General features: G+C 55.3%; 1 protein-coding gene and 1 long non-coding RNA gene across 4 annotated transcripts; both read right to left on the bottom strand.

The window, feature by feature from the left end:
- Nucleotides 1-38,682: 38,682 nt before the first annotated feature.
- INSIG1 (insulin induced gene 1) lies at nt 38,683-49,915 on the bottom strand. 2 transcript variants are annotated; one of them, XM_012786252.3, is made up of 6 exons: nt 49,830-49,915; nt 49,251-49,637; nt 46,515-46,639; nt 45,852-46,018; nt 45,405-45,504; nt 38,683-40,708 (listed from the first exon to the last, which is right to left on the bottom strand). In XM_012786252.3, the coding sequence occupies exons 2-6, from the start codon at nt 49,612-49,614 to the stop codon at nt 40,679-40,681; spliced, it is 786 nt and encodes a 261-aa protein (XP_012641706.2). In that variant the 5' UTR covers nt 49,615-49,637; nt 49,830-49,915; the 3' UTR covers nt 38,683-40,678. The 2 variants fall into 2 exon arrangements, with proteins under 2 accessions (XP_012641706.2, XP_020145221.2); XM_020289632.2 differs by lacking the exons at nt 49,251-49,637; nt 49,830-49,915 and adding an exon at nt 46,986-49,211.
- Nucleotides 49,916-58,479: 8,564 nt separating this feature from the next.
- Nucleotides 58,480-61,940, bottom strand: LOC142872957 (uncharacterized). 2 transcript variants are annotated; one of them, XR_012921066.1, is made up of 3 exons: nt 61,681-61,940; nt 61,019-61,143; nt 58,480-59,902 (listed from the first exon to the last, which is right to left on the bottom strand). It is a non-coding gene; the product is annotated as an uncharacterized LOC142872957 (long non-coding RNA). The 2 variants fall into 2 exon arrangements; XR_012921065.1 differs by having other exon boundaries at nt 61,019-61,940.
- Between the last annotated feature and the right edge of the window lie 7,896 nt (nt 61,941-69,836).

Genomic DNA, 69,836 nt, shown 5'->3' with positions numbered 1-69,836 from the left:
CAGCCAGCCCATGCAAAAGGGACCCTGGGGTAGGGGCCTGGGAACAACCTTTTGAACACAGCATGAGTCAGCTTCCTAGTCACCACGTGGAGGGATGGACAGTGCCTGCCACCGTGAAGCCAGCAGCCACCTCTGTCACAATCACCCGCCTTCATGAATGAGTCCATCAGGCAAGGGATCCTTTTGATTTTTATTTAAGCCTCCAACTCAGTGGAAGGCTCAGTGACATAGGTGCATTTATTATCTCCCTTTTACATCTGAGGAAACTGAGGCACAAAGAAGCTACATAACTTTTCCAAGGCTAAGGAGCTAGTAAGTGGCCAGCATTCCACCGAGGAGATCTGTCTCCAGACATGCTGGCCCCTGCCTCCCTCTGTGTCTGGGCACAGCCGTCTGACCCCCAGTGGAGCCCTGCTCCACCCTGGCGGGAGACTCGCCTACGCCTTCCCTTCAGGTTCCTCACCTGCAGGGAGCAGCAGCCGGCCCCGCCCCCTGCTGTGGGGCGCAGCCCGGCTGAGTAGGGCTGAGCACCTGAAAAGCACAGATGTCTTAAAACATGCAGTGGCTTCGCTCAGGGTGTGATCAGATGGGAAATGGTCTAGCGCATCTTGTGCCCTGAATAACCCTCAGGGTCCGGTCGGTGTGCACTTGCCCCTGGGTGCGGCAGGGCTGCAGCCAGGCAGTGCTTCTCGCCGTGAAGGGTTCGGAACTGTGGACGTGGTCAGAGGACGTCTGCCGAGTTCCGTCGTTGGTCCGTGAGCCGTGGAGCTGCGTTCAGGGACCGCGAGGCAGGGTCCTACGGGAGAAACGATGCTCGAGTCGCAGAGATGTCTGCGAGCCAGGAAGCAGCGGGCATCCGGTAAGCATTTGCCGTGGGCCACGTTCCACGTTACGTCAGGTGCTTTGGGGGATATGCAATGTCTGGCACCCCAGCCCCCCAAAACTGGCTGCAATTCCCCCGTCTTGCTCAGAGACGGCGCCACAAGCACAGCCTTGCCTTTCAGTGCCGCTGAACAGAGCCGCGGAGGTCCGGATTGGGAAACGGCAGGCCCGTCCAGAACTTTGCACGCTGTGCCGCAAACCTGCTCCGCTGTCACTCCCTCCTTCCGAGGAAGGTCTGCGTCGTCCGCCACCAGCTTCCCGCTGGCCTGACCTCTGGGTTCCCAGTGCCCGAGACATGCTCCGTGTGTGTTTGTGGAGCAGGGCTGTACCCCTCGTGCTAGAACAGTGCCCACGTGAGTGCGTGGACAGTCAAGTGAGGGGGAGGACAGACACGGGAGGTCTGTGTTGTGTAGACGTGTTGCACAGTTGCACTCTGTGACTGTGTCATGTGAGACCCACCCCCTTCATGCACCTTGGGGGCTGAGGGCAGCACGGCCTGGCACCGCGGTTCCCGACGGGGACTCGTCCCTGCCTCTGTCCCTGCTGCACCCCCCGCGCCTGCGTCCTGACCCCGTGCCCGGGGCCGCCGGCCAAGACAGGCTGTGCGGTGTCTGGCCCTTGAAGCGAGCTGGCAGGCCTGGGAAATGAGAATCTCCTGCCTCCCGCCACTCCCAGGAGGGGGTGCAGCGTCCGGGGACATAAAAATCAAGCAAAGGAAACAGAACAGCCTCACCAGGGCCGGCGGCGGAGATGGAAAAACAGCCCAGCACAGGAGCTGCCTGAGCCCACGTCCCCATCACGTAGATTTCGAAATGCAATCCTAGGTAGATTAAATGATCAACCATTAGGACCCCAACCCTGGGCACCAAGAAGGGGCCATGCCAGATGACAATGACAATAACCCGAGCTTGGACAGCGTTGTAGGGCTCCACGAGCCACGCCGCGAAAGCAACCCCACAGCCAGCCCGGAGGTCGGTGCTATTCTTACTCTTCCCACCCTACAGAGCCACCGAGGGCTTGGTGACTTGCCCAAGGCCACACAGTCTGGTGAGCGGTGGCATGGTGTCTCGATTTGTGACCAGCGGGCAGCTCTGCCTCTCACAGAGATGCCTGTCCCCCCGGACCACAGAGCCCTGCCAGCGAAGTGGATGGAAGAGCATGGATAAGAGGGGCCGGCCAAAGGAAGGTCCAGCCCCCCACCGGGCTGGGGGACCCCACCTTGCATCCTCAGGGCCTCCCCGTCCCTGTCCCTGAGGGCAGATGTGAGGAAGGAAGGCTTGCATCTTCTCGGTTTTATCTGAAAGGACACAGCTGGCCTGGCAGTCGCCATGCTGGGAGTGACTCCAGATGTCGTCTTAATCCCCGGCCCCGACTCCCTCTCCCCTCTTCTCTGGGCTTTGATCTCAGGAGCCCTAATCCCCGCTGGTGACCTGGCCTCCGTCCACCTGCCTCAGTCCACTCTCCTGCCAGCAGCAGTGCCGGCCTCTTTGGGATTCCTTGGCCTAAACACCTGTTCCCCAGCGATACACGTTCCGGAAACTTCCTGCTTCCCACGGGATGGCACTGACGCAGCTGGAGGGAGGCTGTCACTTCCCTCTTGAGCAAATGTCCTCCAAACCATCAAGCAAAAGGAAAGCATGGTTAATAAATTGCAATTAAAGTCAGGAGATGTGCGTGTGTAATAACAGGTTAGATGATTTCCTCCAAAGTCGGTAAAAAAAATTTTTTTTTTTTGAAGACAAGGTCTTGGTCTGTCACCCCAGCTAGAGTGCAGTGACGTCATCATAGCTCACTGCATCATAGCTCAAACTCCTGGGCTCAGGCACTCCTCCTGCCTCAGCCTCCCAAGTAGCTGGGACTATAGGCATGCGCCACCATGCCCGGCTAATTTTTTTTCTTTTTTTCTTTTGTAGAAATGGAGTCTTTCTCTTGCTCGGACTGGTCTCGAACTCCTGAACTCAAGTGATCCTTCCTCCTTGGCCTCCCAGAGTGCTAGGATTGTAGGCATGAGCCACCATGCCTGGCCTTGGTAAAATAATATTAAAAGTCGAGATGCTTTCTATGACAACCTAGAAAACCTAGCTCCCTGAAAAAACAGAGTTTTTGCTTTAGTCCATTCCAAGGCTTTGCAACAAAAACAACCCCCGACAAAGATTTAAGAGCTGTGGGAGCCCGCCTGGATGGTGGCTCTGTGCACGGGCTCAGCGCCCAGCAGACAGGATCGGGGCCCGGCCCTCAATGCACTAGCTGTGTGGCCCTGCGTAAGGCACCCAACCTCTCTGAGCCCTGCCCTCTTGCCTCACATGGGCGGTAGGAGTAGCCATGGGCTTGCCGTGGGGAGGCGTGAGAGAGTGCCGGGAACACGCCAAGGCTCCAGGCCTGCCACTGACGCTGGCTCCTCCAGGCCACCCTTGTCCTCAGACCCCAGCAAGAGCAGCAGGGCTCAGGTAAGGCCGTGTGTGCCAACGGATGCAGACGCCAGGCTCAGGGGAGAGAGGACGGCAGCACACGGGGGCGGGGGTGGAAACGGGCACTTCGATGGGGAGCAGAGGCATGGGGCCACGGGGACCTTGCTCGGGTGGCCTTTTCTTCAGTGCTTTCCCAGGCGGCCACTGCGGCCACGACTTTCCAGTCCTTCTGCCTCCTGTGGGTGTCGGTAGCACAGCTCGGACATTTGGCCCCCGCCTGGCTCACGTCTCCTGCACGTGTGTCCTGCCCATGGAGAGCCACTGAGACCGCTGCCTCCTCTGTGCATTTCTGCTGGGAGCGCCCGGCGGCCCGTGTTCATGTTGTTGAGCAAAGCGTCTACACCTGCCCCAGTGTCTGAGCCTCGGCCCCCGACCTGCCTGCCTGGAACACTGCAGCCCCGTGACCCCTAAAGCAAAGCCCCCTTCCGCGGGGCCGCACGTTTCCCAGCTGCGCAGACCACTGCTGGGCGGGGGCCCAAGACCTGGAGGAGCAGCCTGCTGCAGGCTCAGTCTCTGCCTGAGACAGGAACGGCACAAACGCCGCCCCTCTCTAATTGGACCGTCTGACAGTGCACTAACGCGTGGGTCTGAGTTCGCCTTCCTGCCCTTCCTGGCCGACCCTCTCGGCATGGGTGCCGGGGAGGGGCAGAGCCCCTCGAGTGCAGCCGGCGAGACGCGGGGGGCTTGGGGGGGGGCAGCTTTAACCCTACGGCCACAGCCCCCAAATGACCGATGGAAGCTCCTGGGGAGCTTCCTCCAGCTGCCGAGTCACAGCACCTGCCTCCGCCCTCCTTCTCTGGAAGGAGGACAGCCCCAAACTCCTGGCAGGCACTGCATTTAGAGTTGCAAAATTCAAGTTTAAATTGAAACTTTACCTGAGGGGGCAGGTGAGGTGGGGGCTGGGCAGGCAGGGGAGCCTTTGAAGTCTGGGAGCAGCCTCCTTGTCACTTTGCAGGTGGCAAATAGATTTTCATTCAGAGAAAACCGACCTTGGCGGTGGGAAGAAGACAAGGACAGGGCAGTGAGGTGGGGTCTGCTGCGGGGCCTGAAACAGCTTTCCCACGCAGGGAGGTGCGGTGCTGTTTTCTGACGTGATGCACCGAGACGCAGAGAAGCATGGGTGAGGCCGGAGGATGGAGCCAGCCTCCTCCCCCAGGGACAGTCACCCTCGTACGCCATCAGAGCCCCGGCAACAGAGGGCCAGATGGGACGCCGTCACCACGGGGACTTGCCAGCCGCCACCCTGGGCCCCGCGTCCCATGAGGTTGTTTCAAACACAACAGTGTGTGAAGGCGAAGTCTGCAGGCAGGTGCCCAGGGCCCCTCTGCACCCGAGACTCCCAGAGCTGCGTGGCCAGCAGCACCCCCTCTGCTGGCCTCCTGGGTGGTCCCCTGGACCGTGCGCTTCCTGAGGGCAGGGCCACCTCCCAGGTGAGTGGCCTTCGACTGAGTGAGGCATGGACGGCAACCATGGGTTGGTCAGCCCTCTAGTAAGCACTTTCGATGTTCGTGATCTCCGGGCCATCCATGCACGAGACGTCATGCTTTTCTCACTTGTGGCAGCTTAGAGGGACTCTGGGACGGGACGGTGTGTCCGCTCCTTCCCTGGAGTGTGAGGTGGGCCCCCCTTCCCTGTGCTCTCGGTACCTTTCACGCACATTTCGGCTTCTGGAGCTGCGCAGGGCTGCAAGAAGGCTGAGCTCTGCAGAACCCGCTGGGCTTCTGACTCCTGGTGGATTTAATTAGTGAATCCGTCTTGGGCTCTTGGAGAAAACCGGACGACCAGGCGCTGACAAGGGGAGAGCACCGAAGGGGAAGGGTGGGGTCTTTGCTGGGTCCCCCCCAAAGCATGCAGGGGTGCCAGGAAGGCCTCTTCCCCCTCCTCCCACAGCTCTTTGGTGTGGGGCGGGGGCTGTGGGCAGTTCTGGATGCTTCTGTCCCATTTTTAAGCCCAGTGAGTGGATGCTGGGCAGCATCACCACCTGGGCCAGGCAGCTGTGTCCGGCATATAGCTCTAATTCAGTGAGAACCTCAATATTTGGAGTTTGGGGGATTCTAGAGCCACGCCCTGCTCGAGCATGGCTCTCCTGGGCCGATTTAGATTCCCCAGTGATGCAGAAAAGCCCTGGGCTTGCGGCTGGGAGCAGCCCGTGACAGGGAGGTGGGCTGCCCTGCCGGGTGCAGACTGTTGACCCCCTACCAGGCATTGCAGCTCGGGACTCCCTCCCCCAGAACCCCCTCCCCCAGGACCCCCTCCCCCAGGACCCCTCCCCCAGGACCCCTGCCCCAGGACCCTCCTCCCCCAGTACTCCCTCCTCCAAGATTCCCTCCCTGAGGACCCCCTCCCCAGGACCCCCTCCCCAGGACCCCCTCCCCTGGACCCTCCTCCCCCAGGACCCTCTCCCCCAGGACTCCATCCCCCCAGGAACCCCTCCCCCGGGAACCCCTCCCCCAGGAACCCCTCCCCCAGGACCCCCTCCCCCAGGACCCCTCCTCCCCAGGACTCCATCCCCCCAGGAACCCCTCCTCCAGGACACCCTCCCTGAGGACCCCCTCCCCAGGACTCCCTCCCAAGGTCCCCTCCCCTAAGATCCCCTCCCCCTGGACCCTCCTCCCCCAGGACTCCATCCCCCCAGGAACCCCTCCCCCGGAACCCCTCCCCCAGGAACCCCTCCCCCAGGAACCCCTCCCCCAGGACCCCCTCCCCCAGGACCCCTCTTCCCCAGGACTCCATCCCCCCAGGAACCCCTCCTCCAGGACACCCTCCCTGAGGACCCCCTCCCCAGGACTCCCTCCCAAGGCCCCCTCCCCTAAGATCCCCTCCCCCAGGACCCTCCTCCTCCAGGACCCCTCCCCCAGGGTCCCCCTCCTCAATGAACATTAGCATCCCCGGGCCTTGCACTTGGTCCTGAGCCCTTCCCACTGCCTCCTCCTCCCCACTGCCTCCTCCTCCCCACTGCCTCCTCCTCCCCACTGCCTCCTCCTCCCCACTGCCTCCTCCTCCCCACTGCCTCCTGCTCCCCACTGCCTCCTCCTCCCCACTGCCTCCTCCTCCCCACTGCCTCCTCCTCCCCACTGCCTCCTGCTCCCCACTGCCTCCTCCTCCCCACTGCCTCCTCCTCCCGACTGCCTCCTCCTCCCCACTGCCTCCTGCTCCCCACTGCCTCCTCCTCCCCACTGCCTCCTCCTCCCCACTGCCTCCTCCTCCCCGCTGCCTCCTCCTCCCCGCTGCCTCCTCCTACCCGCTGCCTCCTGCTCCCCACTGCCTCCTCCTCCCCACTGCCTCCTCCTCCCCACTGCCTCCTCCTCCCCACTGCCTCCTCCTCCCCAGTGCCTCCTGCTCCCCACTGCCTCCTCCTCCCCACTACCTCCTCCTCCCCACTGCCTCCTCCTCCCCAGTGCCTCCTGCTCCCCACTGCCTCCTCCTCCCCACTGCCTCCTCCTCCCCACTGCCTCCTCCTCCCCACTGCCTCCCCTGTGCACTGTCTTCGTGGCTGCAGCAGTGGAGGGTGGGAGGGCGGCCTCTGGGCTGGCAGGTCTGGGGGTACCTCTCGTCTCTGTCGTGCTCCTTCGGTGGGACTTTGTGCAAACTGCTCCTCCCTCGACTGGGTCTCCTTGTCACCACCGCAGGCCGCGAGGACCCTGTGGGCCCCCAGTGCCTGGCACTTCTTGACTTCGTGCCGGGACCAAGGCGCTCTAGCGGGCCTTGTCCACATCTGCCACATGTAGCAGCCTGCCTGACCTGTGTGGGGACACTGCCCGCCCCCCGCCCTGCCCCGCCCAGCCGAATTCCACCAGCTGGAACCTCCCTGGTGCCTGTGGGGCCTCCCGGACCGCCCCCACCCCGGCTTGGCACAAGCCTGAATTTCTCTCCTGGCTTCAGCATGTGCTGGGGTAATTAACTCCCCCGGGGACTCAGTTTCCCCAAGTGTGGACTTCGGATAGTTCTGTAAATTTCCATAGCCCCCGGCCTCGGGAAGTGCTTAGGAAATGTTGTTTCCTCCTTTCTCTGTTTCTTCCTCCTGTAGCAGCTTCTCTGCAGCACTCTGGGGCCTGGTGGTGGCTTTCCCATCACCGCGAGCGTGCTCGGGTCTGCATGGGTTCTGACGCGTGCGCTTTTGCCGCTAGCTTACCGGCTCCTCGGTAGGAGGGGTTCCCACCTGCTGTCTCCCCGTTTTGCCCGGCACGATATTTCGGGGACTGCTTTGCTCTGGTTCAGTTCACGAGGGTCGGGGCCTCTCCGCTACCCGCACCGTCCGTGCAAGGTGCAGCCTGTCCCTCCGCTGGCAGTCCACTCTCCATCCGCCCACTTGCGGCAAGCTCCCACCACGCTGGCTGAATCGCTGCCCCAGGGCCGGAGACTGGAAATAAGAATAATCACAGAAGGGGACAAAGAGCGGGGTGCTCTGGGGGTGCGCTGGGGGGCGAACAGTCCACGACGTGTGGCTGGGGAGGGTCCCACTGCAGGGGGGGTCGGCGCTGGCCGAGGAACCCGTAGGTGGTGGCTTTATTCCGGCCACGTCACCTTGGAAGGCCAGCGACTGCTTCAGCCACATCCGCGGGGCGAGCGGTGGGCTAGTGCCTCCCGGGGAGGAACACGGTGGGAGCGCTGGGTCCGGGGGAGGCGCAGAAACGGTCACCTAGCACAGCTTTTCATTTTCCCACGAGGCCCAGAGGAGCGGCGTTCTCGGCTGCAGCGTGAGTTGTGTGCGAGGTTATTTTAAGATGCCAAAGCGTAATACACAGGTGGGGCGCGGTGGCTCACGCCTGTAATCCTAGCTCTCTGGGAGGCTGAGGCGGGCGGATTGCTCAAGGTCAGGAGTTTGAAACCAGCCTGAGCAAGAGCGAGACCCCGTCTCTACTATAAATAGAAAGAAATTAATTGGCCAACTAATTATATATATATATAAATTAGCCGGGCATGGTGGCACATGCCTGTAGTCCCAGCTACTCATTGCTTGAGCCCAGGAGTCTGAGGTTGCTGTGAGCTAGGCTGACGCCACGGCACTCACTCTAGCCTGGGCAACAAAGTGACACTCTGCCCCCCCCCAAAAAAACATAATATACAGAAAATAATAAACGTGTGCTTGTGTGTGTATATACAAGATCTGTCCAGAAAGTATCCGGCCATTGTTAATATGCATATCGTATTATATGTTTGGATACTTTCTGGACAGACCTTTGTACACACACACACACACACACACACACACACACACACCCCAATACACACGGTTATTATTCAAGGAGATCTGCGTTGAGCAGGGCTGCAGAGTTGGAGCACAGGGTCACCTGCTGTCCCCCCAGGTCACCAGCGTCACAGGTAGTGCCTTCGGACACAGGACCACAAGGCCATGGAGCTGCAGAGATTTGCCTCTCGGGGTGGGGCGTGGCGGGTGCACGCGCAGGCCCTGCCCCAGGGCAAGAGCTGGGACGTGAGGTTGTGCCAGTGTCTTCGGCTGTGTTTGCAAAGCTCTGCTCGCAGGTGTCTGCGGTGCAGAGACCACAGGGGTCCCCGCCAGCCACCCAGGCAGGGCAGGCGCCCGAGGACGGGAGCGTGCTCGCCATCTGCCGTCTGCGTGCCGCTGCGCCTGTGTCTGCTCGGAGCAGGGAAGAGCGCACGCCCGTGACCTTGGAAGAGGGGACGCAGCTTGGAAGCGTGCCCGGCGGCCTTCCAGGGCGGGCAGGTCTGGGTGCGCAGGGCGTGGATGGGGGGAGTGCCGCCCAGGGGGTGACAGCATGGGCTGCTGCACGGCACCCCCCAGCTGGGACCCTCTGCTGCAGGCACGGGGCAGAATGGGGACCCTGGGAACAGAGGCAGGAGCACAGGGAGGAGGTGGGCGCCTGTCCCTGCAGAGGTGTGGGGTTGCCCTGGCCCCCGCCCCCCCCAACTTGACACCCCTCCCCCTCCCTCCCTCCCCCCCCCAAGGGAAGAGCTGCAGCTGGGGGGATGCTGCCCCAGGATCACTGCTGGTCCAGGGTCACCACCGGCCCAGGGTCACAGCCGGCCCAGGGTCACCACCGGCCCAGGGTCACAGCTGGCCCAGGATCACCACCGGCCCAGGATCACCGCTGGTCCAGGGTCACCACTGGTCCAGGGTCACTGCCGACCCAGGGTCACTGCCGGCCCAGGGTCACCGCCTATCCAGGGTCACCGCCTATCCAGGGTCACCACCGGCCCAGGGTCACAGCCGGCCCAGGGTCACCACTGGCCCAGGGTCACCGCCTGTCCAGGGTCACCACTGGCCCAGGGTCACAGCCAGCCCAGGGTCACCGCCTGTCCAGGGTCACCGCCGGCCCAGGGTCACTGCTGGGCGGTGGCGGCCTGCCCACCAGAGGGCACTGTTTTTAGAGAAAGCCTCTGGTTTCTTCCATGAAAACAATCGCAACAAAAATTCCGTGTGTGTCGGTGCGGGCGGGAGGAGAAGGTTCTGCGGGCAGCCGTGGAGTTCGACGCTGCCGTCTACCTGGCCAGGCCGTGCCAGGTACCTGGTTAATGCAGGTGTAAATGCCGCTTGGAGGTGTTCCGTGGTTGAGACTTTTCGAGAAGCAGCTCACAGCGTGGGCCTCGTCCCATCGGCAAAGGCAGGCGTCCCTGTGAGGAGGAAACTCTGCCTCAGGACCCTGACACGAGAGCCGGCCGCACGGCCAGCCTGCTGCCCGCAGAACTTGAACTCGAGTCTGCCACGTCAGCTCCCACCGGCCCGGCCTGCACAGAAAGGTCAGCCCTGCATGCCCCCGGCCTGCGCACGAGCTCGTTACAATAACTATCTCTGTAAATATAGATACACAGACACACTCTCGCACACACGCACATGCATGCACGTCCCACGGGCCGTGGTTCTCTGGCGAGCCCTGGCTCACCCGGCAGTTCAGGGAACATCACTGGTCCGCATCACCTGCCGTCAGCCCTCCCGGGCGAGCCGCGGGCAGGCGCCGGCCAGGGCCACGGGGCAAGGCGGTGTCAGGGCACGGCTGCCGTCCCTCAGGGCCGCCACGGGCTGTGCGGGCAGGCCCAGGGCACAGCCTCTGCCCTCGGGGACCACATGCTGCCGCATGCCCCTCAGGGGCGGGGAGACGCTGCAAGGCCCCCCCCCCTGCCGTGCTGGTCTACCGGGTGCCCCTGACCCCCAGCTCCAGCCCTGCCACCTGTCCTATTGGGGAGCGTGCAGGCTGCTCCTCTCGGAGCCCCGATTTCAAGGCAGGTAGCCTGACCCAGCTCCTGTCCCAAGTCAGCTTCCGTTTCCCTCGTGCGGTCTACCGTGTGGTGTGGGCAGGACTGGGAACACCGGGTCAGAGGGCCACGCCAGGGTGGCAGGCGCGAGGTCGGGGCTCTGTTTGGGCGGTGGGCAGTGGGGAGGGGAGCCGCGCTCCCCACCCTCCTGCGGGCTGGGCAGGGCCCTGCATGGGGCAGCCTTGGGGGTCAGGGCCGCCTGGTCCCCGGCCACCCGGCCTCAACTTCCCACAAGAGACAGACGAGTCATCCCAGCTCCTAGGGCTGCCCGGGGGGCGCGGCCTGAATCCCACCACCTGGCCTCTTCCCTTCTGCTCGCACCTTGGGAGGGACCCAGTGCTGGTGACTGCCGGTGACACTGGGCCTGGGCGGGGGTGCTTGCCGGGGACAGAGGGGGCTCCAGTGCATTAGGTCACCCCTCCCGGGTGTCCCCACGGGGTTCCTTTTGTCTGTCATCTCTGCTTCAGGCTCCCGTGGCTGTGGGTGAGCTTCAGGTCTCACTGCCCTGCCTTCCCGGCGGGGGAGAGCGAGGCTGGGGGCCATGGCAGGGCCGGGGGCGCCAGGCCAGAAGCAAACCATCCCCTGATTCCCAATTCCTGTCGGGCCTCCGTCTGCACACGGGCAGCTGGGGGAGAGCGAGGCTGGGGGCCGTGGCAGGGCTGGGGGCGCCAGGCCAGAAACAAACCATCCCCTTATTCCCACTTCCTGTCGGGCCTCCGTCTGCACACGGGCAGCTGGGTGTGAAAGGAAGAGTGAGTGCACGCATGTTCTGTGCGTGGGTCACGTGTGTGCCTGTGCACGTGACACGTGTGTGCTCCTGTGTTCTGAGTGGGCCTTCCTGCGCCCAAATGGAGAATTGCTTAATTGGGCAAGAGGACCCAGCGTGGTGGGGACACAAAAGCCAGACCTTTGTCATGCGTGTTTATTGTTGGTCTGCATGAACAGCTGGGCTTGGCGCTCCAGGACAGGCCTGGGCCACGAGGACTGGCGTCGCCGGCCACGGGAAAGGCTGGTCCTCGGGCGGCTGGGCAGCAGGAAAGCCCTCGCGGGTGTTACTCGGAGGGAATGAGGTTTAAAAATTGATGCTTCCCGTGTTCTCTTCGTCACATGCTCCTTTAAGAATATCGCCCTGAAAAAAAAAAAAAAAAAAAAAAAAAAAAAAGAATATCGCCCTGGACAGGCGTCTTAAATATTTAACAGACCCTTCCCGACTGAAATCCAATAAAATCTAATAAAGGCAGCTGGGGGCCTTTCTCATCAAGTGTCTGCCGCGTCTCCCACGGTGGGGACTCCAGAAGGTCTGGACCCCTCCCGCGGCCACTGTCCGCGCCTCCCTTGGCAAGAGCCCAGCCACGCCGTGGCGGGATGACGGCTATGTCACAGGCCTCGCCCGGAGGCAGGACCCCGCCCCAGGATGGACCCCACTGCCACCCTGTCTCCCTCGGTGGCTGGTTGGGACACGGGGTACAGCCTGGTGTTCCCGGGTCCCTCTGCACCCAGCCTGCGGCAGCCACACCCATCCTCCCTCCCGGTGGAGCCTCTCGACTCGGGGTGAAGGCAAGAACCCACTTTCTTTCCGGAACACCAGGGTGCCCTGCCTCCCAGAGTGAGTGCCGTCTCGATGGGATTCTGGGGTCCCCAGGCCCCAGCAAGTGGAGGGGTGTTGATCACAATTTGCAGTGAGCGGCCAGTTAAATCAACAGAGTGTAAGGTGGCCAGGGACAGGGACGGGGACGGGGTGGACCCGGGGGCTGTCCCTACTGCATTTTTTTTTTTTTTTTGAGACAGAGTCTCGCTTTGTTGTCCAGGCTAGAGTGAGTGCCGTGGCGTCAGCCTAGCTCACAGCAACCTCAAACTCCTGGGCTTGAGTGATCCTTCTGCCTCAGCCTCCCGAGTAGCTGGGACTACAGGCATGCGCCACCATGCCCGGCTAATTTTTTATATATATATCAGTTGGCCAATTAATTTCTTTCTATTTATAGTAGAGACGGGGTCTCGCTCTTGCTCAGGCTGGTTTTGAACTCCTGACCTTGAGCAATCCGCCCGCCTCAGCCTCCCAAGAGCTAGGATTACAGGCGTGAGCCACAGCGCCCGGCCCCTACTGCATTTTTAATTTGACCTTCTGGTTGTTTATGTTTTGGCCACTTAGCTGTCGTCCCTTTCTCAACTCGTCATTGCAGCAATCGGGAAAACAAGCCCCAAGTCCCTGTCTCCTTAGCAAATAAATTGCCAGAAGGTCCATCCAGTTTTCACTCAGCTTATGGAAAAAGAATAAATTATATGTAGTATTTTCAGTAATAAAGTTCCCGCCGAGATTTACCTTTTTAAAAATAGCCACAGCCGAGCCGGGCACAGAGGCTCACGCTGTAATCCCAGCACTTTGGGAGGCCGAGGCGGGAGGATCGCTTGAGCCCAGGAGTTGAAGACCAGCCTGAACAACATAGTGAGACCCCGTTTATTTTTCTACAAAACATAGAAAAATTAGCTGGTTGTGGGCTCACACCTGTAGTCCCAGCTACTCGGGAGGCTGCGGCAGGCGGGTCGAAAGCCCAGGAGTCCCAGGCTGCAGGGGGCTGTGCTCATGCCACGACACTCCAGCCTGAGCAACACAGTGAGGCCCCGTCTCTAAAAAAAGAAACGTAAGCTCTTGGGCTCCAGCTCAGATCTAGGACGGAGCCTGCACTTTAATAGGGTGCAGGTTGAGGTTTGAGAGTTGCTCCCCACGCTGCCCCCTCCTTTCCTCAGCCCTGTCCCCTGTGTGTGTGTCACTCATGGGCCCTATTCACCACTGTGTGCGTCGACCTAAGCCAGAGCCACTGCCCGGACCGTGTGCTGCAGGGTCGCAAGGTCACCCCATGTGAGCACATGTAAATCACCACTTGCCAGCTACCGCAGTTCATTGTATAGGTATCCTGCAACTTATTTGTTAGGCCCTTTTCGACAGATATTTAGTTTGAATCCAGTTTTGTTTTTGTTTTGTTTTGTTTTGCAGATAGAAACTGTGGCAGTCCCATTGTGTGGGGTTTGTCAGGTTCTAAGTCTGACTGGTCTGTTTTCCCACCCGGGGCAGCTCTTACAGTCTGTGAGGAGCTTCAGCCTCCAGGGCTGGGGAGTGGTAGGGGTGGTGTTGGAAGGCTCTGAGCCTCGTGATGGTTTCCAGGGCAGTTCCCAAAGCTGTGCGTCTTTCTGGCTAACCTGAGAATCTGTTCGGGAGCCTGGCCCTGTGTGGGCTTTGTGAGAGGCACAGAACTGAAGAGACCTCAGGGTCTGGGTTCTGCTGTCTTCTGTAATGCACTTCCTCTTTCCCACTGCATAGCCTTAGCACCAGGGTCAGTCCCTGCCATCCCTCACCCCTGAACTCTGAGTTAGAACCTAGGATTGAAATCTAGGTTTAAGCTGCCCGCCTTGCCTGGCACGTTCCCACGCAGGGTAATTACGACCAGTACGTGAAGACACGGCTGGAGCTGGAGGAGAACCAGATGAAGAGGTTCCACTGGGAGCAAGATCAGATTGCGCACATGAAGGTGGGGCCTGGGGAGCTGGCTCACGCTCTCCTGTCTGAAGCAAGCAGGGAGGGGGACAAGGGCATTTGCGGGGGGTTGGGGTGCTGGAGGAGGTCGGGAGGAAGTGTGGTCATCCTTTTTCACCCCAGATTGAAGGTGAGTTTGTTCAGCACCTGCATATATTCCAAGCCCCCTTTCTGGTCTCTTCTAGAACTACATTGCTAGGTTTGGTCATGGCAGTGCCAAGCTGGCCCGGCAGGCCCAGAGCAAGGAGAAGACACTGCAGAAAATGATGGCATCAGGACTCACAGAGAGGGTCGTGAGCGACAAGGTGGGATCTGATTGGGTGGAGTCAAGTGGCCTAAGGCGAAGTGGATAAGAAAGGAACCAACTTGACATATGCCCTCTCTTCCTAGACACTGTCGTTTTATTTCCGACCATGTGGTAGGATCCCTCCACCCATCATTACGGTGCAAAATGTGAGCTTCAAGCATACAAAAGACGGGGTAAGTTCAGGCCAGGGCACGTGCGTGAGTGCCTGTGTGGGGCGGGGGGCTGGGTGTGTTTTATGGGGTGTCGACCGGTGGGAGCCCCTCCTGTTCTGTGCTGCTGACCATCCAGGGATGATCCGGAAACACTCTCGTGTCAAAATGGGGCGTTACCCTCAGGCACAGGCCTGGGTTGGGGGTCGGGGGAGTCGCCCAGGTGTGGGAAGGTGCTGCATCTGGCTGAGTCCAGCCAGCCTCCCCCCAGGAATTCCAGCCTAAGCAACTCCAACTGCTTCTCCTTGAATCTCGAACAGGGGCCTGGGGTGGAAGTAGAGTTACCCGGTGGGGCTCCTTTTGAAGCAGCAGACCCAGTCATACTGGTGGGTTCCATGTTTCCTGTAGCATTTGCAAGAGCAGCTGGACTTAGGTCTCTCGCCTTTGGAGTACATGATGAAGTGCTACCCGGAGATCAAGGAGAAGGAAGAAATGAGGAAGATCATTGGGCGATATGGCCTCACTGGAAAGCAGCAGGTCAGTAGAGGAGGGTGTGGGAAGAACCCCCCGTAGCTGGGAGACCATGGCTGGATGGGTCAGGGGACACTGTGTCTTGGCAACCTAGGTTTGGAAGCTATCTTGAAGTCCCCTCTGAAGAGCCCACTGCCTTTCCTTTAGGTTGTTATGGAATGGAGTGTTTGGGTCTCATTGTGGGGGGAAGGATAGCGTGCCAGTCTCTGACAAGCCCTTGCACCGTAGCACTTGAGGGCAAAGAACTTGCAGCCTAGAAAACAAATTCCTGGATTCAGGTCTAGAACTGAGGATTCCCTCGATTGCTCTAATTCATTAAGATTTAAGTGCCAAGAGAGTAAGAGGTATGGCCTTGGAGCAAAGGCTCAGGTTTCCAGATGTATCTCTTTCAGGCCTCAAGAGACTAGTGGCCATGCCACTATCTTGCAGGGTGATCTGGGGTCTTTCTGAGCCTCATTTTTTTTTTTTTTTAAATGGCAATACTGAAGGAGAAGCCAGGGAGAGATGAGCTGTGCTGTGTGGCAGAGATAACACCAAGTTCTGTGCATGTCACGGTTCCACTCAGGTGAGCCCAATTCGGAACCTGTCGGATGGGCAGAAGTGCCGAGTGTGTCTGGCCTGGCTGGCCTGGCAGAACCCCCACATGCTCTTCCTGGACGAGCCCACCAATCACCTGGATATTGAGACCATCGACGCCCTGGCAGACGCCATCAATGAGTTTGAGGGTGGCATGATGCTAGTCAGCCACGACTTCAGACTCATTCAGCAGGTGAGGCCCCGGCAGGGTGGAGGCACAGCGGAGAGCGTCCAGGAGGAGGCTGGGAACACAGTCATGGCAGGTGGAGGGCGCACGATACCTGTGTACGGAATTAAGGGGCTTGGCCACGCAGATCTGTTCGTTAAGACACAAAAACTGAAGGCCCAGGCCAGCTTCTGCATGCTAAATAACCTGCGGGAACCAGTAAGATATTTTTATCCCCCCCCCAGCATGATCTCCCCCTTAACTTCAGAGCAGTCAGTTGGGGACATGATTTTTCTTCTCTGATTTTACTTAGAAAAATCTGAAACCCACAGAAAAACCGGGAGAAAGTGCAACGGCCACTCACATCCTTCACCCGGATTCACCACTTAACATCGGACCGCAGTTGCTTTTTCCCTGTCTCCTGCAGCCCCTGCTCTGTCCTGTGGGCGAGTGACCCATAAATTCCCCTCCGAGCTGGGACAGTGGGTGGAGTGAGGGGTGAGATGTAGACAGATCTAAACATCCTCCCTTCTGTTCCCTTTGTGAGTGGACAGGCACCTTCAGGTCCACGTGCCACCTCCGGGTCCACAGCCTTGCTGCTCACGTGTATTTCCTCACACCTGGAGCCTCACAGCGGGATTCCAGGCGCTCAGAGCTGACGATGCACACTTGGGTCCACACCTGGCGGGGGCAGGCCGGGGAGAGGGGCCCCTGAGCCTGCTGCTCCCCACACCTGCTCTTCCACACCCGCCACTCCAGGTCCACACCACCTGGGGCTTATCAGAAATGAGGCTGGTGCCCTCCCGGGGTGGTGGCTCACGCCTGTAATCCTAGCACTCTGGGAGGCTGAGGCGGGAGGATTGCTCGAGGTCAGGAGTTCGAAACCAGCCTGAGCAAGAGTGAGACCCCCGTCTCTACCAAAAATAGACAAATTAGCCGGGCACGATGGTGCTTGAAGTCCCAGCTACTCGGGAGGCTGAGGCTGCAGTGAGCTGTGATTGCGCCCCTGCGCTCTGCTGAGGGCGACGGAGCGAGATCCTGTGTCTAAAATATAAAAACAATAATTGTAAAACCCCACAGCCCCAGCGGCCGGTTGTCTCCAACCGGGCGGGAGTGGGCGGGCGCGGGGCCGCCAGGGGGCGCTGCCGCGTCCGTGAGACCCGCGGCCGCTGGAGCCCCGGGCGCCGCGCTCCGCTCCGGCCCGGCTGGGCGCGCACGGACGGCCGCCAGGGCCGCGCGCGGGCCGCGGGGCGCCCTCCACGCCGCATTCGGCGGGGCCGCCGCGCACCTGTGCCCTTACCCCCCCCCACCGCGTACCTGTGCGGGCCCCGCCCCTCACCCCGCTCCCCAGCTCCCTGTGCACCTGTGCGGGCCCCGCCCCTTACCCCGCTCCCCAGCTCCCTGTGCACCTGTGCGGGCCGCGCCCCTCACCCCGCTCCCCAGCTCCCTGTGCACCTGTGCGGGCCCCGCCCCTCACCCCGCTCCCCAGCTCCCTGTGCACCTGTGCGGGCCCCGCCCCTCACCCCGCTCCCCAGCTCCCGGTGCACCTGTGCGGGCCCTGCCCCTCACCCCGCTCCCCAGCTCCCTGTGCACCTGTGCGGGCCCCGCCCCTCACCCTGCTCCCCAGCTCCCTGTGCACCTGTGCGGGGCCCGCCCCTCACCCCACTCCCCAGCTCCCTGTGCACCTATGCGGGGCCCGCCCCTCACCCCACTCCCCAGCTCCCTGTGCACCTGTGCGGGGCCCGCCCCTCACCCCACTCCCCAGCTCCCTGTGCACCTGTGCGGGGCCCGCCCCCTCACCCTACCCTCCTCTTCCCCGCTCACGGCGCATCTGTATAGGCCCTGCCCCCTCATCCCGCCGCCCAGCTCGCTGTGCACCCGGGGGGGCCCTGCCCTCTCACCTCACCCCCCTCTCACCTTGCACCTGTGCGGGGCCCGCCCCCTCACCTTAGCCCGTCTCCACCGCCCCCCTCACAGTGCACCTGTGCGGGCACCGCCCCCCACTTCCTGGTGCACCTGCGCGGGCCCCACCCCTTCTCGTCCCACTCTCACAGGCACCAGTGCGGTCCCCACCCTCTCACCCCGCCCCCAAGCTCACCGTGCACCAGTGAGGGCCCCGCCCCCTCACCCTACCCTCCTCTCCCCCGCCCGGCTCACGTTGCACCTGTGCTGCCCCCACCCTCTCACCCCGCCTCCTCTCACCATGCACCTGTGCGGGCCCCACCCGCCGGTGCACCTGGACGCAGGCCTTCCCGTCCCCCTCCCATGTGCACCTGTGCGGCTCCGCCCTTTGATCCCGCTTCCCAGCTCACTCTGCACCTTTGTGGGCCCCGCCCCTTCTCGTCCCTCTCTCGTGCCACACCTATCCCAGCCTCTCCCCTCCTGTCCTCTCACCGCACACCTGTGCGGGCGGCGGGCAGCTGGCCCAGGCCCTGAAGGCGGGTTGCAGTGGCCAAGAGGCAGGAGAGAGGGTCTCAGCAGAAGCGCCCTTCTCTAGCCCGGCACCTATTGTCACAGGAAGTCCTCCATCCTTCAGAGCCATCATCAGGGGACATCTCTAGCGGCGACCGAATGTTGTCAAACCAAGGTCACCCGGTTCCTTCCACTGCCCAGCTGGGGTGTGAGAAGCGCTTTTCTCACGGAGGCCACCCCAGGTGGGCCCTGAGTCCCCTGAGCCATTTCTGCTCCCAGTGTGTGAGCAAGGCTGGCTGCCTCCCCCAGGGGAGTGGGGGCAGAACCTTCCGGAATGCTGACTCCGAAGAATCCGGGTAGGGCTGCTCCGGTCAGGGCCTCACAGGAAGGGCACTGGCTGCGGTGGCTGAGTGCCTGCTGTATGCCAGGCAGAGGAGACCTGGGGGCCTGCGCCTGCCTCGAGTCCCTGAGTCTGTGATCCTGGGACACCAGGCAGGGTCTGGAGGCGTTTGGGCTGGGAGACATGGGGTGCTGCTGGCATCTAGTGGGTGGGGGCCAGAGGTGCTGCCCGGCACCTACAGCGCACAGGACAGGCCCCCACAGTCATCAGTGCAGGTGCCACTAGTACGAGGCTAAGGACCCCAGTCGGAAGAGACACTGACGGGTTCCCAGAGGACAGGGAGCTGAGCCACACAGCAGTGTATCTGATGCCGAAAGCCAGGTACCATGTGTGCTTCTTGCTGTGATTCCCCTATTAGGAGACAAAGAATTTTTAAAACTACATTACCAATAAACACAATATCAAACTTCCAGGACAGAAAGAGAACTGGATGACCTGGAGGAGGGTTTTCAAGGCATTAGTATTACGGGCTGAGTTGTGTCCTCCAAAGTCCATATGTTGGGTCCTGATCCCCGGGACCTCAGAGTGTGACCTCGTCGGGAGGCAGGGTCTTTACAGGAGTGCTCGAGGTAAGATAAAGTCATTAGGGCGGGCCCTAACCCAGTACGATGGAGTAGGATGCACACATGCACGGAGAACACGTGGGGCCATGAACTAGGGGGCTGAAAACAAAGAAGTGTGTTCGCTCGCAGTTCAGGAAGCCCAAACTCCAAACTCAAGGTGCTGGCAGGGTCGGTTCCTCCTGGGGAGCTCAGAGCGAGGACCTGTTCTGTCTCTGTCCCAGCTGCTGGTGTTGCCGGCTGTCCTTGGCATTCCTTGGCTTGCAGCAACGCAATTCCAACCTCTGGCTCCATTGCACGTGGCTGTCTTCCCTCTGTGTCTGTGTCTTCCCGTGGCATTCTGCTTTCCGTGTGTCGCTCTCCCCCGAGATCACCTGCCATGTTGCACCACAGGCCCTTGTGCTCAGCACCTCCTCATCTTAACCAGTTACATCTGCAGCAACCTTCTTTCCATATAAAGTCACTTTCCGAGGTAGCAAGGGTTAGGACTTCAACGTGTCTTTTCAGGGGGACACAATTCAGCCACGACAGAGAGAGAGAGAGAAGAAACGAAAACAGCATAAAACAGAAAGGAAGATAAAAATGAGGATGAGGAAAGCGTTGGGTGTGAAACTTCTGCAAAGGACTTTTGGAGCATATGAGAAGAGACATAACCCAGTTCCAGGGGTCCTGCCCAGGAGCCCCTCCTGCTCTGTCCCCCTGGGGAGGCCACCTGGGTTTCTGGGCGGGCAAGTCTGGCCCCTGGCAAGCCCAGCTCTGACCCCCACATGCCCTGGGGGGCCACACACATGTTCAAATACCGCCTGTGCCCAACAAGATGTGAGAAATGACAGATGGGCCTCCATGCCCCGTGGCCTATTGTCACCTCTGCCACCACAGACAAGAGCCAGATGGCCCCAAGGCCACATAAGTAGCTCTGTCCTGTCCAAAAGAGACCTCATCTCTGCAGCCCACGCCAGTCCCTCCCCTGGCAGGCTCCTGGCTTTGTCTAAGGCGCACAGACACGATTTCCAGTTTCCCTCTGGCATTTGCAGCTCACTGGTTAGATGCCCAGCTGCTGGGCTCAAACGCAGTTGTGCCACTTTCTAGCAGCGAGACCCTGATCTGGCTGAGCTGTCTTCATCTGCGGCGCGGGAAGGGAACGAGGATGGGTTGAGAATGCGACGGGGTAACGCGTGTGGAGTGGGCCAGCCTCGCTGAAAAGCACAGCTGTCCACACGGCTGCCCTCGTCAGACCGACGCTAACGACCATGCACCACGTGGACCTCCACACTGGCTGCGGAGGACCCGCACGGCACAAGGGCTCGGAAGGAGTGGATGACTCCCCCGCCAAAGCGGGCCGTCCAGGTTGGACGACTCCTGCCTTGGAGACCGGCAGCAGGAGCTCCTCTCATCCCAGCGGTCACCGAGCACCTGTCATTTGCTCAGCACTGCGATGGATAAGAGGGAGGCACGGACGAGCTGCCATTCTAAGGGACCCTGGGGCACTCTAGAGCCTTCCATTAGATTGTAACTCTTGCTTGCATTGTCTGCTTTTTCTTTTAATTCTATAAAAGTGTCAAGAGCTGTGTAGAGTCTGATTTTTTTACTCTACTTGCATGCCCACGAGTTGCCTGCCATAGTCTCGTGGACGCTTGCAGAAGACACGAGACTCTTGCATCAGAGGCCAAGGCTAGGTCGCTGCTCACAGTGATGGCAGTAGACGGAGTTGTAAGACCAGCATTTTTTCTTGTCTATGTTCTTTAAGCCCCAACTCTCGCGGAATGCCACCTGCACTCACAAGTGGCTTATGTTACAGGGGAGGACCCTCGGGCTGAGGGAACCTGAACCTGTGATGTGTGCAAACATCCTTAACAAGACACGCTGGGGCGAAGGCAGTGCACGTCTTTGTTCTCGGGACATGCAGATGCTCAGAAGACCTGCGAGGAATTGTCTCCCAACAAAACATTAATTTTGTTGCCATTATTTGTGCTTACAAACAAAGCACGAGATGGCAAGGTCGTACCCTTCAACATGTGGAGAACAGAGCGGCTGGGCCGGGCTGCAGGGGCAGGCTGGACATCTGCGGGCGTCAGGACCGAGGCTTCCCGGAGCAGCACACAGCCGCAGCCTCCTGCCCTGATGACGGCCCAGTGGCGGTTTCCTGAAGCCAGTGGGGCTGTGGAATCCAGAGGCAGCCAGGTTGGAGGTAAAGATGCCTCATTCTCTGTAAGGCCGGGATCCGGCATGAGCTGCCCGCCGCTCTCGAGAACGGCCCCTCCCCTTTGCTCAGCCAGAGGTTCACCCGCCAGGTTCATGTCGCCCGGTGCAGATGGGTGCTGGACCTGCGCAGGGAGTCTGCAAGCAAGCCCTGCAGTGAGAAGTGGGCCCGGCTCCAGTTCTGTCCTGTGCTGGCACCTGCTCTGAGCCACACCCAGGTCCCTGTGCTCGCTGCGCCCGCCCCCCCCCCACACTTGCCCGAATGCCTGAGGCCATGTTCACTTTGCAACGCATTGCAAATCCTTTTCCGGGAAAACAGATATTCCCCTGCAATGGAATAGTTCCACGAGCGTTCCAATATGTGGCTGGCTCTCAAGGCACGCAGCCAGTCGCTCATGGGTGGGTGACAAGTCTCACCCCTTCTTCGGGGCTTTGTCATCTCTTGGCTTCTGCACTGTCAAAGGCTTCTTCCTGCCTCCCTGACGCCTTCTGTCTCCTCAGAGCAACCTGTCCCTGTTTCCTCTGTCTGTCGAGGGTCTTCCCAAAGCCTGCCTCCCTCGCCTGGGCTCACTGTCAGGCTGCACGTGGGCCGGGGCTGCAGCCCCACACGTGCATCTGGGCTGTCCTGCCCTCCTCACCCCCAGCCCTGTGCCGCCCAGCTCCCGTTCCCAGTCTACGACCAGGGTTCCCGCCAGGACGGCACCTTCCCTCTGCCTTCCAGATGGGCATCCTGCAGCTCACTGTGCAGAACGACGTTCGACACACATACCGAGTTTCCCCGAACATAAGACAGGGCCTTATATTTATTTTTCCTCAAGAAGACACCCTAGGGCTTATTTTCAGGGGATGTGTGTTTTTTTTTTGTTTTGTTTTGTTTTTTAAGGATGGTACAACAATCTACATGGATTCAAATACAGTTAAGTTGTCTTCTTCTGGAACATCATAACTCTCCAAACCCCGAATTCCATCCTGAACTTCTTGTGACTCTATTTCCTTTAGAACCATCGGCCCCAATCTCTCATGTCGATCAATAGAGCTCTCATGGGGCAGATGAGAAGGGCTGCTCGTCTTCTTTCCCGCTCGGCGACGAAATGCACGGGTTGTGCAGATGCGCTGCGCAGCCACGCCCGTCGCTAGGGCTTATTTTCGGGGTGGGGCTTCTATTGCGCAAATGCTTAGAAATCCTGCCAGGGCTTACTTTATGGGTAGGTCTTATTTTCGGGGAAACACGGTACTAAGCACTCAGTAAATAAGCTCTGAGTGAGTGAAGCCCACAGCCGGGCTGGAGGTTTGTACCATGCTGGTCGGAGCCTGGCAGGGGTGGCAGCGGCCACCGCACCCCAGTGTCCTGGGGCTGCTGCGACAGCCCACCGTCAGCGGGGCGGCTGAGAACAGCGGGAGTTATTCTCTCACAGCCCGAAGACCAGGAGTCCGAACTCAGTGTCGGAGCAGAGCTGACGGTGTGGGCAGGGCCACACTCCCTGGAGAGGCTCCAGGGCAGAATTCCTGTCCCCTCCAGCTGCAGGTGCTGCCCGCACTGCGACTTGTCCCCACATGGCTCCAACTTCCAAGGCCAGAATCTTCAACTCCCTCCCCGCCTGGTCTTCAGGTCGCCTTGTCCTCCATGCGGGTCTGTGTCAAATCTCCCCTGCCTGCCTCCCTCCTGCAGGGAGGCGTGTGATCGCACCTGGGCCCACTGGGACAGCCCAGGGTAACCCCTTACCTGAAGCCCCTACTGTCTTCACCTGTGCAAGGACCGTCTCTGCCAAGGTGACCTCTCCAGGTTCCAGAGACCCCTGCGCCTGGCGAATCAACTCTGTAAAATCAAATCATAAATTTGTGATCCGCAGTTATAATCCTTCACATCTATTTTGAAAGTTTGGGATATTTAAAAGGTCACTTTCCATACTGCGGCGATATTTGAATACTTTATATTTAGATTGTAAACAAACCAACCGCAAGGACCCCGAGAGGAAGAAATTCCGGGTTCCGCTCTGCCCGGGCAGCGCGCGAGGAGACCTGCGGTCGGCGCCGCATCCGCGGCTGCCGCTGGCTCTGCGCAGCCGGGCTCAGCTCCCCGCTGCGGTCCGCGGCGGCTCACCTGGCCAGGAGCCACACACCTGCACAGGTGCCGCATGTGGCGGGGAGACCGAGCTCCCCGCCTGGGCCGGCGCGCAGTCTAGACGCACCGCCGGTGTGGTCCGGGCAGGGGTCGGCTCCGCCTGGGCGCTCGGCAGTGCCCGTCCCGTCCCGTCTGCGGGGGGGGGGGGGCACCTGGGTGGAGCCCGCGGCCGCGCGTGCGGTGACTCGGTGGCCCCAGGCTCACTGTACCCAAGGTGGTCGCGCGGGCTGGGGGCGGGGCGTAGGCGGCGCTCTTGGTGGGGGAAGGGAAGGACTGGGAGGCGGGGCCCAGAGCGCTGTGGGCGTGGCCAGGGCGCAGGTGGGGAGGACCCGGGTCTGGGCCAGGTGAGAAGTGGGAGGTGGGAGGTGGGGCAGGGGTTGGGGGTGTGTGTGGGGGGGCTGGTGTGTGGTGAGGGGTGAGGAGGGGGTGGGGTCCACAGCTGGGGTCTGGGCTGGGGGCCAGGCGGGACTCGCGGTTAACCGCCCTCACCAGCAGAGTGTCCTTGTCGTCGTTGTGGCTGTCACCAGTCTTCCCTAGCACCCTGCTGCCCTCCGAGGGGAAGGGAGCTTGCCCTGCCTTCCAGGGACCTGGCCGGCCAACTGTCAGCTTCTGTCCAGTTAAATGGGTAAGGAAGGAACCCTGGACACTCTAGTCGCTCAGAAGTCAAATATTTAATTCCGTACATACATAAACATGTGTGATGGCGACTCCAGAAGTAGCCAGGCCGAACCATTCATGGGAACGTGAACACGCTTTTGGAAACTCCAAGGAGCAGGTTCCACCTTCCACCTTCCACCTTCCTTGTGGTGTCTGCACCCCAGCCCTGCGGCGGCCGTCTTGGGTACCCTCGTGTGAGAGAAAGTTCAGCCTCCCTTCTGACGGGACTCGCAGCCCTGCACGCTGGGGTGCCTCTTCCTTGGTGGTGGCCCCTGGGGAGGCAGAACTGCCCTCCCCTCCCTGCCCGCGCCCCAGTGTTTCACGGCCCCTTCACTCCGACACAAGGCAGAACGCAGGTTTCTCCTGGGGGCTTCCCTGGGGGGCTGGCCTAGGCTTAAACGCCTGACCCTCTCCTTACGATGGCCGTTGTGTTTCTGCTCCCAGCGCTGAAGCCAGGCGAGGCGGGTGGGCGCAGACGAGAGCAGGGCACAAGTGTTCCTGAGAAAATGTGCCAAGCGCCCTGTGTTTGGCAGGTGCGTCCCCGTAACCGGCCAGAGCTATGCACGGTCTGAACGTGTCCCCGAATTCCATGTGCTGAAGTGTGACCACACGTGTGACAGTAGTGAGGGGTGATGGGGTCTCTGGGGGGTAACTCAGTCGTGAGGGCCCTGTCCTCGTGAGCGGGGCGAGTGCCTCCTAAAGGGGGCCCCACACAGCCTTGTCCCCTTTGCCCTTTGACCTCCCACCACGGGGGCACGCAGCACGCAAGCCGCCACCCTGGAAGCAGAGACTGGGCCCCGGCCAGACACTGAACCTGGTGGCACCTTGGCGTGGACTTCCCGGCCTCCAGAACTGGGGGAAATAAATTCCTATCATTTAAAAATTACCCAGTTGGTGGCATCTTGTGACAGCAGCCGGAACAGACTAAGACAAGGAAATAACTCTAACAGCCCTCCTTGAAAGAGCGTCCTCAGCAGGGCATGACCTGGACTTTGTTTCCTGGCCTCCTGGAGGGGCTTGCTTAGATTAGGGTCTGCCGGTCTACGGGGCGTGTGGCCGAGCCAAGCCACAGGGCCCCAGGGCACACTCGGAGCCCCGGCTGCCGTGGCCAGTGGAGAGGGTGGCTCCCCCGTGGCTTAGGGTGGCACTCGTGAGCCCCCAGCCATCACCCGCTTCCAGTCCCAGCTCCTTCAACGCATTCTTCCCCATCTCGGTGCGTGGAGACTTGGCCTTCCAGGTTTTCAAAGCAATGACTTAAAACCTGTGCACCTTTGACCCAAAGCAGCCCTGTGTGTAACCCCGGGTGAAGCAGGGTCATGGAGCCGGGCCCAGCTCACTGACTGTGTTCACGTAGCTGGAAAATTCCTGGGCTCTGTGGCCGGAGGGATCAGCCCTGGGTACCGTCCCACACCCAGCACAGGTGGCCGGTGAGCACCTGTTCTAGCTTCTCATGTGTCCTCCCTCACTGAGTGCACAGCGGGAAGTCACCCGGACGCTGAGTCTTGCTTATTGGCTCCCGAGATCCAAGGCTCGGGGAACCCTGTACTTTACCAAACTGCAGTGAGTCAGCCCCGTGTAACTTTTGCGCCAGATGTTCCTTTGACCTCTTCGCTCAACCTGTTTCATGATGTCATCAAATTTTTATCGATCTTGTAAATCTGTTGAGGCAAGTAACTACTCTTTTTCTGACCTGTGTTTAAGACTTGGACTGCCTGATCCCAGCTCTGCCGTTTGCTGATTGTGTGGCCTTAGGCAAGTTATTTGCCCTCTCTGTGTCTTGTCTCCTCATCTTAAAATGGGAGTAATCCCTACGTCATTGTGAGGGTTATTATGAGGATTAAATGAGATAATAGAGACACGTGCCAAAACACCATCGCATCCCCGTCAGAGGATGGTGCGCCTGGGATTGCTGTGGCCACCTTCACTGTCATACAGACAGTGGCCATCTGAGCAGTCACCTGGGATGACCTAGGGCTTCAGATGAGGCTTCTGTCACCAGTACCTCCGGCGTGCTTAGCATTTAGTTTCCAGAACAAACACCGGCATGTCATCGGCACTGAGCAGTGCCGAGGGTGCCCGAGCCGTACACCTGAAACCTTTCCGCTTGTGCAGTGGCTTCCCCAGCTGCTTCTGAGACTGTTGACTGCACCGCCGAGCGCGTAGCTGAGACGCTGTAGGGTGATGCAAGGCCCAGTAGGCTGGTCCTCGGAACCACGGGGGCAAGAGTGGAAGTGCCAGGAGGGACGTCAGGGGTCCTTTGTTCTGGTCCAAGTTTTCTCTGGAATGTTCCCACCGTTTCACTTCCAACTCAAAACTTAATCCAGCAGAAGCATCTTTGTTGCTGGTCCCTCACTCATGTGCTCATCGGTTCGGCGGGTGTGTTCGTTGTGAATGCTGAGCAGCGTGACAACGCGCTGTGTTTATGTAGCTGAAAGATCCGTCCTGGCGGTTTTTTTTGTTTTTTTTTTTTAAAAACGAAGAACAGACCGCTCCAAAGGGGAATTGAAATGTTTATCTCCAGAGACAGGCAGGCTCATACAACTTTTAGGCAGTTTGTTTTGTGTTATCATCCTTATGCTTGGCCTTTGTAAACAAAGGAAGCCTGGATGCCGTGGAGGAGGAGGGGTGCGCGCAGGTAACCCCGCACGGCATTAGACGTGGTTTGTCGCTCCAACCCAGACACTTTGGGGAGCCCAGGGGGAGCCGCCAATAATCACAGCAAGATAAAAGGCTCAAACTGGGACTGTCCCAGGCACCTGGGGACGCATGCTCACCCTCTCCATATGGACAAGGAGTTTGCACCCTGAACGTGCCATTGCGCCCTTAGAGTAAGAAAAGTAACAAGTACAGAGTAAACAATCTTGTAGAAAAATGGGCCAAGGAGCTGATCAGAAAATCCACAAGAGAAATATGAGTGGGTAATAAACGTATAAAAAATTCTCAGTCTGACTAGTGATCCGAGAAATGAGAGATAAGAATCAGAAACCATTTTCACCTGCAGATTGGCACACATTTTAAAGGTAAAAGCTGTTCAGTGTTGGCAAGGGTTCAAGGCTGACAGTTAAGGGGGCGTTGATAGGTGCAACATATTTGAAGGGAAATGTCACAGTGTCTATTAAAATTTAGTTATGCATACACTGTAAATCCAGAAATTCCCCATCTAGCGTCCCAGCAGTAGAAATACTCAGGCAGGTTCACAGGGATCTACGGACAAATGTACCTGCCGCAACATCATCTGTCACAGTGAACAATCGGAGTCAGCCTCGGCTCTCTCAAGACAGGAATGTTGTAACAGTGTAAAATCTATTCCATAAAATACTATGCAGCTGCTAAAAAGAAATACCAGCGTAGATGGTTTGCACCAGTCACTGCTTATATACCTCTTTTGAGTCTCTCAGCTTCACCTGTGCCTCACCCTCACCTGTCTTCACCCCCTCACCTGCAACCCCCCTCCACCTGTCCCGTTTGCTCACCTTCTGCCACCCTGGAGACCGACCTCCCCTGGCCGGGGAGACCCCTGCCTGAGGGGTCAGCACACGCCTGGGGTCTCAGATGCTCCCTGCCTTTCTGGACACAGTTGAAGAAGAACCAAGCTGGTGGACGTGGGAACTGGTTTCCACAGCAGGTGCCAGAGTGTCCCGGTGGCGCTATCTGGAGCACAGAGGACAAAATCCTGTGGCACCAGCTGTGATTGGTGGAAGCGGAGTAGAGCAGGCAGACCGACTGCTTCTCCTTTCTGTCTCCAGTGGGCCATTCCTGGGCATGGTTTTCCCACACAACCTGCCTGAACCCCAAACTGTAAAACTCTTAGAAGAAAACGTAGGGCAACAACTTCTTGACACTGGACTTGGCAATGATTTCTTGGATATGGCCCCAAAAGCACATGCGAAAAAGCAAAAACAGGCAAATGGGACTATATCAAACTTAAAAACCTTCACGCATCAAAGGACACAATCCACAGGATGGAAAGGTAATTCCACAGCATGGGAGAAAATGTCTGGGAATCATACATCTGATAAGGTAAGGAGCCATCATCAGGAATATATAAATAATTCCTTTAATTCAAGAAAAAGAAATCGAATAACCAGATTTGAAAATGGGCAAAGACTTAAATAGACATTTCTCCAAAGATGATACACAAATGGCCAACAAACATATCAAAAAATGTTCAATATCAGGAATAATCAGAGAAATGCAAATCTAAACCACAATGAGATATCAAATCACACCATTAGGATGGCTACTAGCAAAAAAGCAACCCCAAAAGACAACAGGAATGTGGAGAAGTCAGAATCCTTGTGCACTCTTGGTAGGGATGTAAAGTGATGAAACTGTATGGAAAAACAGTATGGTGGTTCATCAAAAAATTAAAAATAGAACTACCGTATGATTCAGAAATCCCACTTCTGGGTAAAGATCCTAAGGAATGAAAAGCAGGGTCTCAAAAAGATATTTGCATACTCTTCTTCATAGCAGCATTAACTCATCTTCATCTCAGCAGCATTCATAGTAGTCAAGAGGTGGAAACAACCCAAATGTCCACGGACAGATGAATGGATAAGTAAAATGTGGCATATACCTGCAATGGAATATTATGCAGCCTTAAAAAAGGAGCTCCTGACACATGCTAGAACATGGATGAACCTTGCAGGTGTTCTGTTAAGTGGAATGAGTCAGCCACAGGACAAATGCTGTGTGATTATAGGAGGCATGTACATGAGTCAAATTTATAGATATAGAAAATAGAGTGGGGTTGCCAAGGCTTAGGGGAAGGGGGAAGGGGTGTGGTTTAAAAGGTATACAGTTCTAGATCTGCAAGATGGAAAAGTTTTGGAGATCTGTTTCACAACAGTGTAAATGCACTTAACACTGCTGAACTGGACACTTGCACACGGTTAAGATGGTAAAGTTTATGACACTTTTTTTTTTTTACCACAATAAAAAGTGTAGTTTTCAAAATTTTTCTACCATCATAGTGTATCTATTATTCTGATTTTTTTGTGTGTATATTGAAAAAGACCTGGAAGACTAGACACCACATTGTAAATGGTGTTTACCCCTGGCAAGAGGAAGAAGAGAATTGCAATTTTTGGTTCATCCATTTCAATGTTGTTTGCTTTTTCAGAAGAAAGGGATATATCTACTGCCATTTTTGAAACTGTAAAAAACAAAGTTAAGTATTTGAACAGTTAGAATAGGTAGCTGGGGAGACAGGTGGCAGCGGGCTGTCAGGTGAGTGCACGCTCAGGAGTGCCGAGGCTCAGCCCACTCCTCCGTCTTAGGAAGGGTTGTTTTTCCTTCCCCAACACCCGCTCGGTGTCCTCACGCTTCAGCGTTGGAATCCCAGAAACCACGAGCAGGTTCTGTAAATGTGAGCATCGAAATTCTCCTGGTGGCCTCCTGAGGGGGTCAACGCAGACGCAGAGCAAAGCAGGGCAGAGCAAGTGGAAAGAATACAGAGATGATGACGATGATGATGGCAACGATGATGACAATGATGATGATGATGGCAATGATGATGTTGAAGATGATGATAATGATGATGATGGTGATGATGATCTCACATGATGATAATGATGGTGATGATGTCACATGATGATGGTGATGATGTCACATGATGATGGCGATGGCGATGATGTCACATGATGACGATGGTGATGGTAATGATGTCACATGATGACGATGGTGATGATGTCACATGATGATGATGGTAATGGTGATGATGTCACATGATGACGATGGTGATGGTGATGATGTCACATGATGATGGTGATGATGTCACATGATGACAATGGTGATGGTGATGATGTCACATGATGATGGTGATGATGTCACATGATGATTATGATGGTGACGGTAATAAATGTGATGATGATGACGATAGCTAACATTTCTTGAGCCCGTACTCTTGTCAGGCAATCACAGCTATTATTATCCCCATTTCACAGACCAAGAACGTGGCACGCTAAGATGTCATCAGCCCACTTTCAGTAGCTATGAGGAGTGCAGCCCTGGGCTTGAGCCTGGCGGGTCCCCATTTCCTCATCTTTACTCCAGGACCTGCCCTGAGGGTTGCAGAGGGACCGGAGATGCCCCCTCAGCTGCCGAGAGGGAAGAAGCCAGCTAGACAAGGCAGAGCGGAGTCTGGGACAAGGACGTCTTCGGGCAGAGGGAGCAGACCTCGCAGGCCTGCGCCAGTGGCGGCTCCTGGCACCACGATCTCTGGGGAGGAGTCCTCGGAAGGCTGGGAGGGCGCTGGGACAAGCCTGGGCCTTCCAGCAGCCACAAGGTTCTGGTCATCCGGGAGGTCGGGAGAAGAGCCGCAGGGCTCTGCCCCAGGAGGGCACGGGGCCACCAGGACAGTGCACGGCACAGGTCTAATTATGTGAACTGGGCACACGGTGTCACCATGCTGGCAAGGAGAGCACTCCAAGGACACGCCCCGCCCAGTTGGAGAATCACAGCAGAGTGCCCCGGCGTGGCAGATGGCACACAACGGGGCGTCCAGGGCAGAGTGGCCACCGGGAGTCCCCGGGAACAGCGGGGCTCCCCAGCAGGGAGGGCTGCTCCAGCCCTGGGCGCTGTTTGGGCTGGGCAGCAGGCGGCTCGGGCATTCCCAGCTCTGATGTGTCGCATTCCAAGTCATGCGGGAATTCCAGCCACTGATTTCCAGGGTGGGAGTGTCTTTTGGGTCCCCTAGAAGGAAACCTGGCTGCACAGGCCAGAGGGACAGCAGGAGTCTGGCGGGAGGTCCCACCAGGCCAGGGGCCTCTGCTTCTGCCTCTTACTGTTTTGTTTGCTTTCCCCTAAGGGCAGCTGCAGAAGGGAGATTAACTGATCTTCTCAGGGGGAGAATTTGACACTGAGTATTGAAATTCTGCCGGGTTAGTGCCAATTTTCCTCTGAGCCAAGCATGTTCGCGGGCAGGCTAGCAGACTTTCCCTCTTCGTTTAGTTTACCGAGGACAGCCTTCCGGGTGTTTGCCTGGCGGCCCCGGCTCTCCGGGTCCCTTTGAACCGGGAGGCGACAGCTCACCCCCACCCTTCCAGAGCCACCAGCCAACTGTCTCTAGCCCTGGCTGGGAAATCTGTGGTTCCACACAAGTGAATTTTCCAAATAACAGAAACCTCACTTCGAGTAGCAGAACCCTTATATTTTAACCACTTTTTTTTTTTTTAGTGGGATGCAGGCGGGCCCCGGGTTATGGACAAGGTGCGTGCCTGACAGCGTCTGCAGGTCTTGCACTTGCACGTGATTCGGATCCCTGATGAGCAGCACAGAAGCGGCACAGTAATGACGGCAACAGTGCTACGATGGCTCACATGTGTGACGACGGCACGGCGGCACACCGCAGCAACAGTAACACGCCGTGCTGTAATAGCACGTTGCAGAGACCGCTGCGCTCGTTCTTTCATTTCGAACAAACACAACATAAAAACAGACTCACACAAAAGGTTTAGATAGGAGATAGGAGACATTTCAAAAAAGAATATTGAAAGTCAACGCTCACCTAATGTTGCATCAATGCTAGGCTAATAGGAATGTTATGGTTATTTTTATCTTCTAACCAAATCAACAATAACCTTTCTATTGCAATAATTAATCCTCTACGCTGCTTAGTAATAACTGAGGCTGTCACTGGAGCACTGCCTGTCACATATCCATTATTCTCACTTTATAACTGTCCCGACAGTCGAGTGACTGAAGCCTAGTGCTCTTCCAGTGATTGGTGGCGTCTGGCCTTTCTCCCAAAGCGTAGTTATTCCTACTTTCGTTGCCACTGTAATCACCTGTGTCCTCGCTGAGGGTTCACCTGGACTCGCAGTGGACTTTCGCTTTGGAGGCACAGTCGTCAGGGGCAACACAGGCTCTCAAAATGGAATAAAAAAGTTAAAGACGGAAGTGATGCTGAGCGTAAGCCACCACATAAACACTGAGACCACCTGTAATCCCAGCACTCTGGGAGGCCGAGGCGGGCGGATCGTTTGAGGTCAGGAGTTCCAAACCAGCCTGAGCAAGAGCGAGACCCTGTCTCTACTATAAATAGAATTAATTGGCCAACTAATATATATAGAAAAAATTAGCTGGGTACGGTGGCGCATGCCTGTAGTCCCAGCTTATTGGGAGGCTGAGGCAGGAGGATTGCTTGAGCCCAGGAGTTTGAGGTTGCTGTGAGCTAGGCTGACACCACGGCACTCTAGCCTGGGCAACAAACTGAAACTCTGTCTCAAAAAAAAAAAAAAAAAGTAAAAAGTAAACAAACAAAAAAATAAACACTGAGACAAGCGCTAAAGATGCTACACCAAAGTACCACTTACACCATGCGGGTTTGTTTATGTGCACGGAAGAAACCAGCTCCCAAATTATTAATTTGACTATCTGATTCTAAATTAATCCTTATGGGGAGCCGAGCAAGCCGGTTTGTAAGCATGAAACGCTGTAGGCAGGGTCGTCCATAACCCAGGACTGCCTGTACTTCCGATCTTTCTTCCTGCCTTGGGCAGAACACGGGAAGGGAGCAATCGTGTCACCTTCCTCCCGATGACCAGGCAGGGTCGCTACCAGGGATCTCTGCCCCCTGGCCTGGCCTGGGAGCACACTGCCACCTGCGCGTGGACTCACACCCTCCGCCGGGGCTCCGTGCGTCGCCTACTGAGCCCCTGGGCCTCCCTGGGGGTGCCGTGCTGCCTCTTTTGAGGCTCCGCCAGACAATGAACTCAGAACCTGCGATCACCCCCAGACCCTTTCGGCTGAGCAGGGCGCTGCGGCTGCACTTCCTTTTTATTCGAAGCGTGAAACCAAAGTGGTCTCACGTCTCCTGGCGCCCGCCGTCCTCACGCCAGGTCTGGAGGTGCCGTGCCGGGCGCTGCAGCCTGCACGGCTTAAACGGCAGCGTTACTGTCTCGAGGCTCTAAAGCTGGAGCTCCAACATCGAGCTCCGTCTGAGGGCCCAGGGGAGGCTGTGTCCCCACCCCCCTCCGGCTCTGGCAGTCTCAGGCGGTCCTTGGCTTGCAGCTGCGACTCTCCATCCTCCGTCTCCACCTGCATGTCTGTGTCTCCTCACATCGCCTGCCTTTTGTGCATGCCTGTCCAAATTTCCCCTTTCTGTAAGGACGCCAGTTATATGGGACGAGGGGCCACCCTAATGACTTCGTCTTAACTTGGTTAAATCTGCAACGGTCCTGTCTCCAAATAAGGTCAAATTCTGCGATGTTGTACTTGAACACCTACTTTTGGTGGTGGTGTGTGTGTGTGGGGGGGGAACGTGATTTATCCCATAACACAGGGCGAAGAAACATGGCCCCTGGGGACCATCTCCCAGCCTTTGGGCTAAAAACAAGGAGGCAAGCCGCCCGGAAAAGGTAGCTCTTCCCTGCGCATCCTCCTGCCCCACGGAGAGCCAGGCTCCTCAGCTGTAATTTCTGATGCTCTCAACTGACAACCGACGGCCAAGCTCAGGTGCTAGACTTGGAAAGTACAGGCTGTGCTAAATTGAAGGCTGGGGTTTCGACGCCCACCTCCCCTCCCCCTCCGTTCTTTTATTCTCTCCTTTCTTCATTCATGCATTTCCCTTGAAGGTCTATTATGTGGAAGGAGTGAGGCTCTAAGACGGAACAGAATCGGCGCTCAGGTCTCCAGCATAAACGCGATCTCCCCGGTAGGGAGCTGGTGGGTTCTGGCAGCCCCTACCCGGAACCCGTTTGCTCAGCACGGGGCGGCCAGCGCACGCGCAGTTTCTGGCCACAGCGGGTGCTCAGTGACGTTGTTTCCGATGTTTTTAAATGAACAGGGGCTAATTGCAAATACCCATATATAGATCCTAGGAAGCACAACAATTTCATTTATGAGAAACCTTAGGAAAGGGCTTTTTTTTTTTCTTTTTGAGACAAAGTCTTGCTTTGTTGCCCAGGCTAGAAGTGAGTGCCGTGGCATCAGCCTAGCTCACAGCAACCTCAAACTCCTAGGCTCAAGCAATCCTTCTGCCTCGGCCTCCCAAGTAGCTGGGACTACAGGCATGTGCCACCATGCCCGGCTAATTCTTTTCTCTCTATATATATTAGTTGGCCAATTAATTTCTTTCTATTTATAGTAGAGACGGGGTCTTGCTCTTGCTCAGGCTGGTTTTGAACTCCCGACCTCGAGCAATCCGCACACCTCGGCCTCCCAGAGTGCTAGGACTACAGGTGTGAGCCACCTCGCCCGGCCAGGAAAGGGCTTTACTATATGCCCAGCTTTCTAAAAGGACTCCAGACCTGCTTCTCATCCTGGCGAGAGGCAAGGACGTGCAGACTCTCCTCGTGGATGCGAAACTCTGAGATGATCTTTCCGATGATTTGTTGGCGCGCTGACCTTTCTGCGGACGGCGTCTGCAGCTGCTGGGTGTTCGAGGAAGACACGAGAGCGACGTGTCGTGAGGCGGGCGGTGGGAAGCTCAGAACCGGCCGGCGATCGATCGATCAATACAGACTCACGCACTTCTCTGGGCTGGCTCGATCTGGGGGTACCGTGTTTCCCCGAAAATAAGGCAGGGTCTTGTATTTATTTTTCCTCAAGAAGACACCCTAGGGCTTATTTTCAGGGGATGTGTTTTTTTTTTTTTTTTTTTTTAAGTACAGTACAACCATCTACATTGATTCAAATAGAGTGAAGTCATCTTCTGGAACATCATCCTCACTCTCCAAACCCCCAATCCCATCCTGAATGTCTTGCGACTCTATTTCCTTTAGAACCACTGGCCCCAATCTCCCATGTCGAGCACTAGAGCTCTCATGGGGCAGGTGAGAAGGGCTGCTCGTCTTCTTTCCTGCTCTGCAACGACACGCACGGGTTGTGCAGATGCGCTGTGTAGCCACGCCCATCACTAGGGCTTATTTTCGGGGTAAGGCTTCTATTGCACAAATGCTTAGAAATCCTGCTAGGGTTTACTTTATGGGTAGGTCTTATTTTCGGGGAAACACGGTAGGAAGCGGGGCATTAGGAGTGAGGCTGACTCTGAGGCAGGCTGCTGCGCCCCTGCCGTGGGGTCTCTCTCGCGAGATCTGCTCATACCCCCTGCCCTAGCTGGGGCTTTGCAGCTAAAGCAATTGGTGCAGAAGCAGGACAAAGGGGCAATGCCAAACGTGCAGACTGGCTGGGTCAGTAGTCCCCGGGCATGAAAGAAAATGAGGCTGGGTCGGAAAGCATTCGATGGCAACTGAGACAAAATTTGAAGGACAGCGAAAGATAATCACACGTCAAAGTGAGCAGCAGTTCTTCTCGAAAAGACGGACATCCCGAGGCACCTGTGCGCCCATGGGAAGGGCCGGCAAGCCGCCAGGACTGGCCAAAGGCCTGGAGGACACGCACTGAGGCAGCGCCCAGGGCTGCCCAGGGCTCGGCTCTTCCTGGGGCTGGGGGCACTACCCGTCCCGCCAGCGGGCAGACGCACAGCCCCCCAGCCTAGAGGGTGCTGGGCGCCAGGGTGGTGGGGCAGGAGGGTGGGGATGGCCCAGTGCAAACCCGACCCACCCCCGAGTCCTGCCACAGCTCACTTTGGTGGAGATTGTGTTGCAGCAACACAGTGACCCAGGTACGCAAAGCAAATCAATGTTGTTGTTTAAAACCAATCCTGGGCCGGGCGCGGCGGCTCACACCTGTAATCCCAGCACTCTGGGAAGCTGAGGAGGGCAGATGGCTCAAGGTCAGGAGTTTGAAACCAGCCTGAGCAAGACCGAGACCCCGTCTCTACTAAAAATAGAAAGAAATTAATTGGCCAACTAAAAATATATAGAAAAATTAGCCAGGCGTGGTGGCGCATGTCTGTAGTCCCAGCTACTCGGGAGGCTGAGGCATAAAGATCGCTTGAGCCCAGGAGTTTGAGGTTGCTGTGAGCTAGGCTGACGCCACAGCTCTCTAGCCTGGGCAACAGAGTGAGACTGTCTCAAAAAAAAAAAAAGTAATTAAAACCACTAAGACATGGCCACCTTACTTGGAGGAACCCTCAGATCCAGACTCAGATCTTTTGTGTTATGAGTGATGCTAGCAACTTGAGTTTCTCATTCACAGCAGATTTGAGACCACAGATCGGAAGGGGACTGAAAGGCTGCTGGCAGCAGATGAGACAGGGGCAGCCCCTGTGCCTGCCTCTGTCACACAACAGGCAGCAGAAACACTTGCTGGATGGCTGAGGAATGAGTGAGAGGATCCATCTACCCACTGTGCTTCCAACAAGCATCTGTTGGGGATCAGGAGCCAGGGGCCCCGTGGCTAGGACCAGAACGGGAGAAGCAAGGAGAGGTGGCTCCCCCCCTCCCGGGGGCTGCAGCCTGCAGGAGGGACACCAGGCAGACAGTCCCCAAACTCCAGTGGCCACTGTGACCAGTACTTCCCAGCCCAAAGACACTCTGGGAGGCTCCCAGTGCTGAGGGTGAGGTCTGACACATCGTACAACTTTACACGGAACACGTGTGCCCCGAGGCAGACAGACGCAGCACCACGAGCCGGTTCCAATGAGAAGTTGCTTCAGTGGGCTCAGTTCTGCGGAATTTTGACTTCTTCTTCTTTACTGTCACTTTTTACTCCTGTGCTTGAGAATATGTAGAACATGGAATGACAAAAACAACAACAACAACAAAAAAAACCTAGAGAACTAGTAAAGATGGTAGCCAGGCACTTAGAAAAAATAAGTGTCTAATAAATGGAAACAGTAATGAAAAACCACTTTTCGCGTTACGCTGCCATTGTCTTGAAATGTACAAACCCAGACTGGAACTGCCATACACAGGGCACCAGCTCAGGACATTTGTCCTCCCAGAGAAAACTGGGGGGAGAAGGGAAACTATTTATCGAGAGCTTATCTTGTGCCAGGCACTATTAGGTGTTTTTATGTTCAGGTAAGAAATTCTTCAGGTGTGGGTCTTATGAAGATTTATAGAGAAATCCACAGAGCGCCAAGCTTGGGTATTAGGACTTGGATCTATTTCATGCACATTTTTCTTATCTTTCTTTGCATATTTTGATGCATTTAGGGATGAATATGAGATCTCTCCTGTGGCTAATTTACTGCGTACAAACCCACCACAGTCTAAGAGTAGCGAAATGGCAGTTTAGTGGGGAGTAGGCCAGCTTCTTATTGCATAGTATGTTAAGGCCGAATTTTAATATCTTCATTAATATTTCACAATATTAATACTTTTCAAAGAAAATATCCCTACCTCTAAGGCTTTATATGCTAAATAGTTACACAGTTACCTAGAGATCATCTGAAACTCTAAGAAAGTAGACATTCTTAGTAAAAGGTCTATTTTAACAGGTGAAGTGGACAGAAAAGGTAAGTTTAGATCTGCCTTCTCTCCTTTCTTATTCCCAAGAGAAATGGAATGCCCACAATTCAAGGGTGAGGATAGAGCCAGGCTACCAAATTGTATCTACTTCACTGAGACGAGTCTGCCAGAAACCTCCCTTCGGTAAGATCACAGGTGACTGTTCAAATTAGCTAAATAAACAGAAGAGCTAGGGATCAACCCGGAGCTCCTATGTACTCAGCCTGGATCCCGCAGTTGCAAAGACGTGAGAACAAGGACATCTTCTGCAAATTACGTATCTTACCTTTAATGAAATGATGTAATTCAATTACTTGCTCAAAGACCAGAAAAATTCCCGGAAACGCCTGACCTCCGACACTCATTCTAGAAGGCGAACCTACACCAGTTGAGAGTAGTCACCCCTACGTTGGACCCGCACAGACCGGGCTAATCTCGGGCAGATCTCGAGTTTCTGCAAGGAGGGAAGCGTCTGCACCCTCCGCCCTCCCAGTGCCCCCGCACAGACCAAGCTCTGTTCTAGCGGTGGCGACCACGGCCGGGTCTGCACTACAACATAAAACGCCCAGGGCTGACTGGCATGCGGCCGGCCTTTCTGTTCCAGCACTGACCCGTTTCTCCACTGCCAGGGCATTTCCCCAAGTCGTGCTGAGCAAGCTCGCACGGTGCTCGTGTTCTGGGAGCTCCAGGCCTTCTCATGCCGTCTGTGATAACCTGGGAGAGCAAGTCAGCAAGGGGCCCTGACCCAGCCACGCAGGTGGCGAGAGGGGCCCTGGGGCTGTCTGCTTGCCTGCCTGAAAACAGGGCTCCGGTTGGAGGAGGGGATGCGGGCAGGGTCCACGTAGCTTGCGCCACAGGGAAAACACACACTGGCCCTTGAGTGTGGGTCCACTCGCACGCCGAGTTTTCACAGCACAGATCATCCACGGGATGTGGCACTGCCGTGTGGAGGGCTGAGCTCGGGACTTGAGTGTGCGCAGGTTTGGGACACGTGGGCACCGGAACCAACCCCCCCATACCCGGGCATGGCTGCACCCAAATATTTCTCAAGAGGCTGTGTTGAAATGGAGTAAAATTTAAAGAGCTTAGAAACGATTTTCCCATTACATTAGAGGTTACGAATCCTCACATCTTACGCAGAAAACACCGCCCCGTCTGTGTTTGTAAAAAGCAAACATAAACACAATGGATGAATTTTGAATCTTTAATAAAAATAAAAAAAATGAATGCAAAAAGAACACAATGTTGAAAACTTAGTTATGAATGTGAAACTTACTAGATGTTCAAATCTGGTATAGTGCAAATGTTGTTCATATTATTTTACATTTTTACAAACGCAAATCACTTTGGTTCATATATTTGCTGTAAACTATTGGCAAAAAAATTTCTTCAAATTTATATTTTTTTGGCTGCATTACTTCTAACAGATTTACTTCCAGTTTAAGAGAAAAAATACTTATTGTTTGTGCATGATCAAGTATATTTTAAAGATTCAGTTACTGGTTTCATCTAATAGCTTCTGGTTTTTCATAAAATGTTGACATCTTCATTGAAAAATGTTTTCACATAATAATCATTTCTTTACATTTTCAGAAAATTTATAAGGGATCATTCTAAAGTTCAGAATGATTCCATTTTCTTTTTTAAAAAATTCCTCTAAAACAAATTACCTTCAGTAACCTAAAATTTACTCCAAGATATTTTCCTCAAAACAAAACAAAATAAAAACCCCCAAAAAGGATCATCACGTAAATGAAACCAAACACACACATCGGCACTCACAGGCAAGTGAGCCTAGTTTCTATTCTGCTGACTGGTGACTTCTACTTAAAAGGAGTCTTTTAATCAAGCCACTTTCACAGAATTTAAAACAAACCAAAAACATTTAAATTGCAAAATACAAAAAGGCAAATTTGTTAAGTAAAAATTACTAAACCCACAAAACTGGAGTATTTCAAAAGACTAGGGCTCAGTGGAGGGTAAAATGATAAAGTAACTTTACAACCAAAGGAAATTATTGCTGAGTTCTGCCTCCATGCAGCACTGAAATGAATGGAGAACCCTTCTCTTGAACATCTCACACGTTAAGAAAAATAAATATTTAAGAGAATACAAGGCTCAGATTGGTTTTCATATACATTGCACTTGAAGTTTAAGACCCAATACTTGCAAATTAGGTCTAACATGGTCTATGCCATTAAATGAATACATTGTGCTCACCAGTATCATTGAATATTTAGAAACACCACATGTTTAACTGTAGTGACATATGCACTCTTCTTTTTACAAGGCAATCACAGATTGCAAATTCCATAGGGCTGTGGAAAAAAAAAATAGTTGCCTCTGTTCTGGAATAACAAACAAACAATTTGGCTCACTAAGATTGAAGTACACGGCAGACAGGTATTCATTCTCAGATGATTACATATTTTGGAACAAAAACTTCACAAATTGAGGTGAAAACTCCAATATATCACAGTGTAGAACTATGACTTTTCACTGCCTTTGCTCTCCGTAAGATTGTCTACACAAACTTCCACCGGGTAGAATGAAAAGCACGGTTCATTCACTGGCGACGCGAGCACACGCGTGGCCACATGCATGCACCACTGCGGCACTGACCATGGGTGACCATGAAGCACTGCCACCCCAGAGTGTGACCCCTCGACACTCACTGCTGCTTTTCTTCTCTCTCTCTCTCTCTTTTTTTTTAACACAACCCTATTTAAAAAAATCTTTTGGATAAATATGATTCCTATCACACCACACTGCATCTTTGTTAAGCACCATCAACCCATTTCCTTTGGGCACCGACAGAGAACTGACAGTTGGCAAGTCAGTCTTCGCTCAAGGCTCTGAAATATGGCAACTTGTTTTTAATCGCACGAATGAAATCTAATACTCGGGAAACGGCCACCTGCTTGAACCCCCAACACGCAGCCTGGGATAGAATGTTCCGGAGCACAGGCAGGCGTGAGGGCAGGCAGTCAAGGTAAGACTTCGGGGTAAGTAGTTGTTTTCTCCACTTGGCTACTCTAGACTAGGTGAATGTGTTTTCCAGGAGTCATTTGCACAGTCAGCCCCACCTAAACAGTATTTAGGAAAAAAAATCATCTTTGTCACAATCCGCTATCAGGTCTTCTCCCCAAATCTCGGCGACTCTCCCGAATCGGTGCGTTTGGAGCCTCAGTCGCTGTGGGGCTTTTCAGGAACACCCTATGTGGAAGAAAAGAAAAGAGAGAAAATTAGTAGTGCACGCATAAACATTTTAATTATCGATCAAGTAGGCCCTAAAAGGTGAAGATTCCAAACTCCTGTGGCTGGAGGAATGGGACGGAGACGCAAGAGAAGCGCGGAAAGAGCCTTGGCTCGGCCGGAGCGTCGCGGCTGTGCGGCCAGCGCCACCCGCCAGGGCCCGCGCACACGGCGAGGCTGCCTCTGCCCTGCGAGGATCTGCCCTGATCTGTCACGTCGGATCTCGCTGAAAGTGCAACAAAATATTCGTATAAAGGAAACCCTCGATTTTATCAAAGCATAGCAATGCTTATGGGATGACAGTCACCCCTAAAAGTTCTACCTTACTACGACTGAGGAATCACACTCCTAACATCAGGTTATCTGCAGGGAGACTTCTGCCACGGACCTTTATGAACATCCGATGCCCGAGTTACAACCTACCTCACCGGCAGTTTGTTGAAAGAGACACTGAAATAGCCGCATTCTATGACACCGGGTGACAACTCTACCCTAAACGCACACAGAGCTTCCCGGGCGGGATCCCTTTCTGGCCTCCGCTCTCGTTCAGCCTGACGCAGGCTCTGAGAGGTGGCCGCCGCGGCTGCTCCAGCTGCCCGCACCGCGGGGAGAGTCCTCAGCGCGGGACAGGTGTGTCGTCGATGGAGAAACAGACCCAAAGAGACCGAGTGACTTTCCTGAGCCCGCAGAGCTTCTACAAACGGGCAGAAGAGAAACCTCAATGCCTGCTTCTCCCCCAAACCTGGAGTGGTCCCACGTTAACCTCCCTCCTGGTGGCAGGTGTGCTTTGACACCAAGGAGCCGTCAGTGATGAAGATCACTTATCCAGAAATCGCAGATTCCTCACTTAAACAGACAGGCAAGACGGTCATGAGTTTGGGAGGAGTCACCCAGGAGTCTGGCATGCTGATCACTGCCCTAGGGTCGCACACAGTAACGCCTTCTAGGAGACGTAAAGACTTCCTAGAATTGGTAATTTGAAAGTATTATAAAGTGTTAAATATGAACGTGGGGGGAAGGTTCGGAACAAACTTCAACTAGAGAAAAAACAAGGTAGCAAGCTCTTGCCAGAGACCTGGAAATAGGTCATCAAACGTTACTACGTGCCCGCCGAGTGCTGACACACAAACGGATGACACTTAGGTCTGGCCTCAGTGCAGGGACACAGACTGCCAGGGACGAGGCGGCAGCCAGCCCGCGGTGGACGTGGCGTCCAGCCCGAGAGCTTTCGCCTGCGCCACGGCCGCAGCACCCTGGGATGGCGAGGTGGTCCCTCCAGCAAGTGCGGGACCCCGCACGGGCGAACCGCAGGCGGGGCGGCGTGTTCAGAGCCCGCGGCACACCGACGAGAGCAGTCCCAGCTCCGTCCCTCCACCCGCTCGGGCAAGTTGTCCATCTTCCTAAGTTCGGTCTCCCCCGCCTAAAAATGTGCTGATGATAGTTTCCACCTGGAAGTGCTCTGTTCCGAGGACTGAGTCGGAGAGCGATGGAAGTGTCTAGCACGATGCCCCAAGCAGCAATGGCACTGTCGCCAGCAGCAGCAGCTGACCTGCCGCGGGACGGGCTCTGCCACCTGACTGCTCTTGGACGCCTCACTCCTGCGAAAGGACCGGGGCACACAGAGCCACATCTGCACGTTCTGTCGATGACGGCTGCAGACTCACTACTTTCTTTTAGACATACGGGCCGACAACAAAAGGGGCATCTTAAGGGAACTCCAACGGCAAAGCACGAGAGGGACGCCAAAGGCACCCGGCAAAACCTCAACAACAAAAGCCCCACGGGCCTGAACACCACCAGATCTGGCGAGAGTTGCTCCCAGCGCTGAACGGAGTCTGAACCTCTTCACCTTCAGACTTTCAGCACCTGCGCGCGTGCCGGCCCCGCACCAGGCCTTACTCGCCAGGCCTTACTCGGTGTAGGTCTCACAAGAGCTCTTACCCACCGCCCGAGGTCCCCAGCCAGCTCTGGTCTCCGCCCAAGCAGTGCGGAAACAGCGGAGGGCGGGCCAGCAGGAAGGATGCGCCGTCTACACAACCTCCCTGGCGTCTACACAACCTCCCTGGTGCAGCAAAAACACGCACCAGCAACTGGCTCCGTTTTCAAGATGCTGAGCCCATTTCCTGGGTTTTAAGGATGGAAATCAGTTTTCAAACTTTGAACAGAAAAAATCATAGCTGGGATCCGGAGGCAAGGACTTAAGTTTTCTCAGGTAAAAACTGCGGTAGGTCGGGATGGCCTGGAGCCCCGGGAGCCGGTTTCACCGGAAGGCCCTCCCAGATCTAAGATGCAATGATAACGTCCACAAGCCTCTCCCCAAGTTTAGAGAATAAAAAGGACGAAAAGAAAGCTTAAGTAGGGAGAATTATAATCACAGCAACTGTGCTGTTTTCGGTCACCACTAACATTCTCACCGAGAGGATGAAGGGGCAGGCACGGATCACTGCACGGAACCATCTTCAGAACCAGCCTCAAAAGATGTGACTCGTTCAACACTTGGAAAATGTTCTCTCCAACTATTTCTAGATGTTCAGAACTTATGAATGTTGTGAAATTTCTATCTCTACCAAAATAATGCTTATTTCTTAACACTGATTTTAAAAGCCTTGATGTATAACGGCAGGCATCCTCAAACTACGGCCCGTGGGCCGCATGCGGGTATTTTTGCCCATTTGTTTTTTTATTTTAAAATAAGATATGTGCAATGTGCATAGGAATTTGTTCATAGTATTTTTTTATAGTCTGGCCCTCCAACGGTCTGAGGGACAGTGAACTGGCCCCCTGTTTAAAAAGTTTGAGGACCCCTCTATAATGGCATCCATCACCCAGAAAAAAACGTTATTCAAATTTAATTCTATGAGTAGTCGACCTGGTTCAGGATAATTTTATTTCCAAACACCTTAAGGATTTTCTGCCAGAGAGCACCGAAACGAGGCTCTCAGGGCGGGAGAGCAGTTGCGGAGGGCGCTGCCTGGCTCTACTTTGGAAACTGTTAGGGAAAGTTTACAAGTGGGGGAGCTGAGTGTGGGAAGAAAGCGGCACACCGCTCCCCCGTGAGACCACGGGCCAGATGTCTAATATTAAAGAAAGTGAAAGGTCAGGCACGGTGGCTCACGCCTGTAATCCTAGCATTCAGGGAGGCGGAGGCAGGAAGATCACTTGATCTCAGGAGTTTGAGATCAGCCTGAGCAAGAGCAAGATCCTGTCTCTACTATAAATAGAAAGAAATTAGCCAAACAACTAAAAATAGAAAAAAATTAGCCGAGCATGGTGGCGCATGCCTGTAGTCCCAGCTACTTGGGAGGCTGAGGTAGGAGGATTGCTTGAGCCCAGGAGTTTGAGGTTGCTGTGAGCTAGGCTCACGCCACGGCACTCTAGCCTGGGCAAGAGTGAGACTCTGTCTCAAAAATAAAAAAAGAAAGCGAAGCCCTTTGACTCTCCATTAGGGGACACAGGAACGGGTTTCCGCGGAGGCTTCTGTTCTGGCAGGAGGCCTGCAGGGCGCCGCAGGGCCAGAGGAGAAAGATGCTTTAGACTCAGAGCCAGTGGAACGCGCCGCCATCCTACACTTTTGAAATTATTCCCATTTTTGCGAAACAGCCAAGCAGCCTTCAAATTCAGCTCCTCACAAATGGGTCTCGGCGGGCAAGAATAAACATGCTGTTAGAAAGCAGCATGAAGCACCAAGATAAGTTTTCTGAGAAAGGCCCAGGGGTTATCTCTGAGAGCAACAGCCCCAGCTGCTGTAAGTTCATTTTATTTAAGCCCTCCGGCCTAAGTCGCAGTGTTCAGATGCTAATTTCAGTCAAAGGCTACTTTTAAACATTTAAAAGTCCACAATTTTTTTTTTAATTAAAGTGTTCAGATGCCCATTTTTAACTACTGAAAACAACTGCTAAAATTATCCTTGAACTCATTTGCCTCGCCCCGCTCAGGAGGCGGCTGAGAGAGCCGTGCCTTGGGCGGCGGCTCCCCCCGCCCCCACGTAAGAGTGGGTGCCATCCTCGGTCAGGTAGCATGGCCCATCCCCACGGCAACCCTGCCACACGCTCTCACCATCACCTTCTCCGCCCAGGGCCACCTGCCCCTGCACGAGCTGTGCCTGCCTGGACCAGGCTGTCCCCTGCCTGCCCACGGCGCGCCCTGGCCCGAGACGGGGTCTCTGTGGCCTGGGCCCCGACCGTGGACCCAGGAGGCCCGGCTTCACCTGCACCCGCTCTGATCGTGTTAGAAAGAACACTGTCATTGCATAAGATCACCCAGATCTGTTTCTGATACCGGAGGAGGAAAGGAAACTCACCAACCAACCATCCCCTTTGGCCACTTTGGTGTCATTCCCTGCCAGCTACTGCAGTGTTAATAGTTCTGCAAACTCGGAAGAGCCACGGCACGTGCCTATAGTACGAAGGGGCTGCACTCGAACGCTGGTTCCTTTCTAACTCGAGTATTATGAGTTTACAAACCTATGGATCTTTACAATCTAGCAAAGAATTACCTTGGTATTGTTACCTATTTTTAAAATATATATGCTTTTCTCAGTGATTGTTGCTCTCAGTCTGAACTAGAACACACAAACACAAATCCTGATGTATCATTTGAAGCAATTATATCAAGCTAAAAGGACCAAAGTGCTGGGAGGCAGCGGGACTTCACTTACCATAGCCAACTGCCGTCCTATGTTTCCCACGGTGACGCCTCCTGAGAAGAATATGCACGGGAGCCAGGAGCGGATGTAGAGGAAATCTGGGGACGTGTACCTGGAGCGGGAAACAGGCTCGGTGTCAGTGCACCTGGCCCCACCCCACGTCAAAGATTCTCTTTACCGGGGATATACAGCATGCAATTAACCATGAAATGCTGCTAAAGGTGAATATTTGAGTATGCTTCACTGCTACTTCTTGGTTTTCTTGAACATTAAGTCATGGCTAGTGCATTTTTAACATGTGAGTTAAGAATAAGCAGAGTTTTTGAGGATTTCATGCCTAAATCCATGTCATTCTGTATAAAAACCAAATAAAATACGAAAATATCTAAGTTTAATGGATGTTTTAATAAAACTTAAGTGACAGTTTTCCAAAGGCAGGATCTGAAAGCACACACTTACTGGTAGACGCCGTTGTACACGAGAAACTGAGTGATCAGAGTAGCTAGAAAGGCAATGGTGATGCCGAGCCCAAGGCCACTTCTCGAACGGTCAAACGTCCACCAGAGGCCCAAGGACAGGGCTGCTAGAGTCAGGGACAGCTGGACGTTATTGGCAAAGTCCAATTTCTGGTGATGCAAAAGTTAAGGAAAAGTTTGGCAGTTTCTAATAACATCAAAGACATAAAAAGGGCCCCAAGGGTTGAACACATGGGTTTTTACTCTTGTGCCACAGGCAATTCGCCGCCCGTGAGAGCTGCGCGGCGAGCTGAAGAAAGGACTTACCGGCTGACGCTCGCTGTCATGATTGACAGCATCGGTCCCTGGGCATCGCCAAGCCAAAGCTCACCTTCAAGAGTCACTCTCTGGGAGCTGATACGTACAGTCCTGCTGGTGTTTTGCCCATCAAACAATACATTTTGCTATTAGGCCGTCACAGCCCCATCCTCCTCTCTTTCTCAAGGAAGCTGGGATGAACAAGCACTGCCTTCACGTTTGCCTCCCGGCGCCTACTCAGAATGGCCTTGGAGTGGGCCGCATAAACACTGAATACCCGTTAAAAGAGACGAAACGCTGCCCTGCGCACCCCAAGAACACGCTCCAGGCGCAGCACGCCAAAGGATACGGCGCTGGCGTGGTTGATGCCCACAAAGACGGCGATGCAGCGCATGACGCTGGCCCACTCCCGCTTGAACTTGTGGGGCTCGCCCAGGCGGCTGTCGATGCAGGGGTACAGCAAGCCGACCACCGCTGCGGGGGAGAGCAGCAGAGTTAGAGCACAGCAGCAACGTTACCCAGCCCTTCTGACAGAGTGGCGCGTTACCCAGACCGGTCCTTTCCCTAGAAAGTTTATCAGCTATGACATAGTATTTACGATTGACGTTATATCCTCGTTCTCTGAGTACCCCCTAAAAATTGTACTGTTTTGAGAAGTTAAAAAAAATCACTGTTATTTGGTTTAAACATGTTTCAGTAAACAGAAATGAATCAAGCAAGTATAATTAGTCCTATTACTAATATAAGTAATGCTTAATTTTATATTTAATATCCATTTTTGCTTACAGTACACAAAAGTTAATTTAACTACACAATTCACCTAGTATTTCCAAGTTTGACTTCCATTTTGCAATGGAAAGGTGAGCGTCCAGGACACCTGTGGATGCAAGTCCCTCGCAGTCCTGACTTTTGCGCTGCCACCCAGCATTGGGGCTGCGCACGCGATGAGACACCTGCATTTCTGCTGACGTGACTCTCACGTTCCGGGTCACATGCTCACGGAGTGGCCCTGGACTTGATCTCAGGGGGCTCTAGCAAGGTGTCCAGAAGACATGCGCCCCTGCCGTGCACACCCGTGGGGCATGCCGGGCGGGACAGCCCCATGTCGGTTCCTCTCCTTCCTTAATTGGTCCCTGTGTGCAGCCCCCCTCCCCCACACCGTGGAAAGAGCACCAGACCAGGAATAGAAAACTTGGCCTCGAGTCCCAGTTGGCCCTCAGATGGGACGTGGCTCTTCATGTTTGTTTTCTCATGTGTAAAATTATGAGGATTATGTAACCGGAACGGAGAAGGAAGAGCTCACTGGGGTCTGGAATAGTTAGGAAGTCTTTACAGACATGGAGTTTAAAAGAGAACCTGGACAGACAGGAAGGCATGAAGCAAAATAGTAAAAACAGCGGCAGGACTGAACATCCATGGTGCGTGGGACAAGTTCCCCGTGCGAACCACACCCAAGGGCGAGGCTCGGAGAGGCCACGCAGGGCTGCACCTCAGCTGAGTGCGAACGAGGTGAGTGTTTAGGTTCTTCATCCAAGAAACAAGAAATACAGTGTCAGTACTCAATACAGTGAACCAGGAAAAAAAAAAAAAAAAAAAGAAATACAGTGTCAGCCGAGCATTCAGATGAAAATGTGCAGTTTTCCATTTTATATCTCCTTTAATCAAGTTCTAACTTTGGAGTTTTGAAAAATGGAATCCTCCAAAATTAACTTTACTTCACTACAGCTTAATGTTACCTTTTAAGGCTAAACCAAAATATTTCATTTTTAAGATTAAGTTTTTGGTTCAAAGAAAGAAACTATTCTGCCAAATATGGGAGAAAAATGAAATTTCAAATCTAGATATATTTCTCAAAAAAGTGTTCAAATGAGTGCAGCCACATACCAAAAGGGCTCAGAGAAAGTGGATCCCATCTGAGAACACTCTCCCCAGTGCTGAGTAATGACAGAATCCCAACATGACGTATGCCCTGGCTGGGACACAGCTCTGTGCTACAGGGCTTCCTCCTCCTTGCTGTGTTCAGGGCGTCCACCCAGGCACCAGTGCTCCCACAGAGCCGTGGACACACCTGGCTGCAGGAGGCAGTGTGCAGAGTTAGGAACGCTGCTCGCTGTGCACCCTTGGACAGGACTGGCCTGCGATCCAGTTTCCACATCTATAAATGGACCTACCGCACTGTGTGGTAAGGAATAAACAACCCACGGCACACAGAGCCCTGGTAAGCAGGCAACACACATGTGGCCACTTAGGTACGTGTTTTCCCCACCAGATTCTAAGGCGCTTAAGGCCAGGGGCCTGTCTGCGCCCTTTTACATTTCAGCAGCTTGTAGAGCTGAGGCTGCAGAAAGGACCCACAGGTGCTGGTTAAATAAACAAACGCTGTGTGAGCAGACAAGCATCCAGCGATCTGCTGGGCCAAGATCACTCAACATTTTATAAAACCAGCTAAATGATAACAAAAAAATTCTACTAAAAACAAAAGACAGCAGTCTCCCTGTCCCCAGTTCAGGCTGCCCTGTGTTAGGTTTTGCAGCATCTATGCAACCGGCTAGGTGCAGGAAAATCTACACTCTCAAGGGGGTTGCTCTTTTCCTTATGACTTTACCCACAGTGCTGAAGCAGTCCAGGGGAAAAGCCTTGGCTCTGGGCCACGGTTTACTCAGCGATCCTGCAAAAGGAAGTGCTGAGAAGTTGCTCCCCTGGCAACCGCCCCTGAGCACACGTGACGATTTGTTTTCGGTTATCCGGCAGAGTAGCGTGTTCCCCGGCGCGGCCAATGGCCACGCGGCCCCGCCGCTCACCAGTTCTCCCGCGGCCAATCCCCGGCAGCCCTGCCGGGTGACAGCGCGCGGCTGTCCCCACTCCGGAGGGAAGGGACCTCCGCCGGCTTGGCCCGGCCTCTGCGGACGGCCGCTTATCTCCTGCCCATCTCCATCACCCGCTCCGTCCTGCAAGTCCCAGCAGCTGCGCCAGGGGCGCGCAGCCTCCCGCGCTGGCCACCCCGTGTCTCGCCCCAGAGCACCCCGAGACGCGCTTTGCATGTCTCCAAACACGCGGTCCCCGCGGGCGCGGGCCGGGCACTCACCGGCTGCCGTCCCGCAGCAGGGCGGGACCCACCAGGCCGAGGAGAAGACGGTGGCCATCACCTCGTCCGGGAAGAGCGTCACGTTCCTCTGGATCTGCAGCAGGTTGAGCACCAGGGCCAGGCCCACCCCGACCAGGAAGAGCACGAGGCTCCGCTGCACCAGGTCGTGGTGCCAGGCGCCGGCGCCGCGGTCCCCGTGCGCGGGCCGGGAGTCCCGGGCCGCCGGCGGGGCGGGGCCCGGCGCGGACGAGCCGACCATCGCTGCGCCCTTGGCCGCCAGCCCCCCGCCGGCTCGCGGGCGGCCCCCGCGGCTCTCGCGCTGCGCGCAGGGACAGCTCCAGAAGCGGTCGTGCAGCCTGGGCATCGGCCGCCGGCCCGAGCGCGTTCCTGCGGGGCGCGGGGGGCGCGGTCAGCGGGAGCGCTCCCGGGAGACAAAGGGCCGGGGCCACGCGGGCGGGACCCGGACCCCCGCCCGCGCCCCACGGCCGCGCGCCCCGCAGGACCCCCGCCCGCGCCCCGCACGCCCCGCGACCCCCGCCCGCCCGTCCCCGGAGCGCTCGCGCCGCGTCCGGCGCCTACCTGGCCGAGGAGCCCGCCCGCGGGCTGGCCGGACGGAGGCGGGGCGGCGGGAGGAGGAGTCACGGCCCGGGACGGCCCCAGCAGCGGCCGCGGCGCCGGGAGGGCGCGCGGGCTTATATAGCGGGCCGAGGGCCTCGCGCCACGTGACCCGGGCCGGCCTACCCGCCGCCCGCGCGCGCCGCCTGGGGGGCGTGGCCTCGCGGCGCCCCGCCCCGCCCGCGCGCCCGTCCGCTCTCAGTCTGGTGAGGCGGCCGCGGCCAATGGGAGGCGGGCGGGCCATATGACGTGACACGCGCCACCGGCGGCCCGCGCGCTCGGCCGCGCGGCGGGGCTGAGGGAGCGCGGCGGGGCTGAGGGAGCGCGGCGGGGCCGGGGAGGGCGGCGGGGCTGAGGGAGCGCGGCGGGGCCGGGGAGGGCGGCCGGCCGGGCTGAGGGAGGCGGGATGACGGGGCCAAGGAGGGGAGGACGGCGGGGCAGCCCCACCCCCGGCCCGCCAGGCCGTGGGCGCGCTCGCCCGGGTGGCCGCCCCGCCGCGGGGCCCTGGCGCCCACCTGCCCACCGTGGGTGTCGTCAGATCCTTCCTGGACATTTCACTCCTGCAGTAATGTCCTCCGGCTGCTCCTGGGCTCACCTTTGGGAAGCAGACCATCAAAACCGCTCGGGGTGGGGGTGGGGGATGAAAACAAAAGAGCTGACACTGGGCCGGGAAAGGTCGCTCCATCCGGTGTGTAACGTGTCTGTGCCGCTTGCCACGTGTCCCACCTGCCAGGGGAGGCCCGTGCCCGAGCAAAACCCACCTGGTGCTGAGCAAGGTCCTCTCCAACGACAAGAGAGGAAGGGTGTGTGGTCTTTCCCTCTGCAGGTGAGCAGAGGCTGAGAGTAAGTTTTGTGCTCTAAATAGCAACTCTCGGCCAAGAGACCCCACGGGCTGGGAAACTTGGGTCACACATACCATATGGCAATACGAAATGCCACTGTGTGTGGCATCGTCCTCGTTAAGGTTTGTGGCTGCTATATGTCAGAAGTTTAAAAAAAATAGGCCAGGCGTGGTGGCTCACGTCTGTTATCCTAGCACTCTGGGAGGCCGAGGCCAGCGGATTGATTGCTGGAGGTCAAGAGTTCGAAACCAGCCTGAGCAAGAGTGAGACCCGTCTCTACTATAAATAGAAAGGAATTAATTGGCCAACTGATATATATAGAGAGAAAAAATTTAGCCGGGCATGGTGGCGCATGCCTGTAGTCCCAGCTACTCGGGAGGCTGAGGCAGGAGGATAGCTGGAGCCCAGGAGTTTGAGGTTGCTGTGAGCTAGGCTGACGCCACGGCACTCACTCTAGCCTGGGCAACAGAGTGAGACTCTGTCTCAAAATAATAATAATAATAATAATAATCTTCCTGAGGCATGAATATTTCTCCAAGTTCATTTTAGGGAGCAAAATTCACATAAATCTGGCTTATTTCTTGAGCATGATGCACAGCATGGGAGTGGGTGGCCCGGAGAGTTCCACGTTCACCCTCCCTTTGTTCTGGGTGGAGCAGAGTCAGGCTTTTTCCTTCTGCGTGTATGTTCCTCTCTAAGCCCTGGTAAAGCGTTACAGACTTTGCTCCCAGGGATTCGAAGCAGTTTTGACTTCAAGGAATATTGTGATTGGTGTCTTGGCGACTGTCTACAGACCATCTTGCATAAGTGCATGAAGATTACACACACACACACATTTTGTCATAGTAAAACAGAAGACTTAACTGTAACAGGAAAAAAAAAAAGCTGCCCATTTTTCCACCGGTAAGAAACTGGTGAGATAAAAGTGATGGTACATCTGTACAATGGGGTGCTGTCTAATTGAGAATCATTTGTACAATGGGGTGCTGTCTAGTTGAGAATCTTGCTTGTGCCGTGTCCCCCTGCCCTGCTGTCATGGTCCTGTCCCACACATGCCCATAGAGGAGCACAGATGGAAATCAAGCTGCTAACCTGATGGAGATGCATCTGCATTTCAGCCTTGACCCTGAGATGGAGGCATGTCGTGGATTCAGTCACGAAACACCAGCAGATGTGGGCAGCTCCTCTTCAGCACATGAGCTGTAACACCTGGGTTGTCAGGTGTGGGAGACCCAGCGGGCAGAAGGCGGAAGCTCCTGGCTGACCTATCGGGCTGCTGCCTGTAGACCCCTGACATCACAGAGGTCTGCTGGGGTCTAAGATCTATTCAGGTTTATCTTTTTTCTGATTTATCTTTATTCAGATTTATCTTTTATCTTTTTTTCCTGCTGTTCTGCCCGCCATGTAGACCACGGGGTACTTCTTTCAGCTGTCATAGCCCTTAGGCACAGGTGCCTGCCTTGTAACAGTATTTTAGGGAGTTCCCTGTTGCTTGTCGCAGATGTGGAGAGGGGCCACCAATTCCTTTCACTGACTGGTTTATGGAAAACTATTCATTTGTTACTTTTTCCTCTCTGCCCCAGCCAGTGTTCGTACAGCCCAGCTTCTCTCCGTCCTTGCCCTCCTCTGCTCTGTACTGGGACACCGTGAACCTGGGACCTCCCTGGGCCGGCGAGGTGCCCCGGGGCTGCTCCCCACACAGACCAAGCCGTCTGTGGAATGCGGGAGAGACGCCCACGGGCGGTGCTCTGTGGGTTCCCTGCCCCGGGCTGGCAGCACAGCCTCAGCCTCTTACTCTTCGGTGGAGCTCGTCACCCAGTTCCCGGCGTGTGCGGTTCACCTGAACACCTGTGGAGCCGGGGCCCATGAATGAGTTTACTCTCTTGGGGACCGCAGCCTTGATATCAGAAACCCTACTCAAATATTTCGAGGGTTTGGGGTTTGGTTATCCTCAAGCGAGGCTGTTATTGATTTAGTTTCTCTATGGAATGTGGGCTCCATGTGGAAGGCAATGTCCTCAGCCCCTGTCACTCAGACTTAAGCATTTAGGCAGATGTGGTCACAGTGGTGGCAGCATTTAGTTCTTCATTGCTCGACTTTACATCAACCGTTACATGTGTGCCAGGACTCTGGGAAAGTCCGCTGTTGTCTGTGAACTAAACACCTTCTCCTCCAGTCACTAAGTGGCCCTGGGAGCCGTGGCCTCTGTACCGAGCAGGCTGCTGGAACAGGGCACACGAGACTGCTGCAGCCCTTGGGGACACAGAGGCATCACGAGATCACGGGGGGTCTAAGGGCCTCGAGATGCACATGGGTGAGCCATCTACTTGCCTTATCATAAATAGTTTTAAAATAGAGTAGACTCCTAAATTTATTTATTTTAATTTTTAAATTTTTTTCTGAGACAGAGTCTTGCTCTTTCACCCAAGCTAGAGTGCAGTGGGATCATCATAGCTCACTGCAACCTCAAACTCCTGGGCTCAAGCAATCCTGCCTCAGCCTCCCGAGTAGCTGGGACTACAGGTGCTAACCACCACGCCCAACTAGTTCTTTGTTTCTATTTTTAGTTGTCCAGCTAATTTTTTCCATTTTTGGTAGAGATGGAGTCTTGCTCTTGTTCAGGCCGGTCTCAAACTCCTGAGTTCAAATGATCCTCCCACCTCGGCCTCCCAGAGTGCTGGGATGACAGGCGTGAGCCACCACACCCAGCCTATTATTTTTTAATACAAAAGCATCACATGCTTATTGTAAAACATTCAGAAAATATGGAAAAATATGTCTTAAATAAATCATCTACAAGCCCACCACCTACAGATAACCACTGTTAACATTTTGGGGTATGTATTTACAGATATTTTTCGTATATATGAGTGTATATGCTTCTTAAAAAACACAAATAGGATCACACATTGCTTGTGGTGGAACCGGTTCCTAAGTGACCTCGAACATCTTTCGAAGGCAATCAATTTAGACTCCGTCATCATTCTTTAGCAGCCTCATTTGAGAGCGAATTCATGTACCATGAAAGTCACCCACCGAAAGTGTACAATTCAATGGTTTTTAGTCTAGTCACAGAGTTGAGCAACCATCAGCAGGCGATTTTAGAACATTTTGTTCACCACAGGCATTCCAGGCATGCGGGAGATGAGGTAGAAGGGGTTGGTTGGGCCAAAGCCTGAGTGACACACTCAGTAGCCAGCCTTTATCCTACTCCCTGGGGGCTGGTGTCTCCAAATCTTCTTTGATCATCTTTGTTCCTGTTGGTTGAAGTTCAGCATGTGCCCCTGAATACGTATATTGGTGCATTTATAGATTACTGTGCTAATGCCGTGTATGCACTATACAATGTATAACAAATAGAGACTGAGTTACAGAGCCTCCTGAAGTTTAGCTGGACATGGGCCCCAGCTAGAGGCTGCCCTTCTCAGCCCCCTTGGCAGCCAGGAGTGGCTGTGTGCCTCCATGTGGGCCAGTGGGAAGTGAGCAGATGGGATGTGTGCGACTTCCGGCCACTCTGCCCTCCTGGACTCCCTCCTTGCCTCCCTCTCCCTCCCGTGGCAGGGAGCGTGGGTGTGGCAGTGACCGGCTTCTGCCATGCAGACGCGGCAACACTGTCTGCACAGGACAGCAGACAAGAGGACCAGACAGACCCGGGTCCCCGAGCGACCTCATGCAGCAGAGGCAGTTGCAGGAAACAGAGCTCGACTTCTGTCTAAGCCACTTCATTTTTGATCTCCCTGTTTTCGCAGCTCAGGCTGTACCCTAATAAATAAAATGCGTTCAAGTTCATGCTTAAGTTCAGCATTCGTTAACAGTTCTGACATGAGATAGACAAGGAGAAGCGGCATTGCTGGATCATACGGTAGCTCTTTTTTTAAGTTTTTGGGGAGCCACCGTACTGTTTTCTGTAGCAGTTGCACCATTTTACATTCCTCCAGCAGTTCACAAGGGCTCGCATTTCTCCACACCCTCACCCACACTTGTTATTTTCTGGGTTTTGTTTTGTGCTTACAATACCCCACCTGGGCGTGCACAGCGGTGGCTCACTGTGGTTCTGATGCCATTTCCCTGTGGCTGGTGATGAGCACCTTTGTGTGTGCTGATTGGCCATGTGTATGTCTTCAGTCTTCCGGACACATCAGGCCCAGGGCCCAACAGGAAGGAGCAGGTGTCTGCGCCAGGACAGGGGTGGCATCAGTGAGCCCCCATTCTTAGAACTAAAGGTGGGAAGACCCCGGCTGCCCCTCACCCCTCAGAAGTGAGCCAAGGGCTATCCGCTGAGGACAGGAGCTGAGAACCCCCGTAGGACTGTGGTACCTTCATGACTTCCCATCATCACCTTTTAAAAAAAATCCTTTTGTCAGTTTCCCTGTAGTTGCTGGCAGTCAATTTTTTTTAAAAAAAAAAACAAAAGCAAGCATTCATTGTGTGCTCTTGTTCAAGATGAACAAGGAAGAGGAGAAGTGGAAAAACCACATCCTGCTTCAGGTACAACCTGAGCTGCAAAAACGAGGAGATCAAAAATGAAGTGGCTTAGACAGAAGTCGAGCTCTGTCTCCTGAAACTGCCCAGAGGCGTGTGGACTCTGCTGCGTGGTGTCACGCTGGGGACCAGGATGCTTTGGAGGGGCAGGGACAGGCCCCGAGGGGTAGGCTGGGCACTGGCCGTGGTCCAGGCCCCTCTTATCCAGCCACCTTCCCGCTGCTGCCCACCTGCGGTCCCCAGCGCCTCAAACATTCACGTCTAGCAGGAAGCCCACCACTCCTGCCGGCCCTCTCGCCCTGCCTGGTCCTCCCCAGGATCCCCGACATGAGCTTGAAGGCAGAGCGTCCACCCAGACCCCAGAAGCCCGAGAATGCTCGGGCACCTTTCCGCAGTCACACCTGGGCCGGTGCCACCTCGGATTTCAACAATCACGCGTGCAGATGATGGGAGAAGCAAAGAAGACACACACACACACACACACACACACACACGGGCACTCAGCACACGAGAAGGTGCCCGGCGCCACCAGCCACAGGGAAATGCATGTCAGAACCACGGCGAGCCGCCACCGCACACGACCAGGAGGGTATTGTAAACACAAGACGAAACAAAACCCAGAAAGTGTGGATGAGGGTGTGGAGCAATGGGAGCCCTTGTGCCCTGCTGGTGGGAATGTCAGATGGTGTAGCTGCCGTGGGAAACAGCACGGTGGTTTCTCAAAAATCAAAACAAGAGCTCCCGTATGATCCAGCCATTCTGCTGCTGGTGTAGACTCAGGAAGGCTGCAGAGCAGGTCTTGAAGAGTGCCTGTGAGTCCCTGCCTCTGGTGCAGGGCACCTCTGCCTCCTCAGATGTGGACCTGGTGCAGTGAGTGACAGTCTCGTCCACTCACCGTCCTCTGTCCATTGCTTGGGGGACACAGGGCTCGTGTTCTGCTTGCTGTTCGCGATTTCCTGTTTTTCTAATTTTTTTTTTTTTTTGTTAAATCACAGCTCACCTAAAATAACCTAAGCTGTGCTTTAACAAGAAACCCTTAAAACTGTTTATCCTTTTAAATATTCAGCAGCAGTTTTAAAATAAGATAGTGCTATTAATAAACAGGGTAGGTACCCTTCCTCATTGGTGCCAGATTTGGTTTGCTTTTGCTATGCGTTAAATTTTGCTAAATCACAATTGAATCTAGCTAATAAAATTCTTCTTTTTTTTTTTTTTTTGCAATAAGTAAAATCTGAGAGATTATAATTAAGTATTGGACTGATTTCCTCCTCAGATACGGGTGTGTGTATTTATTAAGAGCTGAGAAAAAAGACTAGTTTCACCCTTCCCGTACTCAGGGTCAGGGTCATTGCTATTCTCTGACCGGAGGGTCAGATCCCAAGGGAGAACCGTGAGGAGTCTGGGTGTGTGGGTGCCACGTGACTTCCCCACGGGAGCAAATGACCTCTACCTCCAAGCCCGAGTAGACAACCTCTGGCGTGACCTGTTGTTCTCGGTGTGACCCATTCAGCAGCAGCTGAATGATAAGCCTAACATAAGAAAACCTTAACAACCTAGCTTACTGCTAATTAGCCCATCTGTAATTTTGTACTTTTGAATAAGAATAACACGGTGGGAGGGGTGGAGAATTTCCTCTAATTCACCGAGTTCACCTGGCTCTGTACATACACACACTTCCTTATAGACATGTAGAATATTCTAGCAAGCAAGAGCAAGGCACTAGAGACGCCTCGTGAACATATTCAAGGGAACCCCTGAGTAGAGATAGATCTTGCTTCCCCCCCCCCGGTTTCCTGCTCTGTTAGAAGAAAAATGAGAAGTATTCTCTATCAGATATATTATTCTATTTCCTCTGCCGCAATCTCTATTATCTGAAATCCATTAACAAAGATATTTACAGCATTTGGAGGAACAGAAGGAAATAGGAATGTTTAAGATAAACTGGCTATACAAGCCATAGTACAACATTCGCTATCTAAAATGGCATCTAGAGCCTGTTACCTAACAAGAGATCACAGGTAATTATGCAAAGTGGCTCATAAAGATCACCTCACCTGAGTGAGAGGTCTAGGACTGTGGTTCTCCGGGTCTGATTAGCCAGGCCACCGGCATCTTCTGGGAGTTTTTAGGGCTTCCGGTTAGCCTAAGTCGTAGATAAATACTGTTCCTGTCAGATGTCTACTTACATACCCATACTTCCACTGACATCCTTTTCATTGGCATTTATAATCAACCGGTTTCGCCTCCAAGGCAACCGCAGTCTTCTCTTTGGTTAAGATGGTTGTTATGCAGGTTGCCGATTGAACTGTTTGCAACAAAGTCCAGCTGAAATGATTCTGTATCGACATGATTTATTACTGTCACTGTCATGTGTGGAAACCACGGTTAAGTTGTAGCGAATATGGCTGTGAAATGTTGCCTCTCTCCATACCAAGAGTCCACCACTGAAGATTTGATAATAAAAAAGTCTCAGTGTTCCCCAGAGTGGAGGAGAAGCCCGAGCCTCAGCTGCTGCGAGTGTGATCCTGGGTCTGAATGTCACTGTCACATGGGGTTGCCAGGAATGCAGAGTCCCAGGCCCCACCAGACCCAGAATCTGCATTTCAACGCCCTCCTGGTGATTTGTGTACACCCTGAAGTTTGAGAAGCTCTGCCTAAGATGGGACTTGATACATATGTGTTGAAGATGCTCGATTTGCTACTTTTGTCTTTTTTGGGAGGGTGGAGTTACCTCATTTTATTACACATATTACAAAATGTTGCTATTGAACATTCTTGAACATGTCTCTTGATGAACATACATATATATTTCTTTTGGGTAAATGCCTAGATGTGGAATCACAAGGTAACAAGGTACACGTGTGTGTGTTCAGCTTTAGAAAACAGGGCCAGTTTCCTGAAGGGGTTGTACCAATAATATCCGAGAGTTCCAGTTGCTCCACATATTTTCCCCATTTTTTTTTAATTCAGCATATTATGGGGGCACAAATGTTAAGGTTACATATATTACCTATGGCCCCCTCCCCCCTTGAGTCAGAGCTTCAATCGTGACCATCCCCCAGACGGTGCACATCTCACTCATTGTGTTTGTATATACCCGCCCCCTCCCCCCTCCCATCTGCCCGACACTCAATGAATGTTATTCCTATGTGTCCACTTAGGTGTTGATCCGTTAATACCAATTTGCTGGTGAGTACATGTGGTGCTTGTTTTTCCATTCTTGAGATACTTCACTTAGTGGAATGGGTTCCAGCTCCATCCAGGAATATACAAGAGGTGCTAGATCACCATTGTTTCTTAAAGCTGAACAGCACTCCATGGTATGCATATGCTGCGTTTTATTAATCCACTCATATTCCATCAAAAGAGGCTTATTATCCTCAACGACAATACTGAGCAGTTGTTAAGTGCTTTCTTTAGGTAGGCACTTTTCACAAAAAGAGGAACCCTTTTTTCCTTCCCAAATAGAGGGAGTTAAATTAAAATAACAGCTAGCCTCTTACTCACACAAGGGAAGGAGATTTCAAGAAAGTCTCTTCAAGAAAGAAGCCTTCACTAGATTTAAGGGAAATGAGAAATTTAGGAACCAGCCGAAAGGGAGATTTTGAAGGCCCAGGAAAGGGTTACTGAGCGAGCTCGGTGTGTAGGAGAAGTGGGACAGAGGTGCAGCTCCCCCACCAATACCCCCCTTTAAAAAAACCCCACAAGATGGGAAGGGGTGGAGGAAAGTGGAGCAGGAAGTAAGAAACAGAGAATTCTTATGTGTCAGATGGCCCGGATCAGGTCTCGTGGTGGGTGAGATCATTTGCCAGGGAAAAGGGAAGCGGCTTTGCGAGACTGGCGGGGGCAGGGAGGGAGTGCCACCCGCGTGGGGACCCTGAGGGAAGCCAGGGTCCCCCCAGCACTGCGGGGTTACCTGGGGATCAGAGCAGAGAGAGCTGACGTCTTTGCAAACGATACAAATCCCTGTTTGAGGCTGTGCAGACTCAAGGGCAGCCCTACGAGTGCCCGGGGTCCCCCGCCGGACGGCCCAGTTGCTCCGTAGAGCGAGGACCCGCGCACCCTCCTCCTCCGTAGTGCCTGGAAACTGCAACTGCAAGAGAAAGGATAAATATGGAAACCAATTTTACCATAGACTCGTTGATACAAACAGGAGTTAAGTCCCTACAGCATATTTGTTTCCGTTTGCAAAAACACACAACGAGACCGGGGGCAGAGAAACGGAACAGGCAAACACAGGCGTGGGGTCAGATGGGTGAGTGCACCGGGCGAGGTGGGTTGCACCCTCCAGGACAGGCCGGGGAGAGTCAGCGTGGGTAGAAAGGCCAGGCAAACCGTGCACACGGGAACCGCGCAAGGCTGGAGCGGCTGGACTGGCGTCAGATAAAAGACACTTGAAGATGAAGAGCACCGCCAGGGATAAGGAGGGACATTCCATTGTCACAAATGGGTACATTTCTCAGGAGGAATGTGCACGAGCCTGGCAACGGCTGCAGGGGCCACGAAGAAGCTCCCACTCACCCAGACCCGGTGCTCCCTGTGGACACCCAGCCCTGCGTTCCGCACGGAACTGCCCATCAAGGCAGGAGGGAACCTGCTTCCTCTGCCGTGATCCCAGGCCCTGACCTTCATTTCAGTCACAGTGGCAGGGAGCGCAGCCCAGGAGTCTGAGGTGCCGAGTTCCGGTTCTGACTTGGCCGCTCAACTCGTGACCTGCAATAAGTCATAAACTTGTGACCCGAAGTCAGAAGTCATAAACTTCTTTGAACTTCAGTGTCCTTCACATCAGTAGACAATTAAAAAAAAAATCATCAGATGACGTTTAGGACCATTTCTACCTCTGCAGAGTCTGATACTAGTCTTATTCTTGGCTTTGGATAATTTAAACGTTTTTTGCAGAAGCTCTTGGGAAAAAGGTAAAAGCCATACATTTTTGTTTAACGAAATATTGGAAGAATTATCTGTGACCTAAATAAAACCATTTCCACTGAAAGCATCTTGAGGAAATTTAAGTGATAAGGGTGGAAGTATTTTATAATCTCGTGCAAGAGCAGCAAACACCGCAAGTCCTCAGGTGCTGGATTTAGCCCCGTGAGAGCTGGACCGTCGCGCACCGGCTCCCGTCGTCCCTACTCTCCGCGGGAGACAGGCACAAAGCCGGCGCCCCATTGCTCAGTGTGCACCTTTGGGTGAGTGGTTTCATCTCCCGCCTCGGCACTTTCGTGATTGATTGCGAGGAGGGAGCACCCTTCCCGGGCTCACAGAGCGGTCTCGTGGCCCAGGGGTGCCGGGTGCGGTGTGCGGACAGGCTGGGACTCCCCGAACCTGCTCGGGCCCCCTGGACCCTGCCCGGCCCACCCCTCCTGCCGGCATTCTGCCTTCTCTCCAGGGGAAAGTGCAGCTAGGGAAACTGAAGCTTACGTGCCAGCGGGCACGCTCTGTGGGCTCCTGACCTTGCAGACTGGAGGGCGGGGACCGTCCTTCCTCCCCCCGGGCTTGGAAGGCGTCACCCTTCCAGCTCTCTTGCTGTGACCTCTGGTTACTGAGTCAGCAGCGCTTGTTTGCCCCAGTGCCATAGATTTGTCCCGAGTGTCACTGCCCCGAACCGAAGGAAAAGCGTCAGCAGGGCAACGGCACCAAGCGGAGGGTCAGCTCCCAGGACTGTGGCCAGGGAGCCTCCTCCCGGAGAGGGAGGCCTCCCACGCTGCCGCGGCGGCCGGCTCTTGTCCTCGTGGGTGGCCGTGGGGCGTTGCGTTTGGGGGTAGGTGGATGTCCGAGCTCCCCCCGCCCCCGGCTCCTTTTGTGCCAAGATAAGGCGGTAAAACATACATCACGCTGTGTCCTCTCCCGCCGTGCCTCCCTTTCCCTTGGCGCTCTCTCCTTCCGCCGTTGGTAAACCGACTTGGGAGAGACTTAGCAAAGAAATCCTGATCTGTAATGTGTTTCCTTGTGAGCTAGGAGACCAGAAGAGCCCATCAGTCATGGAGCCTATGAATCATACGATTTATTCACATACTGAATATAATTAAACCCTGAACCCGCAAATCGCTGGGTACCGGCTAGGGCTGGAGTCCGCGGCGGGCGCTCGGGGTGCAGAGGTGCCGTCGGGCTCTGCTCTCAAGGCGCGTGCTTGAAGGACTCACACTTGGAAACGATGATTGTAAGGCATTAGGTGCCACGACAGATGTGTGCCCAGCGTGCTGTGTGCTGCTGTTCATTATCAGGCAGCGATTAAGATTTGATTCGTATTTATCCATTTAAAATTCCGTTTGTAGAAATGCAGCTCAGGAGAATGGCGGCATTACCCAAGGCTCAGCTCAAATGCCCTCCCTGGTCCTCTTGGAAAGAGGTGGCTTTTCCCGCTCTCTATTTTCCTGCCACACTTCCTTCTCTTGCACTGATTACCTAGTGCTGGTGATATCTGTGCACCTCCCTAGTGAACTGTAAATCCTTTGAATGCAGGGTTTACGTCTTAGCTCAAACTTTCTCACCGAGTCGGGTGTGAGCAACTGGGCCACAGGAAAGGAGGAGAGACAGGATTCCTCGTTCCCTGTCCCGTAGTCCTTCAGGTCCAGGGTCCGTGGGCTTGCGCTGTGTTCATAGACAGACACCCAAGTCAAATGCCGGGCGGTGGAGCGGGGTGCTGCGCTGCGGGCGGGCAGTGCGGGAAGGAGGGAAGGAATCATGTTGGCCCCGGGGATGTTTGGTGTCAATGACTGGGTTGCAACACAGGTGTTACTGACCTTTTAAAGTGTGCTCTCTTCTTAACCTTAATTGAGAAAACAAAATATTGGTGTGTGTCCAAACGCTCTGAGTATTCCAGAACATATTTGTCCGCTTAGGACTGGCTTCTGCAATCCTGATTGTACATTGAGTTTCATAAATTTAAAAGCTTGTTTTTGCTTAGAAGAAAGGAAGGAAAACCAAAATAGGAAAAACTCGATATTTAACTCGAAATGTTCTATTTAGGAGGGAAAGAGAAAAAAAGTCTGATACTTTTAGTTTTCAAGGCTTTTTTTTTTTTCCTTTTTCCCAGCCAACTTAAGTTCCTTTTCAGAGATGACTCTATTAATGTGCTTTAAGAATTAATCTTAGCCAGGGGGTTACATTTTTTTAAAAGGAAAGTTAGGAACCGTTTTGCAATGAAATAATACACTGATGCCTATTTCATAAATGACTCATATTGTCACGTTCTCCTGTCCTCCTGCCGTTATTTCCTTAGATTGCCAAATAACCTGATCCAGACCTTCTGCCAGGAATCTGGGAGGTGCAGCCTTTGACCAGGGTTCCTTCTCCAAATATTTCCGCCCATTCCCAAGGAAGACGCACCTGTCCCAGGACCCCCGAGGCTGGGCTTGGCACCCGAGAAAGACCTCGCACTCCACGTTGCAACCGGCCCTCCCTCAATTCCTGAAAACACACCCGTGCAGGCTCACCCAGAGAGACAAGACAGTTTTACCGAGAGTTTATGAGAAGTGGAAGGGAATTACACTGTAAAAAAAAAGAAAACATGAAAACTGAGGGGCAAGAGAAGGCAAGACGTTGTCCCCCACGAAGCTCACCTGGCTTCTTTTCTCCAGACGTTATGACACTGCGAGGGTGTCCGTGTGTCCCCCAACGGCCACGTGCCGGGAACCTAGTCCCCAGTGCCACGGTGTGGACAGGTGGGAAGTTTAAGAGGTGGTTAGGCCATGAGGGCTGCGTCCTCACGCACGGTCAGTGTCCTTATCAGGAGTGGACTCGCCACCGCAGGAGCGGGCCTGTGATAAAAGGGGGTTCGGCCCCCTCTCGTTCTCTCTGTCTGTCTCTCTCTGTCTGTCTGGGGCCCTCTCGCCCTGTGCCACCTGAGCCCTGGGATCACGCAGCAGGAGGCCCTCAGCGGGACTCGGCCCGGGACTCCCAGCCCCCAGCCCCGGGAGACATGAATCTCCCCTCTCTACAAACCACGCAGGCTCAGGTGCTCGGCGAAAGCGGCACAGAACGTGCTAAGACAGACCCGATGCCGGGGTGGGGACAGCCTTCCGCACCCTCGCGCACAGCAGGCCCCCACTGCAGGGCTGGGCTGAGCCTCGGTGTTGGAGGAGCAGAGGCCGTGGCAGGGTCCCCCCCTCTGCCCCCCGCTCCCTGTCCCACGAAGCGCAGTCTTGTTCCAACAGCCGCTGGCTGAACCAGACATCGATGGCGGCTTTGAAACAGCCGCTTACTCCGGTGTTCAAAAGACGTCGTGGTCCAGAGCAGCCCCCACTGCTGGTGACACTGGTGTCAGAGGCCTCCTGTGGTCAGGGGGAGGGGGAGGGACCCGAGTGATTCCCAGCGAGCCCCCCCTCCCCCACCCGGCCGGGACGCGGCTCAGTCCCAGCAGCCAGGGCCCCTCCCGGCCTGCGCAGCCCGGGACCGGACTTGGGTTTGCCGGTCTTGACAACCACGGCCAGCTGGGCCTTGTTGTTTCTTTACAGCCCAGACTCTCATCTAATTTGCCACGTTCCGGAACCTTCCTGCCCTTTAGGGCTCCTTCTCATCTCAGATGCATTCTCTAATCGTCCTTCTGGAGAGGGGCCGCGGGTGGCGAACCCCGTGAGCTTTCCTGTGTCCGCGACGTCCTTGTTTCTGCCGTCACCGGCACGAGCATCGGGCCGGGCACGACACCGGGGTGTGCGGCTGTCTCCCCTCAAAACTGCGAGCGCTTTGCCTTACCACCTTTGTCCCCACCCAGGGGACTCTGGTCTAACTGCAGGTCCTTTGTAGTGACCTATTTTCTTCTTCTGGTGGCTGTTGTGACAAAACACTTTTTACTGTGAGATAATCTTAGCTGTGCAGCAAAGTTGCAGAGCTGTGTCTTCCCTTCCCCTGGTGTCACCCTCTTTCTTCCCGGGCGCGGTCCGAAGGCTGCCACGGCAGGCGGAGGGACGGACTCAGCCCTCTGCGGTGAAGGGACACAGGGCCCTGGGGAGGGAGCGAGAGGCAGACTGTGAGGACGCTGGTTCCCGTTGCCAAGTCGAGAGAAAGGGAGGCCGTGAAACTGGGGTTTCCGCACTCAGACCCCTGAAGCCTGTACGGTCAGACTTCCTGACGGCTGGTCCCCGGGGAAAGACGCCGGCCCTGCGGTTTGGGCCCTGTTGGAGGGGACACAGGCCTGTGATGAGACCCCGCAGATGGGCTCCCGGGGTGCAGTGCAGGACGGGGTGCAGCTCCCGGCCGCCGCCCAGGGACCCAGTCCTCCCGGCGGTGCTCTGCCAGCTCAGGGAGGAGGCCCGGAAGCGGGGAGAGCGGGAGGGGGCGCTGACTGCAGGGGCGGCCACCCCTCCGGTCCCCGGGAGAGGGGAGGGCCTCTGGGCGGACAGTTCCGGGTCCTGCTCACACTCCAGCCCTCCCTGGGTGCCACGCTGGGCGCGTAGTAGGTGCTTGGTGAGCACGGCACTGCTCAACGTGTTAAGCAAAGCGCGTGCGGACCCCTGTCCTGTGGAACAGGCCACCTCCTCCAGACCGCCACTGCCCGGGGACCCCGGGAGCTTCCTCACGTGCTCTCCACAGAGCAGCCACTTCCCGGCCCCAGGCGTGCCGGGCTGCACGTCCAAGGGGGTCGTGCTGAGCTGGAAGCACTTTGGGGAGAGCACAGGGGACCAGGAATGATCTGGGGACACCAGTCTCGGAGTCACTGGCATTCACCAGACACACACTCAAGAGATGCTTCCTTCAGGCCAGAGAGGGTTCCCCAGGAGCAGGGAGCATTTGTGGGAACCCTCCCCTGGCAATGAGCCTGTGCTGTGGCTTGGGGCATGGTTTTGGCACAATGGACCCAAAGTTATGGATATTGGGGACGTCGCTGGGCTCCACTGCCCTGGCCTGACAGTTCCCATGAGCCCCGGCCACCCCAGCCACCACCCTTTAATAAGACTGACGGTGTGGGGACAGATGGCCTCTGTCCCTGGGAAAGGTTACGACTGTCCTCAGGAGGACCCGGGTCCACGTGTGTCTCCACCTGAGAGGCCTGCAGACGGCCCACGTCACCCCAGGCTGCCGCAGGACTCTGTCTCCACCTGTCCCTCTTCTTCCAGCGCAGGTGTGACAGTCTGTGTTTGTACTGACACAAGCAAAGGGAAAGCAAACAGGGACCTGGACGCTGGGCCCTTGGGATATTTTCCTTGTAGTAACTATGCATACACACAGCAAATGTTGTACACACTTCTGTACCTCCATCTGTGTGTGCACACGCACATACACACACACACACACACGCACGCACACACACACGCATGCGCGAACACGCGCACACACGTACACATGTACACACATGCTCACACACATACACGCACACACGTGCACACGCACACAGAAAGGGCTAGAGGAATATTCAGGTCAATCTAAGCTACTTTTCTTGGAGGTGTATTGAAAGAACACGCCACAAAAAATTTGCATGTATAAAACAAGTGTTTCAGTTCCTTACAATGCAATTGCATTTCTTTTGTGATCAGAAAAAAATTATAGTGCAAAATGAAGCTAAATATTCATCTAATTGAGGTGAACATTTTCCAGCTTAAATTATCCAAGTTCTTCACTCCAGTGGATCTTCACCTGGGCGGGGCCGGTCTTACCCCGACCAAGGCGCCTGCTTGTTCCGAGACCGTTGCAACCACCTGTGGGCCCCCCACACACACTCAGAGCATCAGGGTTATGGCAGAGTGTCAGCGCAAGGTCAAGATGCATCAGGGCCCTCCCATGCTTCTAGACCCAGAAAAATGCCAGAAAACAATCAAACAAAATTATTTGAGAAAGCAAACAGTGCAAAGCCTCCCGTGCAGGTCCGGCCGCCTGGTGAGGCCTTGGGCACATGGGACAGGCCGCTGCGCGGGGCACAGGGAGATGGAGCCAGAGCCGGGGACAGCTCGGCAGGGGCGTGACAGCACGCGGGACGGGCCCCGGTGTGCGCCTGTGCGCGGAGGGCGGGCTGAGCCCAGCGGCCGCGGTGCGAGTCTGTGGTCCGGGTGGACTGTCGCTGAGAACTCGCTGCAGGAGGCGGAGGAGTTTTTGGGCGGCCTGGGGCCACTCCGAGCCCGGCTCTCCCCTTCGGGCCTCACGCAGGCCCACGGCCAGACCGCTCTCTGGGGCTCAGCCTCTCGGCAGCTCCTCCGGGACCCCGCTGAGGTCCTGGTGCTGCTCCTGGCCCCACAGCTCCCAGTTCCCCTGGTGACCTTCCACACCGTTCCTACTGCGTTCTCCCTTCCGGACTCGCCCTCACCTACTCTCCCCACGTGGGTCGTGGCTGCCGCGGCCGCCGCTGTTTTACAGAAGCCGTGAGTCTTACCGGGGAATTAGGGGCACGCCTGCGCGCACCCGAGTCCCGCACCGCTGCCAAGGCTGCCGGATCCAGTCCGCCGTCTCCGAGCCAAGGAAAACACACACGTTTCAGGGCGTGCTCGGCTTGGTCCCAGGGCCCGTCTCTCCGCCCAAGGACCTTTCCTAGCACCTCGACCTTGCCCGGCGTTGCGGATTATTTTGCTTTATTGGTTCCTGGCGTATTTATGGGTCTAGAAGCGTGGGAGTCCCGGGTGCGGCTCGGCCCCGTCTGCAGGAGCCTCGCCTGCCATGGCGGCTGATGATGGTGATTCCAGGCCGGTGCTTTTCTAAATTCTCCAGGTTTCCTTTCCTAGGCGTAAAATCCCCACTTTATGGAAGTTGGGGACTTTTCCGTCATTTAGGCCAACAGTGAGGAATTAGCTTTTTCAATGGCCCCAAAGCTTTGCATCTTTGTTTTTGTTTTTTTTTTCTTGCTTAACAGCTGGATGAAGTAGCATCTGAAAACACAGGGAACAGATTAGGATGTGACTCGGGGGCAATCCGAAACAATTTGTGAGGAAAGTAAAATCCTCCCAGGGGTGACTTCGGGAGCTGGAATGGCCCTTGCCTGTGGGCGTAATTCTTGGTGTTGTCAGAGGCCCCTCCAAGCGGAGCCCTCGCCTCCCGGTCTCCAGCGGTGGGTAGTGACAGCAGTGGGTTCCTTCTGCTCTGCCCCAAAGTAACCCCGTGCCCCTCCGCACTCCTCGGGCTCGTCTCTGTCTCTCAGCCACTCGTGTGCATCCTCGTGGCCCCCATGGCGGGGGGTGGGTTAAACAGCAACGCGAGGCACACATGGGAGCTGCCGAGCCCCGTCTCTTCCAGGAAACTGCAGGCCCTGCGCACTCAGAGGCCGCGGAAATCTCGATTCTTTGCACACAGCGCCCAGCACGACGGGCACTATGAACGCTGACGTGCCGACATGTGCCATCGGCTTCCAGGACCCTCGGGCTGCGGCCCCCTTGTCCCCAGCCCTCTCGGGAGAGTTTGGTGTCGCCAGGCCCCTGGCAGGCCTGTGCCACGCAGAGCCGGTGTCTCAGCTCATTGCCACAGCGAAATACCGTAGACTGGGGACCTCAGTAACAGACATTTTTTTTGTCGCTGTTGTTGTTATTGAGACAGAGTCTCACTCTGTTGCCCAGGCTAGAGTGAGTGCCGTGGCGTCAGCCTAGCTCACAGCAACCTCAAACTCCTGGGCTCAAGCGATCCTCCTGCCTCAGCCTCCCGAGTAGCTGGGACTATAGGCATCCGTCATCATGCCCAGCTAATTTTTTGTATGTATACTTTTAGTTGTCCAATTAATTTCTTTCTATTTTTAGTAGAGACGGGGTCTCGCTCTTGCTCAGGCTGGTTTCGAACTCCTGACCTTGATGGATCTTCCCGCCTCGGCCTCCCAGAGTGCCAGGATTGCAGGCGTGAGCCACCGCGCCCGGCCAGTGACAGACATTTATTTCCCACGGCTCTGGGGGTGGGAGTCTGAGCCTGAGCCTGTGGGGACCGAGTGTTTGCTAAGCCGTGGGGAGCCAGCAAAGGTTTCGGAATGGCAGTAAGTCAGTGCAGAACATGGACCCCAGGGTGCCCCAGTCCAGCCCCTCCTGCCTCCGATGGAGGAATCAGCGAGGAGGGTGAAATGCATCTCCCAGGGTCCCTCGGGCAGCTAAGTGCCCCGTTGCCCACATTGCTTTCAGACCCCTGCAGGGGCCTTCAGCCGGTTGGGGACAGTGGCCATGGGCCACACGCAGCCTTTTCAACGTACGTTCATTGAAATTAAACAAAATTAAAGATTCAGTTTGTCAACAGTCCTGACCACATTTCAAATGCTCAGTAGCCGCGTGTGGCCAGTGACTGCTGTCCCGGACATTCTAGGTCTGGAACATTCCCGCCAGTGCAGAAAGTTGCTTCGCTCTCTGCTGTGGCTGCCTCTGCCCAGAACCCCCCTGTGCCAGGGTTGCCGGGCGCTGTCTGCACCCGGGGTCTGCGGGAACTCCTTCCCGGTGGCCGGTGCTGCATCCGACATGGAGCTGTGGTTCCCGAGAAGATTCCAGCATCCCCAGGGGCTGAGACGAGGGTCTAAGGCCATTTCAGGATCTTTTCCAGTTTCCCCTGAGCCCCTGCGCTGCCCGTGCCCTTGGCAATGTCCCTCTCCGGTCCCTGCCCCCAGGCAGCTGGCCAGAAATCCCTGGGGCTTGCAACCGCAGGAAGGCGTGAGTCTGGGCTGTGAGGTGGCACCACTCTGGCAACCACGTCTGGCCCCTTGGCCTGGGGCCAACTCGGGAATCAGGGCAAGGTGGGCCGGGAGCCTGCCAGCCGCTAGAGTCAGGCGTGTCTGGAATTGCTGGATTGTCCAATGGCAACCGAAGTCGTCACATTCACCCTGGAGCTCACCCTCCCACGAAAATCTCTGGAATGCCCGGATCCACATTCCTGAGCGAGTTGTCCCAGCCACTGCACGTTTCCAGCCTTTTGAACAGTGTTTTGGGGAAAATACGAGAGTCTCCCACTCACTTAGCTTGTCGGGTCGTTGGTTTGTCTTATTCTTTTTGCTCAGCAGGTGGCATTTTTGCTCAGCGATTTTTACGTGCAGCCCCCTGTGTTCCTCGACTGTGACATATTAATCATGCAAATGAGGATATTATTAACGAGGAGAGAATTAATTCCGCCACTGGGTCTGGGTCTGCCGTGACAGCTTTGTTAGCGCCCTCTCGTCTCTGATTCCGCTGCTGGGGGTTGGGGGGAGGGATGCGTAACCGGAGCTCGCCGGAGACCTCCCTCCCCAGGGTTGGCATTAAGGGTGCACATTTTCAGGGCAGTGCCTTGCAAAACCCTGTCCTCCTTCCCACTGGGTGACCGGTTTGTAGGAGGAGGGGACGTGCCCAGGTCCCCTATGCTCTAGTGGAGCCCAGGAGCAGCGCGGGCTCCCATGTGTGTGGCCTCACGCCTTCCCAAGCGTCCTGCCCCTCTCCTCCTCGCACCTCTGCTCTGCACACACGAGCAGGGGCTGCAGTGAGCTCTCCCTTCATGCCACCAGGGCCCTGCAGATAAAGCAGACAGGTGCCCAGGGCCACCTTCCCTCACTGCCCTTTGGCTAACCCCGGTTCCCGCCCCGTGGCCCCACGCTGGGCAGAGCTCTGCTCACTCCTATCTGCTTCCAGTCCTGTGCTCCGGGGAGCCAAGTCCACAGGCAGATTGTTTTTTGGGAACCTGGACAGCCTCACCCTGCGCAGAGCGGGAACGCCCCTTGGAAAGGCTGTGCCCTTCTGGAAAGCTCGCTAGTCACACCACTCGCCGTCACGGGACTTGGCTGACCCTGAGAAAT

The sequence above is a fragment of the Microcebus murinus genome, chromosome 9 (genome assembly GCF_040939455.1).
Source record: "Microcebus murinus isolate Inina chromosome 9, M.murinus_Inina_mat1.0, whole genome shotgun sequence".
NCBI classification, from domain to species: domain Eukaryota; kingdom Metazoa; phylum Chordata; class Mammalia; order Primates; family Cheirogaleidae; genus Microcebus; species Microcebus murinus.
The sequence above is the reverse complement of the archived record's forward strand: the minus strand, read 5'-3'. Positions and strand labels throughout refer to the sequence as shown.

Excerpts from the sequence above, each read along its gene's own strand:
- INSIG1 (XM_012786252.3), bottom strand. The coding sequence starts at position 49,614 with ATGCCCAGGCTGCACGACCGCTTCTGGAGCTGTCCCTGCGCGCAGCGC. Across the intron at positions 46,640-49,250 it reads CTGCTGCGGGACGGCAGCCG|CGGTGGTCGGCTTGCTGTAC; the intron begins GTGAGTGCCCGG and ends TCTCCCCCGCAG. Across the intron at positions 45,505-45,851 it reads GTGTACAACGGCGTCTACCA|GTACACGTCCCCAGATTTCC; the intron begins GTAAGTGTGTGC and ends TTCCCGCTCCAG.